Source organism: Mobula birostris, chromosome 4 (assembly GCF_030028105.1).
Source record: "Mobula birostris isolate sMobBir1 chromosome 4, sMobBir1.hap1, whole genome shotgun sequence".
NCBI classification, from domain to species: Eukaryota; Metazoa; Chordata; class Chondrichthyes; order Myliobatiformes; family Myliobatidae; genus Mobula; species Mobula birostris.
In genome coordinates, this window is record NC_092373.1 from 83969553 (window position 1) to 84037204 (window position 67652).

The following is a 67652-nucleotide window of genomic DNA, read 5'->3' on the forward strand; positions in this document are numbered from 1 at the left end:
TACAATCAACAGTGAATATCTTTGCACAGATAGGATCTACCTGGCCCCAATACATCAATGCAGCTATAACGAAGGCAAGACAGCGCCTATACTTTATTAGGAGTTTGAAGAGATTTGGTATGTCAACAAAAACACTCAAAAACTTCTATAGATGTACTGTGGAGAGCACTCTGACAGGCTGCAGAGAGTCGTAAATTTAGTCCGCTCCATCTTGGGTACTAGCCTACAAAGTACCCAGGCATCTTCGAGGAATGGTGTCTCAGAAAGGCAGAGTCCATTACTAAGGACCCCCAGCACCCAGGGCATGCCCTGTTCTCACTGTTACCATCAGGAAGGAGGTACAGAAGCCTGAAGACACACACTCAGCGATTCAGGAACAGCTTTTTACCCCTCTATCAGATTCCTAAATGGACATTTTGTTGTAGAAACAAAAAACCTACAGCACAATACAGGCCCTTTGGCCCACAAAGCTGTGCCGAACATGTCCTTACCTTAGAAATTACCTAGGGTTATCCATAGCCCTCTATTTTTCCAAGCTCTATGTACCCATCCAGCAGTCTCTTAAAAGACCCTATCATATTCACCTCCCACTACCATCGCCGGCAGTCCTTTCCACGCACTCACCACTCTCTGCATCTCCTCTATACCTACTTCCAAGCACCTTAAAACTGTGCCCTCTCGTGCTAGCCATTTCAGCCCTGCGAAAAAGCCTCTGACTATCCACATGATCAATGCCTCTCATTATCTAGTACACCACTATCAGGTCACCTCTCATCCTCCGTTGCTCCAAGGGAAAAAGGCTGAGTTCACTCAACCTATTCTCATAAGGCATGCTCCCCAATCCAGGCAACACCCTTGTAAATCTCCTCTGCACCCTTTCTATGGTTTCTACATCCTTCCTACAGTGAGGCAACCGGAACTGAGCACAATACTCCAAGTGACATCTGACCAGGGTCCTATAGAGCTGCAACATTACCTCTCAGTTCCTAAATTCAATTCTATGATTGATGAAGGCCAATGCATCGTATGCCTTCTTAACCATTGAGTCAAACTGCGCAGCAGCTTAAGTGTCCTATGGACTCAGACCCCAAGGTCCCTCTGTTTCTCCACACTGCCAAGAGTCTTAACATTAATGCTATATTCTGCCATCATATTTGACCAACCAAAATGACCCACCTCACACTTATCTGGGTTGAACTCCATCTGCCACTTCTCAGCCCAGTTTTGCATTCTATCAGTGTTCAGTTGTAACTTCTGACAGCCCTCCACACTATCCACAACACCCCCAACCTTTGTGTCATCAGCAAATTTACTAACCCATCCCTTGCACTTCCTCATCCAGGTCATTCATAAAAATCACAAAGAGTAAGGGTCCCAGAACAGATCCCTGAGGAACACCACTGGTCACTGACCTCCATGCAGAATATGACCTGTCTACAACCACTCTTTGCCTTCTGTGGACAAGCCAGTTCTGGATCCACAAAGGAATGTCCCCTTGGATCCCATGCCTCCTTACTTTCTCAATAAGTCTTGCATGGGGTACCTTATCAAATGCCTTGCTGAAATTCATATACACAACATCTACTGCTCTAACTTCATCAATATATTTAGTCACATCCTCAAAAAGTTCAATCAGGCTCGTAAGGCACAACCTGCCTTTGACAAAGCCATGCTGACTATTCCTAATCATATTATGCCTCTTCAAATGTTCTTAAATCCAACCTCTCAGAATCTTCTCCATCACTAAGTAAGACTCACTGGCCTATAATTTCCTGGGCTATCCCTACTCCCTTTCTTGAATAAAGTAACAACATCCGCAACCCTCCAATCCTCCGGAACCCCTCCCATCCCCATTAATGGTGCAAAGATCAACACCAGAGGCTCAGCAATCTCCTCCCTCGCCTCCCACAGTAGCCTGAAGTACATGTTGTCTGGTTCTGGTGACTTATCCAACTTGATGCTTTCCAAAAGCTCCAGCACATCCCCTTCCTTAATATCTACATGCTCAAGCTTTTCAGTCCACTGTAAGTCATCCCTACAATCACCAAGATCCTTTTCCATAGTCAATACTGAAGCAAAGTATTTATTAAGCATCTCTGCTATCTCCTCCAGTTCCATACACACTTTTCCACTGTCACACTTGATTGGTCCTATTCTCTCATGTCTTATCCTCTTGTAGTTCACATACTTTTAGAATACCTTGGGGTTTTCCTTAATCCTGTCTGCCAAGGCCTTTTCATGGCCCCTTCTGGCTCTCCTAATTTCATTCTTAAGCTCCTTCCTTCTAGCCTTATAATCTTCTAGATCTCTATCATTACCTAGTTTTTTGAACCTTTCCTAAGTTCTTCTTTTCTTCTTGACTAGATTTACAACAGCCTTTGTACACCATGGTTCCCGTACCCTACCATCCTTTCCGTCTCATTGGAACATACCTATGTAGAACCCCACGCAAATATCCCCTGAACATTTGCCACATTTCTTACGTACATTTCCCTGAGAACATCTGTTTCCAATTTATGCTTCCAAGTTCCTGCCTGATAGCCTCATATTTCCCCTTACTCCAATTAAACGCTTTCTTACCTTGTCTGTTCCTATCCCTCTCCAAAGCTATGGTAAAGAGATCCAGCAGGATCAGTAACTGAACTTATGACCGAGAAGGCGGATGAGCTACGACCTCAAATGACAATGGCTATGGTAGAGTCAGATGAACATTTGGGAAGAGAAATGGCGATTTCTTCAGTTCGCCCAACTGAAGGCAATAGCAAACCGCCGTTGCTAGATACTAGGCTTCCTAGAATCTATTTGCTAAGAAAACCACGGCCAAACTCACAAAATGTATGGCACAACAACCCTAAACAGGAGTGTGTGGGCCATGGCAGTCAAAGCTCAAACTGGGCATGGCACCTGATGATGATGATGATCTCCAAAATGCTCTCCCACTGAGAGATCTGACACCTGACCAGGTTCATTTCCCAATACCAGATCAAGCACAGCTTCTCCTCTTGTAGGCTTATCCACATATTGTGTCAAGAAACCTTCCTGAACACACCTGACAAACTCCACCCCATCTAAACCCCTTGCCAATCGATATTTGGGATATTAAAGTCTCCGACCACAACAACCCTGTTATTATTACACCTTTCCAGAACTTGTCACCCTACCTGCTCCTTGATATCCCTGTTACTATAGGGTGGTCTATAAAAAACACCCAGTAACGTGATTGACCCCTTCCTGTTCCTAACTTCCACCCACAGAGACTCTGTTAACAATCCCTTCATGACATCCACCTTTTCTACAGCTGTACCACTATCTCTGATCAACAATGCCATGCCCCCATCTCTTTTGCCTCCCTCCCTGTCCTTTCTGAAACATCTAAAGCCTGGCACTTGAAGTAACCATTCCTGCCCCTGAGCCATCCGAGTCTCTGTAATGGCCATAACATCATAGCTGCAGGTACTGATCCATGCTCTAAGCTCATCCGCTTTGTTCATAATATTGCATTAAAATAGGCACATCGCAAACCATCGGTTTGAGCGTGTCCCTTCTCTATCACCTGCCTGTCCTCCCTCTCGCACTATCTCCAAGCTTTCTCTATTTGTGAGCCAATCGCCTCTTCCTCCGTCTCTTCAGTTCAGTTCCTAAACCCCAGCAATTCTAGTTTAAACTCTCCCCAACAGTCTTTGCAAACCTCCCTGCCAGGATATTGGTCCCCCTCAGATTCTAGTGCAACCCATCCTTTTTGTACAGGTCATTCCTGCCCCAAAAGAGGCCCCAATGATCCAGAAATCGGAATCCCTGCCCCCACTCCAATCCCTCAGCCATGTATTTATCCTCACTTCATTCTATGCCTAAACTCACTGTCACATTGAACCTGTGAACATTACCTCACTTCTTTAATATATTTCTGTTTTTGCACTAATTTTAATCTATTCAATATATGTATACTCTAAATGATTTACTTATTATTTTTTCTTCTATATTATGCATTGCTGCTGCTAAATTAACAAATTTCACAACACATGCCAGTGATAATAAACCTGATTCTGATTTTGAAATGTTTAGAAGGATAGATGTCAAGCACAGTCAAATAGCAGTAGGTTTGATGGACTTCTTGGTCAGAATGCACAAGTGCCTGTTTCGGTGATGTATGACTTTATGACCCTAACCTGACTTCTAAGGAACAATATAGATGGAGCAGCTAAGGATGTTTGGGCCAGGGACATTACCCTGAGGAATTCATGCTGTGATATCCTGCGGCTGGGATAGTTGATTCCAGCAACACAAGTATCTGCCTTTGTATGAAGTCCAACTCCAAGCATAGAAGTGGTTTCCATTGATATACCTCAGTCAGGGTTCCTTTGTGCTACACTGTGTGTTAAATGTTTTCCTGATATCCGGGTACATTGCATCACTGGAAGTCATTTCTTTGTCCATGTTCTGACCAAGACTACGATAGGGTCTGGACCCTTGTGAGACTCAAAGTGCCCACCAGTAGGTGCCACTGTTGGTGATAGCATCCTTCACCTGCTAATGATTGATATTAGACTGATTGGGCAGTAATTAGACAGACTGGTTTTGTCCTCTTATTTTAAACACGATGTACCTGGGCAATTTCCCACCTTACTGGGTAGATTCCAGTGATGTCACTGTATTGGGATAAGGCCAGAGACCATAAGGCATGGGAGCAGAATTAGGCCATTTGGCCCATTGAGTCTGCTCCGCCATTCCATCAGGCTGAGAAGGCCCATTCTCCTGCCACCTCCCCGTAACCTTCGATGCACTGACTAATCAAGAACCAATCAAACTTCACTTTAAATATACTCAATAGCTTCACCCCCACAACCATCCATGGCAATGTATTCCAGATGAAGAGATACCTCCTCATCTTTGTTCTGATTAGAGTCCATCTAGTCCGAGGCTATGCCCTCAGACCCACAGTAAGTATCCTCACCACATTCATTCTATCTAAGCCTTTCAATAGATTCAAAGATTCAAAGTACATATATTATCAAAGTACATATGCAGTATACAACTTGAAATTTGTCTTCCCCACAAACACAAAGAAAAACATCAAACCTTAAATGCCTTCTTCACCACCACCCCCTGCCCTCCCCATGCTCAAAAGAAATCACACGAATGGCAACAAAGGGGTGTATTTCAGTTAAGCTCATTACCTGCAGGCTACCCTGATTCAAAAATCACCCAAAAGTAATAACAAAAAAAGGAGCAACCAGAATTAGAACATAACATAAACCTGAATTAGAGTCCAAATCTACAACCTACAGTGATTAGACCTTGTTCTGAAACCATCCTCTGTTAGCATCGAGGGAGAGAAAGATCACTCAAATGCAAGGACCTTCCCTTGAGAGCAAGGAATGAGGAGAGAGACTGCCCCACAGACATCCTCTTCTGGCAGCAGCAAACGAGAGGCTGGTAGACAGCACTGAACACTCGCTCGCCCCCCCCGCACCCGCCTCGATGATTTCAGTCTTCCTCGGCGCTTTAATTGCTGAGATCGGCGAGTGATGGAGTCGATCATGGGCTCATGCCCCGTCTCCTGGCCTCCATGCTGCACGCTTTGCTCGCTGCCCCTTGGAGACAGCAAAGCCCCATCGGCCTGAAAACATGCCTCCAAAATGTAGTTAACAGGCTCCAACAGTAGCAGAATCACATCTGAAATATAAAGAAGACATTAAAGTAGTAAAAGAAGTGAGAGGAGTTGCTTTGTGAACTACCTCGAGGATGTCGCCTTTGGTAATGTTGTTTGCTGGCGCCATGTTCTACCAGTATTAGATAGGTTTCAAAGAGATTCCCCCATCATTGTTCTAAACCACAGTGAACATAGGCTGAGAGCCATTGTACACTCCTCATATGTTAGCCCTTTTCCCAGAATCGTTTTGTGAACCTCCTTTGAACCTTCTCGAATGCCAGCACATCTTTTCTTAGATAAGGGGACAAACCTGCTCACAATACTCCAGGAGTGAAGAATTCCTTATAAAGCCTCAGCATCACATCCTAGTAAGGAGGCATGGGATCCAAGCAGACGTTGCTTTGTGGATCCAGAACTGGCTTGCCCACAGAAGGCAAAGAGTGGTTGTAGACGGGTCATATTCTGCATGGAGGCCGGTGACCAGCTGTGTGCCTCAGGGATCTGTTCTGAGACCCTTACTCTTCGTGATTTTTATAAATGACCTGGATGAGGAAGTGGAGGGATGGGTTAGTAAATTTGCTGATGACACAAAGGTTGGGGGTGTTCTGGATAGTATGGAGGGCTGTCAGAAGTTGCAGCAGGACATTGACAGGATGCAAAACTGGGCTGAGAAGTGGCAGATGGAGTTCAACCCAGGTAAGTGTGAAGTGGTTCATTTTGGTCAGTCAAATATGATGGCAGAATATAGTATTAATAGTAGAACTCTTGGCAGTATGGAGGATCAGAGGGATCTTGGGGCCCGAGTCCATAGGACACTCAAAGCAGCTGTGCAGGTTGACTCTGTGGTTAAGAAGGCATACGGTGGGGGTTTTCAAGATGGCGGCACAGTGAAAAGTCTGCTTTGCTGAGCTCAGCACCGTAACACTGATAATTTCGCATATAAACCTATCTGTTTCAACTTTTTTTTTTAAATGCCCAAGTGTCTGATTTAATGACATGAACATTGATGAGTATTTTTTTTTGAGCTGCTTCAACACCATGCCATCCAAAGGTACTAAAAAGGCAGCCAAGATGGACTGCACAGAGCGCTCGCCCGGGGGTAAGGAGCTAGCTACTGCTAGCTATGCTAACACTTTGGACCCTGCTTTTCGTCAAGTAATTCAGGAAGTTACAGAGAACATATCCAAAATGATGGAGGAGAAGCTGGCTCCACTCTCTCTAACACTCCAGAACCACACATTGGAGCTTAAAGATCTTGATACAAGAACGACCGAAGCCGAGGGCCGAGTCTCCGTGGTTGACACTGTAGCTGATCAGGCCCAAAGCCGCATCCGGGTGCTAGAAAAGCAAGTTCAAAGCCTGTCTGACCATATCGCTGATCTCGAGAATAGACGTAGGAGGAAGAATATACGGATCATTGGTCTACCTGATGGTACAGAAGGCAGCCAACCGGCGAAGTTTTTTGCGGGCTGGCTGCCTAATTTCCTTGATTTGGAAACCAAGGCTGGACGCATTAAAGTGGAATGAGCTCATCATACGCTGGCTCCAAACCGGGCCCAGACCAATGCCCTCGACCCATCCTCGTGCGGTTCCATACTTTCAGTGATAAGCAAAGATTGATGGAGGCTTCGAGATGCCATGGGACTGATGCCCAGACTTTAATATATGAGGGATCCTGGTTTATGTTTTTTTCAAGATTATTCAGCAGCCATTATTCAGGAGTGCAAGGAATTCAACCAGGTAAAGAAGTGGCTGAGGGAATCCAGAATCCAGTACTTTATGCTGTACCCAGCGGCGCTGAAAATCACCTACAATGGGACCACCAAGATACTTGATTCTTCTGACAAAATTAAAACTTTTGTGGACACGTTGGGCTAAAGAATGTATATATTGTGTAGCCCTGGTTATGGATAATAACATGCTTAATGGTCGCTTTATTTTACCTTTTCATTACTCGATGGCAAGCTATCTCGATGGGTAATGTGTTTGTCTTGATTAATACAGTTTCATTATTTGTTTAAACTTGCGGTGCTGCTCCAGCCTGAAGGAGTTTAAACATGACGATAACAAATTGGTATATTGATAAGTTATGCCCTGTTTTCATTTTTGACTATGTTAAATGCCTTATTGGCGGTGGGGCAGAATATGGGGTGCTAGAAGGTTCAGATATCCTCTTTAACTGTGGGTAAGTCCTCTTGCTCAGCACTGTTAGCGCTTTGTTTTTTTGTGGGTTTTTTAATTCACTTATTGCTGCTCAGCTGATCTTAAGTTGGGGTTCCTCTCCTCCAGAGTCACATGATTGTTATAAAGGGTTATGACCAATAATATATTAAAATTGTGCACTTGGAACATTAAGGGGAGTCATCCACCGATCAAGAGGAAGAAAATCCTACTAAATCTGAAAAAGGAAAGGGTAGACGTAGCCCTATTGTAGGAGACACATTTAAATGATAAAGAACATCTAAAACTGCAACAGAGTGGATTTGATCAAGTCTATTTTACATCTTTTAACACCAAGAGTGGGGGGGGGCATTTTAATTAGGAAGAGCCTACCTTTTAAGTTATTAAACTGCATTAAGGATAAGTATGGGAGATTTATGATTGTTAAGGCTTCAATATATGGAGAGGAATATGGTGTTCTTAATGTTTATTGCCCTCCAGCTCATTCTCTCAAATTCCTAATAGATGCTTTTTCCAAACTTACAAGCTTTTCAATGCAAAACATTATTGTAGGTGGGGATTTTAATTGTCTCAGGGACCCACTGATGGACAGAGTGCCTAGTGGTCCCCCTTTGCTCTCCTCACAGCCCAAACAAATCATGGGCTTATGTGGAGAACTAGGACTTGTGGGTGTCTGGAGGTTGTTACATCCCTCAGACAAAGACTTCACATTTTTTTCTAATCCACACAAGTGTTACACCAGAATAGACTTTTTTCTAACCCCCAAAATGCTCTGAGATTTAGTTGTATTCTGCACAATTGGAAATATCGCTATTTCTGACCATGCAGCAGTATATTTAAATATTAAGCCCAAAGATAATTCAGCATGATCTAGACATTGGAGGCTGAATCCTTTTATTCTAAAAGATAATAAATTTATAGACCACTTTACTTCGGAATTCAAAACTTTCCTATTAATTCCAAATCAGCTAGTAGTCCATCGTTGCTCTGGGAAACCGCTAAGGCCTATGCAAGGGGATTAATTATCTCCTACTCTGCTAGTAAGAAGTGACAAGCTGCAGAACAGCAGTGCCTAGTGGAAGCAAGGTTTACGGCAGCTGAAAGGAAACTGACACTTGCTGAACAACGATTCTTTGAACATGGCGAAAAACCAGGTAGGTATTTGGCTTATTTAGCTAGAAAGAAAAATGTCTCTCAGACTATTGCTTCAATTAGGGATGGGACAGGAGCCCTTACCAGTAGTTCTAAAATGATTAATGTTGTGTTTAAGAATTTTTATTCTAAATTGTATCAATCTGAGCAATGTAATGATGGACAATCTAGGATGGAGTCCTTTTTCAGGAATTTAGATCTCTTAGGCATTTCTTCTGAACAAGAGTCCCTCCTCAATGCTCCGTTATCTATACATGAGATACAGGAAGCTGTGAGACAGGTCCAAAGTGGGAAGGCCCCAGTCCTGATGGACTCACTAGTGAATTCTATAAAGAGTTCACAGAGTTATTATCACAGCCTATGCTAAACATGTTCAATCATGGTCTCCTCCCACCATCATCGATAGAAGCTAACCTTTCCCTAATTCTTAAGAAAGCAAAGAGCCCTGAAGATTGTGCATCCTACAGGCCTATTTCATTGTTAAGTGTTGGCTTTAAAACCTTATCTAAAACCTTAGCGTTGCGATTAGAAACTGTGTTATCTTTTATCATAAAAGAGGATCAAACAGGTTTTGTAAAAGGCCATAGATCATCCAACAATATCAGAAGATTACTTAATGTGATTCAGGCATGTCAGCAACAGGCAGTGGATGGCTCGGTGGTTTCCTCAGATGCAGAAAAGGCCTCTGATCGTGTCCAATGGCTGTATTTTTTTTCGCTTTAGAACGAGTTGGTTTGGGCAATAATTTTATTAAGTGGGTGAAGGTTCTTTATAATGTCCCTTTGGCTGCGATTCTCACTCATGCTATTAGGTCAGATAATTTTAGTATTCTGAGGCAGGGCTGCCCTTAATCACCACTACTTTTCACACTAGTGATCGAGCCTTTGGCTGAGGCTATTCGGCAAGACCCCAAAATATCTGCTCCAGGCATAGGACTAGTCACATAAAGTTACATTGTATGCGGATGATGTTCTAATTTTCTTATCAAACCCTGCTATATCAGTGCACCACCTTATACAATGCATCAATTGATTTAGTGCCTTTCAGGTTATAAAATCAACTTTACTAAATCAGAGGCTATGCCTCTGGGGAATCTGCAGCAGGTACCTGACACTCAGGGTGTTTTCCCCTTTAAATGGTCACAGACAGGTTTTGTTTACTTAGGCATATTTATCACACTTACATTTGATCAATTGTTCAAGCTAACTTTACACAGTTATTTGACAAAATCAAACAGGATCTTGTACGATGGTGCACTCTTCCCGTTTCTTGGCTTGGCCAAATATCCTTGCTCACAATGAACATTCTCCCTCGTCTGCTCTACCCAATACAAATGATTCCAGTCTTTTTTACCCAACAAATACTTAAAAAAATAAATGGCTGGTTTGTTTATTTTATCTGGAACAAAAAAAGACCCTGTATTAAAATGTCTAAGTTACAGCTTCCCAGTAGTCTAGGGGGTCTGGATTTTCAAGACATCAAAAAATATCAATTAAGTTCCTTTTTATCTTATGTGTTGACTGGGTTTGCAGGGACCTCTCCTCAATTTGGCTAGACATTGAAGCTTCACAAGCGAAATGCCCTTTTATTGCTTTACCTCAATAAGATGAAACTAGTTGAGGGATATTGTCGCAATCTAATAACAATTAATACAGTCAGAGCTTGGAGGGCGGTGTGACAAATTGAGGGCAACGCAGTGAAAATGTCACCCTTCACTCCAACAACCAGCAGTCCAGATTTTCAGCCTGGCAAAATGGATTCTGGATTTAAACTTTGGATTTCTAAGGGTATTTTCCATCTAGGAGATTTGTTTGATGAAGGAACGATGATGTCTTTTATTCAAATAGTACAGAAATTTAACATACCCAAGGAATTTTTTCATTTCTTTCAGATAAGACATTATATACAGAAAAAAACATCATTGTTAACTGATTTCTATAGTTCTGACATAGAAAAGAGGGTGTTTGTTCTAAGGATAAGGTCTCCATTACTACTTTTTACAGCATCCTGAGGGAATGTTCTTGTGGAGAGGCTGAGCAGCTGGGAAGAGTCTGGGATGAAGAGCTGGGAGCAGAAATTACAGCTCAAACATGGGAAGACATCTGTGACAATGCAAAGAAAATTTCAGTTTGTAATAGAACTAAAGCATTGCAACTCAAAATTCTGAATAGAGCCCATCTGACTCCAGATTGTCTCTCAAAATTTAAGACGGGGGTTTCTCCAATGTGTTCTAAATGTAAAGTAAATACTGGAACTTTCCCCCACTGTTTTTGGACTTGTCCCAAACTTCAGGCATACTGGAGTGATATTTTGGGTGAAATGGAGAAGAGTCTGAAGATGGAGCTTGAACTGGACCCAGTGTCTTTTCCCTTAGGCTTACCCAGCAGTCGTATTATTAATGCACATCAGAAAAAACTTTTAACATCCTGACTTTTTGTGTGAGGAAGAACATTTTACTTTGTTGGATATCCGTTAAGGCCCCTGGACTTTTTGGTTGGCATAAATTAATCATGGAATGCCATTCCTTTCAACTTTTTGACATGTATGGTACACTCAAAAACAAATAGCTTTCATAAAACATGGCAACCTTTTCTGCAATATGTAGATGTAAACCTGTCTGCTATACTAATAAGGGCTTTTGTATATGATGTTGTGGTGATGTCTATATTTTGATGGCAGTGTTCTGATAGCTGATATCTGTGAGGGGAAGAAAAGTGAATGTAAATTTATCTGTAAATTGAAAGTTTTGTTATGCTGAGCAAAAAAATTTTTTTTTAATAAAGGCATAGGGTATATTGACCTTCATCAATCGTGGAATTGAATTTAGGAGCTGCGAGGTAATGTTCCAGCTATGTAGGACCCTGGTCAGATCCCACTTGGAGTACTGTGATCAATTCTGGTCACCTCAATGGAAGGACGTGGAAAGGGTGCAGAGGAGATTGGGCAAAGGATGTTGCCTGAATTGGGGAGCATGCCTTACGAAAGCAGGTTGAGTGAACCCGGCCTTTTCTCCTTGGAGCGACGGAGGATGAGAGGTGACCTGATAGAGGTGTATAAGATGAGAGGCATTGATCGTGTAGATAATCAGAGGCTTTTTCCCAGGGCTGAAATGGCTGTCACAAGAGGACACATGTTTAAGGTGCTTGGGAGTAGGTACAGAGAAGATGTCAGGGGTAAGTTGTTGTTGTCGTTTTTTTTTTTTTTTTCGCAGAGAGTGGTAAGTGCGTGGAATGGGCTGCCAGCAACAGTGATGAAGGCCGATACAATAGGGTCTTTTAAGAGAATTTCGGATAGGTACATGGAGCTTAGAAAAATAGAGGGCTATGGGTAACCCTAGTAATTTCTAAGGTAGGGACATGTTCAGCACAACTTTGTGGGCTGAAGGGCTTGTATTGTGCTGTAGGTTTTCTATGTTTCTATATTCTAGTCCTCCTGAAATGAAAGAAGACGGCATTTGCCGTTCTTTCCACCAACTCAACCTGCAAGTTAACATTTAGGGAATCCTACATGAGGACTCTCAAGTCCCTTTGCATGTCTGATTTCTGAATTTTGTCCCCATTTAAAATAAAAGTCTATGCCTTTATTCCTTCTACCAAAGTGCATGACCACGCGCTAACATTATATTCCATTTCCACATCTTTGTCCATTCTCTCAATCTGTCTGAAGCCTTCTGCAGACTCCACGTTTCCTCAATACTACCTGCCCCTCCAACTACCTTTGTGCCATCTGCAAACTTGGCCACAAAGCCATCATTACTATCATCCAAATCGTTGACAATGTCAAAAGAAGTGGTCCTAATACTAAGCAGAATAGGTCCCCTTTATTCCCACTCTTTGCCTCCTGCCAGTCAGCCAATCTTCTACCCATGCTAGTATCATTCCTGTAATACCATAGGTTCTTATCTTGTTAAGCAGCCTCATGCTTCACATGCAGCAACTTGTCAAACATTTTCTGAAAATCCAAATAAGCAAAACCACTGACTCTCCTTCGTCTATCCTGCCTGTTAATTCCTCAAAGAATTCCAACAGATTTGTCAGGCAGGATTTCCCCTTAAGGAAACCATGCTGACTTTGGCCTATTTTGTCAAGTACCCCAAAATCTCATCCTTAATAATGGGGTCCAACATCTTTCCAACCACCAAAGTTAGGCTAACTGGACTATAATTTCCTTTCTTCTGCTCTCCCTACCTTACAAGTGTAGAGTGACCTTTACAATTCTCCATTCCTTCAGAACAATTCCAGAATCTAATGAAACTCTAGTCATTGCTCTTCCATCTTCTTCCCTATTAGTGTCCTCTTCCAACCAACTTTGGCCAGCCACTCTCTCGTTCCTCTGTAATTGCCTTTACTCCACTGGAATACTGATACATCTGATTTTATTTTCTCCCTCTCAAACTACAGGGTGAATTCTATCATATATGATCACTGCCTTCTAGCGATTCCTTTCCCTGAAGGTGCCTAATTAAATCTGGTTCATTACACGACACCCAGTCCAGAATTGCCTTTCCGCTAGTGGGCTCAACCACAAGCTGCTCTAAAAGCCATCTTGTAGGCATTCAACCAAGTTGCTGTCTTGGTATTCAGCACCAACCCGACTTTCCCAATCAACCTGCATATGGAAATCCACCATGACTATTGTAACATTGCCCTTACTACTTGCCTTTTCTATCTCCCGTTATTATTTATAGGCAACATTCTGGCTACTGTTCGGAGGCCTGTATATAACTCCCTTCAGGGTATTTTTATCCTTGCAGCTTTTTAAAATTCTTCTCACAAAGATTCTATATCTTCTTATCCTATGTCACCTGTTTTTAAAGATTTGATTTCATTTTTTTTAATTGACAGAGCCACCCCACCCCCTCTGCCTACCTGCCTGTCATCTATGATTTTATTTCAGCCATGACTCAGTGATGCCCACAATGTTATAGCTGCCAATCTTAAACTACACTACAAGATTATCTAACTTATTCCGTATACTGTGTGCATTCAAATGTACCACCGTCAGTACTGAATTCATCTCCCTTTTTAATTTTGCATGTTACACTTCAAACCATCTGCCTGTCGTTCCTCACAGTCTCACTAAACAATGCATCCACTTGTATACCAATTGCTACATCCTTAGCCCTATCACTCCGTTCTCATCCCCCTGCCAAATTAGTTTAAGCCCACCACAACAACTTGAGCAAATCTGCCTGCAAGGATATTGGTCCCCCTCAGGTTCAGGTGCAATTCATCCTTTTTGTACAAGTCATACCTTCCCCAGAAGAGATCCCAGTGATCCAGAAAACCGAAACCCTGCCCCCGCACCACTTCCTCGGCCACTCATTCATCTGTACTATCATCCTATTGCTGTCCTAAACTAGCACATGGTACTGGGAGTAACCCATGGATTACTACCTTGGAGGTCCTTCTCTTCAGCCCCTCCCCCAACTCTCTATACTCACTGTGCAGGACCTTGTTCCCCTGTCTGTCTATGACATTGATGCCAATGTGCACCACACCCTCTGGGAGCTCACCCTCCCTCATGAAAATCTTCTCCAGCCACTCTGGACCCTAGCACCTGGGAGGCAACACACCATCCAGGTATCTCTTCTGCAGCCACAGAATTTCCTGTCCGTTCTCCTAACTACTGTATTGAGTCTCCTATCACTATCACTCTGCCTGAAGTTACCCTTCCCTGCTGAGCCTCAGAGATGGCCACAGTGCCACAGGCCTGGCTGCTGCTGCTGTGCCCGGATCAGTTAGTTCCCCCCACCCCCCACCAGCAGCAGAATCCAAAGGGGAATATTAGTTACAGAGGGAATGCCCACAGGGAAACCCTGCACTGACTGCTTACTCCCCTAACTTCTCCTGGTGGTCACCCATCTACCATCTGAACCTGCACTCTGGTTGTGACCACTTCAGTAAAACTCTCACCTATGAGGTTTTCAGCATCCTGGACAATCCTGAGTGCATCCAGCTCCAGCTCCAGCTCCTTGACCTTGTCAGTCAGGAGGTGCAGTTCAATGCAGAACTGTCCCGCAAATGCAGTCATCAGAAAGACTATCAGGTACACTGAAATCCCACATCCCACAGCAGGTGCATTCCACTGCCTTAACTAGCATCCTGCCTACACTTGTAAAACCTCTAACTTCTCAAGCTTAAGTTCTAGCCTGTTCCTTTTCTTGCCCAAACCTGTTGAACCAAAGCCTTGCTACTCTAACACTGACCACTCCTACAACGGCCATTCCGCTTACTTTTACTGGGTGTCCTGCACAGAGAAGTCTGGAACTGTGACTGGATCCAGAGTACAAACCCTCTCTGCTCTGTTTGAATCTTGAACAGTACCTTGCAGGGACAGTCTCCTTCGCACCTGATGGTATGTCAAATTAATTAAGTTAATGATGCCTAATTAAACTGTGGAGGTCTATCTCTCTCCATTCTCTGCATATTTATATTCCTATCTAAGAGCCTCTTAAGTGCAGCTACCTTATCTGCCGCTACTCTGACAGCACATTCCAAGGATCTACCACACTCAGTAAGTATAAAAAACCTGTCCTGCATATTATATTTGAGCTTGCTCTTCTCACCTTAAAAGCGTGCCCCTTAGTATGCCTTCTAGTTGGCATACCATCTGGTTCCATAAGCCCTTGTTATATCCAGTGCTTTTTAGCCATTTCTTGACATCACATGGTCTATGGATGAAAGCACTTTTGGCTGCACTTGACTGCAAATACTTTAGCTTTCTCTTTAGCATTCACATACTGGGTTTCACTATCATCAAAAATGATAATTAATATATTCAGCCCTAGTCACTAAATGCAGGATTTTGATTTGATTCATTGGCAGTGGGACTGTTTGGCTTTGCCTGTTTCCTGTTGTACTTGCCATTTAGCATGCATGTAGATCAGGATTCAATTGTATGCATGCCTGGGAGTGACCCGTGTGTCTTCCTGTACATCTCATCAAACAGGTGTGGAAACCTACTTGATGGTAAAGCTGGAATGAGGATACACTCTGCTATAAAGTTACAGGTTGTCATGGTGTACACTGCTGATGATCAATCCACACTGCCAGTGAACTACCACAGGGGTCCCCAACCTTTTTCGCACTGCGGACAGGTTTCATATTGACAATATTCTTGCGGTCCGGCCGACCGGGGTTGGGGGGGAGTGGTAGGGTTGCCAACGAACAAGAGTAGCAGTCAAATACGTTGGGTTTACCCCGAGAAAGACTACAACGACCATGAAGCCTTGAGCGGGCACCAGTGCGCATGCGTGTACGTGCCGATTGTCTTCTACAAATCGGCTTTGGCAATTCTGTCCGGGAGGGGGGTGTTAATCACGAACGCAATATAGGTGAAAGTGGCTAATACACTCAATTTTGTTTCTAAAAGGGTTTATCTAACGAATTTAATATTAAACACACAGCGCATATTTTCCTCGCATGAATATAGCGATAAGTCAATTATCAGGGGAGCTTGAATTAAGTGTTGAACAAACTTCCAGTAGATGTGGTAGAGACAGGTTCGATATTACCATTTAAAGAAAAATTGGATAGGTATATGGACAGGAAAGGAATGGAGGGTTATGGGCTGAGTGCAGGTCGGTGGGACTAGGTGAGAGTAGCGTTCGGCATGGACTAGAAGGGCAGAGATGGCCTGTTCCTGTGCTGTAATTGTTATATGGTTATATAAGTCAATAGCATAACATTTTAAGTAATATTTCGATATTAAACACACAGCACATATTTTCCCCGTATGAACATATAAAATCATTGCAACACACCAATATCGCTGAATCAGTGGGAGCCCTGGGCTTGTTTTCCTGCAACAAGACGGTCCTATCGAGGGGTGATGGGAGACAGCGATACTCGAAGGGAGTTCCTTATGTCCAGTCTATTCTGCAGTTTAGTTTTCGTTGCATTCAGTGCAAAGATATGTTGGAAATGGAAGCAACGTTTTCAGTGCTTTCGTCGCAATCTCAGAATATTCAGCCTTGACTTTGATCCAGAATGCCGGCAGAGATGTTATGTCAAACATACTTTTCAGCCCGCCGTCATTTGCAAGCTCGAGGAGTTGATCTCCTTCCCGCGCTGATATGGATGACGCGCGGGTAATGACCTTGCGTGCATTCAAGCTCCACAGTGGGCGTGACAGGGAATGAGGAAAGGTGCAGCTGACTCCAATCGCCAAATCATATCGTTTCCTCGCGGCCCGGTAGCAAATGCTCTGCGGCCCGGTGGTTGGGGACCGTTGAACTACCAGGTCTGCTTTGATTCTGTCCCATTGAACATGTCAGCACTACTAACACTGTGAAGGCAGAATTTAGTCTCCATGTCAGCCAACACTGCCTGGTTTGGTGCAGCATCCTCTCCCGAAATATGAAAACACCGAACTATCAGGACAGCAGAAAACGTCACTGGCTACAGTCTACAAGCACTACAGGACTTGCAAATGTCCAGGACAAAGAAGTGGGTAGAATAAATCACTGCAGACACTACCCGCACACGCCTTTACTAAAAGCTCCCTTTAGTAGCACTATAGGGCTACTAAAGCAAAAACTTCACGCCAGCTAAAAAGTTTCTTCCCCCAGGCAGTTAACCTGATCAACCATTCTAGTTTTCCCTCACACCCTCTATTAAACCCTCTATCATAAAAGATTATGAGAGGAAACTGGCAGGCAATATAAAAACGGACTGTAAAAGCTTTTATAGATATGTTAAAAGGAAAAGACTGGTAAAGACAAATGTAGGTCCCCTGCAGGCAGAAACAGGTGAGTTGATTATGGGGAGCAAGGACATGGCAGACCAATTGAATAATTACTTTGGTTCCGTCTTGACTAAGGAGGACATAAATAATCTTCCAGAAATAGTAGGGGACAGAGGGTCCAGTGAGATGGAGGAACTGAGAGAAATACATGTTAGTAGGGAAGTGGTGTTAGGTAAATTGAAGGGATTGAAGGCAGATAAATCCCCAGGGCCAGATGGTCTGCATCCCAGGGTGCTTAAGGAAGTAGCCCAAGAAATAGTGGATGCATTAGTGATAATTTTTCAAAACTCATTAGATTCTGGACTAGTTCCTGAGGATTGGAGGGTGGCTAATGTAACTCCACTTTTTAAAAAAGGAGGGAGAGAGAAACCGGGGAATTATCGACCGGTTAGCCTAACGTCGGTGGTGGGGAAACTGCTGGAGTCAGTTATCAAAGATGTGATAACAGCACATTTGGAAAGCGGTGAAATGATCGGACAAAGTCAGCATGGATTTGTGAAAGGAAAATCATGTCTGACGAATCTCATAGAATTTTTTGAGGATGTAACTAGTAGAGTGGATAGGGGAGAACCAGTGGATGTGGTATATTTGGATTTTCAGAAGGCTTTTGACAAGGTCCCACACAGGAGATTAGTGTACAAACTTAAAGCACACGGTATTGGGGGTAAGGTATTGGTGTGGGTGGAGAGTTGGTTAGCAGACAGGAAGCAAAGAGTGGGAATAAATGGGACCTTTTCAGAATGGCAGGCGGTAACTAGTGGGGTACCGCAAGGCTCAGTGCTGGGACCCCAGTTGTTTACAATATATATTAATGACTTGGATGAGGGAATTAAATGCAGCATCTCCAAGTTTGCGGATGACACGAAGCTGGGTGGCAGTGTTAGCTGTGAGGAGGATGCTAAGAGGATGCAGGGTGACTTGGATAGGTTGGGTGAGTGGGCAAATTCATGGCAGATGCAATTTAATGTGGATAAATGTGAAGTTATCCACTTTGGTGGCAAAAATAGGAAAACAGATTATTATTTGAATGGTGGCTGATTAGGAAAAGGGGAGATGCAACGTGACCTGGGTGTCATTATACACCAGTCATTGAAAGTGGGCATGCAGGTACAGCAGGCGGTGAAAAAGGCAAATGGTATGCTGGCATTTATAGCAAGAGGATTTGAGTACAGGAGCAGGGAGGTACCACTGCAGTTGTACAAGGCCTTGGTGAGACCGCACCTGGAGTATTGTGTGCAGTTTTGGTCCCCTAATCTGAGGAAAGACATCCTTGCCATAGAGGGAGTACAGAGAAGGTTCACCAGATTGATTCCTGGGATAGCAGGACTTTCATATGAAGAAAGAATGGATGAACTGGGCTTGTACTCGTTGGAATTTAGAAGATTGAGGGGGGATCTGATTGAAACGTATAAGATCCTAAAGGGATTGGACAGGCTAGATGCAGGAAGATTGTTCCCGATGTTGGGGGAAGTCCAGAACGAGGGGTCACAGTTTGAGGATAGAGGGGAAGCCTTTTAGGACTGAGATTAGGAAAAACTTCTTCACACAGAGAGTGGTGAATCTGTGGAATTCTCTGCCACAGGAAACAGTTGAGGCCAGTTCATTGGCTATATTTAAGAGGGAGTTAGATATGGCCCTTGTGGCTACAAGGGTCAGGGGGTATGGAGGGAAGGCTGGGGCAGTGTTCTGAGTTGGATGATCAGCCATGATCATAATAAATGGCGGTGCAGGCTCGAAGGGCCGAATGGCCTACTCCTGCACCTATTTTCTATGTTTCTATTATCTCAGTCACCACACTACAAAAACTTTAAACCACTTTTTTGCAATGCTGTTAACATGCTGGCACTTAAGTATTTACACACGTTTGTTCCATATCCATACTTGTAAATTTATTTTATATAAACCTTTATAATTGTCAAATATTGTTGTTTCTGATCCACGACGTACCAACATACCACAGTAGATTCATAATACATGTAAATGTCAAAGATGAATCAAGTTGACGTTTGACTGCATGGTGAATCACTTCTTACGAATGCCAGCAAAGATGGATCCGTCTGCCACAGGTTGAAGGGAAGCACAAGATTCGTTCCCCACGTCCTCATGAAAAGGAGACAGTTGCTCGGATAGTGGCTGTGCCACTAAGCCATGATAGACATTAAAATCTCCGCCTAGAATTTATCCAGTATTCTTGTTAGTTCCAATATTTCTTCCAATCATTATACAAAATGGAGGAGCTTAAGGAGAACACCAAGTTATAATCAGATGGAGGTTTCCCTTCACTCAAATGACCTGAACATTGTAGAAAACAACCAGGGCTATTTCTTCTTCACGTATGCCCCTGTTTAGAGTAAAGGCTCTAGGAGAGGCTTCAATCACAAACAAGAGAAAATAAGCAGATGCTAGAAATCCAAGCAACACACACAAAATGCTGGAGGAACTCAGCAGGCCAGGCAGCATCTATGGAAGCATTTTGTGTGTGTTTCTGGGAGAGACTTTGCCATTTCCAAGTTGTACCAAGATAGACCATCAGGATTTTTTTCTTCTGTTTGATCAGCAGTAAGAATACATTTGCACATACATTTCTCTGTCTGTAAAACCCTAACAAGACCCCAACTCCCCTCTCTCTCCCCAAGAGATAGTCTATATATCCAATGAGAGAATCTGCAGATGCACACATCCCTTGTCAGCAATGGCTCTTCCCCTACCACCAGTTCCAGTATCCCATGTAAGTGCTCCCTGAACAACCTCATCTTTCTTTGTACATTTCAGAGTACATCCATTCCCAATTTATGCTCCCAAGTTCCTGCCTAATAGCATCATAAAGCCTCTTCCCCAATTAAATACTTCACCTTTCCATCTACTCCTGTCTCTCTCCCCAGGGCTAAAGGTCAGGTTAGTATCTCCAAGTTCCAACATGATCACCCACCAAGTGATCTCACATCTGACCTGGTCCCACACCTAGTGCCAAATCCAGAATAGCCACTCCTCTAGTTATAGCATAACCTGTCTACATATTGCGTCAGAGATCCTTCACTGGAGACTGGTACAGTTTATCTTTTTAAACCCAATGAATTTAGCAAAATTGGCATTCGCTTCTCATTAGCTATTTCATTTTCTTCAAAATACTGTTCCAATGGTTCAGTATACATGAGCCAATTACCCGTTGTGTAATCAAACTCCTTAATCTTCCTGATGAAACCAGCCATTTCTGATTTTTTTAAATGATTATTTTCACCCGGTGCTCTTTACGAACCCATGATTCCTTCCTTTCTCATTATGAGCCCGTAAATTCCTCCGTTTTCTACCGTATTTTACAAACTTGACGGTGTCTTCCCTACCGAAGAACACGTGCTTTTCGAACTAGACTGCGTGCTGTACTTTAACAGGTCGGTGGCTGTTTTAAAATACTTCGCCGCAATCATATGTTTTGTAACTTCAAAACATTAAACTAATTCAAATGAAGACAGGCGAATCCGAAACAAGGATACAACTTCGTCTTTAAGCAAAACGCGCACGGATCACGTGGTAGCGCGATGACGTATACAATGAACTTATTTTACGTAATCAATTATTTAAACGTAGTAGACCGTTTCATCAATCAATGCATATAAGGTTGCTCAAATATTATTGCAATGTCAAATACACAACAGCACATCTAACAAGTTCTACCCATCTAAACCTTTTGCACTGAGGAGGTGCTAGGAAGATGGAGAAAATATAATTATCTTTGATACATTTTCTATACATATTTTTCTCAGGATCACTACATCAATATAAAGCTCAGGACTAATTGCTAACCCATAACTTCCCTTAAACCCAGTACTCAATATAGAGACATTAAAGACTCAACCCCATTGGTGAGCCTGGAGTCAAATGTCAACCAGACTTCCTCCCCTGAAGAATATCAGTGAAACAGGTGTATGTTTTAATATATATAATAATTTGGTGGCTCTGTAGTCATCATTACTCATAACTAGAGATTTTTTCAAACACCAAATTATTAACTGAATTTAAATTTCACAGCAGCAGTTTCTACATCGTTAATGTCGTGCCTCTGCCTATGTATTTGCTAATTCAAAATACACGTGGATATTGAGTGCTTAATATACAGTTCTGTTCTGTTTTTTTGTGTGCTATCAGTTATAACCAGCAGCGAGTGATGAGGGGCTGCAAGGCAGTCGCACAGCAACCGAGCTTGAGAAAGTATGTAATTTTCAAAAAGGGGTTGCTCTCGGAGCCGAGTGCGGGCGCGCGTCTGACATTTACCCCGTGTGATGCTCTTCTGCTTCTGCTGCTGCCGTGGGAAGGGGGGGGGTCTGGGTGAAGAGGGACTGCGGACACGTGAACTGAATTTCCAATGCAGCAGCTCACCGGCAGCACTGGAGAGAGGGAGGGGAGCTGACATGCGCCGGTTCGCTAATCTCTCTGCTAAGATTGCGGATTTGGACGCGGCTATGGAGGAGCTAGCAGAGGAGGCTCTCGCAGGGTGAAGGGCGCATCGTACAGACAAGGCTCCGGGTCTGAAAGCCCTCTTTCTCTCTGCACTGCCTTCTCCTGGGCCGCTTGGGTCATGGCTTGGCCGTGCATCAGCAGGGTCTGCTGCCTGTCTCGCTTCTGGAGCCAGTTGGACAAGTCCGACCTCTCGGTACCGCTGACTGTCCAGAATTATTCTGAGGTCATAGAGCAAGAGGTGAGGTCGGTAACCCAGCAAGTCTCAACAGACTCAATCCTAAATAACAACGCGCCCCTGGCCCCCGAGCCGAGAACAGAGGCTTCGGTCCAGGAATCGGTCTCCAGGCACGACTTTAAGTCCTGGACGGTGCGCAAGGAAGCGAGCTGCAAACCCAGGCGGGAGTACCATCCGTCCGACGTTCCTTTCTCCAGCGACACCCAGTACAAACTGGACTTCAAGGCTTGGCCCATCCCTAAAAAGGAAAATTACCCCTGGGTAAAGGCGGGACAGGACCAGCTTTCCATGCCCAGCAGTTCCAGCGCGCACACGCTCCACCCTGGGCCAACTGCAGACCAGCAGAAAGGAGAGAGACCCCCAAATCCCAGGGAGCCCGTCCCAAGGCACACCCGGGAGGAGGCGATCAGACCCGCAGTAAAAACCACCTCCTACAGGTCAGTGGCAAGAGATGTGCCTCGTATTGGTCTCACTCTGGGCACTTTATTGTAACCGTAAAAAAACTGCATTGTCGTGAAGCTCAACCTCCCCACCATCCCCGAGTTCGCAGTTCTTTGGGTTTTGTTCCTGTATCAACGTTTTCACTTGCATATTTTAAACGATGCACTTAACAGGGCTTAATTATGAAACTTACTGACTTTGCAACTGAGTTATCAAAAATACTTAATATTGTCATGGTCATGATTTGAGTTGTTTGCATCTCGGTTATGTAAATATTACATAAATGTTATTAGGGGATCGTTTTCCCTTTTAAAGGCACATTTGTTTCTCTCGGAAAGAGAAAAGGGTTTGTGTGTATATGTGCGAGGGTGAGGGTTATCGTTGAGAACTGGACGTTCACATTTTCTACATACCCTCAGCAGCCCTCTGGCAATGTTTGTTGTCGGTATCGTTGCCGTATCATTGCTTTGTCCCGTTCGCTTCGAATGTAAATAAGTAACCTGAATATTTTATCCTTTGGAATTGGTAAATTTAAATTTAACATTGAGGGATTGGAACTTTAAATCAGTTTCAATTTATCAGTGGGTTTAAAAAAACTTCACGTAAATGCTGCTTATTGTTACATGGGGTCTGCATGGCTGTTAGCAGCTGTAATAGATTTGCATTCCTTCATTAGAATACATGGACAAGGGTAAGTGACATTGAAAAATTATGGCATTCGGGAGCAGTATTTAATCATCTCCATATTAAAGATGCACAGTATAATGTCAATATTTTGCATTAGTTTATTGCTGTTTTTAAACAGAACCTCAGAATAGTTTTGATTTTTTTTTAAAGAACTCACCAGAGATGCACTGCTTTTTATTTCAGTATAAAGATAGCCGTTAGTGCAATTGGTCCAGACAAGTGAATCTCACTAGATACTTTCACACCAAGTTTAAATGTTCCATTGCTGCTACTCCACCAAATGACAGATATTATTCCTTTATTGAATTGTGATTTTTGAGTGAGAAGGCCCATTTACACTCCCATGTAATTATTATCCAAGCAACTTTTGGTCATATTTCAATTTAAGACAAGTCATACCAGCACTGGAGTTACCTGCTTCAATCCCATTTGTTTAAGAGCGGTCAAAACATCCAAATACCTCTTTCACTCTGCTATGTTCTCTGTCGCTCTGCCTGTTTGGAATTCGTGCTTCTTACAACCTGACCCACAACATGCGCACTCTTGTGGTAAATGCAAATCTGTTGCAGTTCACCGAGTGTTGCAGACAATACGAAGATAGATGGAGTGTTGAGTATTGCAGAAGGACTGGGTCCTATTAGGGGAATGGGCAAAGAAGTGGCAGATGGAATATGGTGTAGGGAAGTGGATGGTCATGCACTTTGGTAGAAGAAATAAAGGCATAGAATATTTTCTAAATGGGGAGAAAATTCAGAAGCCAGAGACGCAAAGGGACTTGAGAATCCTTGTGCAGGATTCCCTAAAGGTTTACTTGCAGGTTGAGTCGGTGGTAAGGAAGGCAAATGTAATGTGAGCATTCATTTCAAGAGGACTAGAATAGAAAAGCAAGGATATGACCCATTGGTCAGATCATACTTGGAGTACTGTGAGCAGTTTGGGCCCCTTATCTATAAGAAATGATGTGCTAGCATTGGAGAAGATCCAGAGGAGATTCATGAGAATGAAAGGGTTAACGTATGAGAGTTTTTTTTGGCTCTGAGCTATGCTTGCTCGAGTTTGGAAGAATGGGGTGGATCTCTTTGAAACCTATCAAATATTGAAGGCCTAGATGGAGTGGATGTTTCCCATAGTGGGGGAATCCAGAACCAAAGGGCATAACCTCAGGATAGAGAGACATCCCTTTAGAGGTGAGGAATTTCTTTTGCCAGAGGGTGGTGAATCTGTGGAATTCATTGCCAGGGATAGCTATAGAGGCCAAGTTATTGGGTGTATTTAAAGTGGAGGTTAATAGGTTCTTGATTGGTAAGGGCATCAAAGATTACAGAGAGAAGACAAGCAAGTGGGGTTGAGAGGGATAATAAATCAGCCATGATAAAATGGTGGAGCTGTCTCGATGGGCTCAATGGCCTAATTCTGCTCCTATGTCTTATAGTGTGAAGTTGTCTTTGAAATAATTTCAGAGATTCTGCAGGTTAAAAAATATTGCAATTTCTTAGTGGACTTTTTAATTAAAAACAATACTAATCAACTGTACATCGTAGTGTCCAAGGATTCATCCCCCTTCAGTAAAATGTCGCCTTGCCTTTGTGCAATGTTTCTCTCTTTGTAATAACATTTTGCTTTTGTATAACACTTGCATGTTGAGACCATCTCAAAGTGCATACGGGATCATAATAGGCACAGAAAAATAGGATATTGGGAAGGGTCAAAGTTTGATTGAGGAGGTGGGATTTTCATAAGAGTGGTTTGAAAAACAATTCTTAAATGTGAGCAAAAAGTGGCTGAAACACAATTGGTCAATGTGACCGGTGTAGGTGTAAATGGAAGTTTGTAAGTCTGAGGGATGATGGGCTTGGGTTGGGAAAGTTAAAAGGGAATTACAATATAAAGATTTATTTGTGTACATGGGAGACTGGAAATCAATATACCTTGGTGAGGTCAAAAGTATGCTGCATTGTTGAGCCTCTGATATAAGTAACCAGCTTTTGGCTGAGCTGACAGAATAGGTTGGAGATGGGCCAGGGTGCTTTGGGACAGTCACAACAAGGTCACAGAGATGTGGACAGTGCTGAACAGCAGCACTGGGTTTGGCAGCTGCAAAGGGAAAAAATGTGCAATGGCTCAGAAGTGCAGTTGGTGACAGCCAGGACACCAGAACTGCAACCTTTCTGGTGGTTCCTAGTGACTGGCTAGTGAATGACATCCGCTATGTTGAAGTGGTGCTAATATTTCCGGAGTTTCACTGTGGAAAAAGTGGTTTCATCAAGGCAGAATATCTGGTAAGGGTGTTGGAGTTGAGCAAGATGGTGGAGAGAACTGGATGATGTCAGATGAAGCCTTGGTAGATCGCTGCGGTCCATTCTGTGCAACATTGCTCTGTTGCTGCAGTATAGCTGATGTGGAGGAAGCAGGATGTTAGGAGTTTGTCATGCTATTGTTGGTTCTGCTGAAGCTGCAGTAATGCCATTCTGGTTGCAATGCTGTAGGAAGGATGTGATTAAGGTAGAAAGGGTGTAGAAAAGATTTGCAATGATGTTGAGTGGAATGGAGGGTTTGAGTTACAAAGAGAGATTGGTTAGGCTGGGACTGTTTTCCCTGGCGTGAAGGAATCTAAGGGGTGACCTTATTGAGATTTATAAAATTCAAAGATCTAGATAGTTTGATAGTCAGATTTTTTCCCCCTGGGTAGGGGATGCTATAATGGAGGGCATAAGTTTAGGTTTAAGGTGAGAGGGAAAATAGTTGATGGGAATCTGAGGGGTAATTTTTCACACAGAAGGCGGTGGGTATGTGGAATGAGCTGGTGGGTACAACTACTTTGTTTAAAAGGCATTTAGGCAGGTGGATGGAGAAAAAAGGTTTGGGGGAAATAGGGGCCAAAAGCAGGCAAATGGGATAAGTGTAGATAATAGGCAACTTGGTCACAAGGATGGGTTGGATTGAGGAGCCTGTTTTCATGCTGTATGGTCAGGACTGATATTATAACTACTGAAAGTGCAAACTGAATGGTAATTGTGTGAAGTGCTAAAGAATATTAGAAATTCAAGAATAGCTGTGTGGGAGTATGATTGAATGATGAGTTGCCTCCAGTGTGGACCATTTGTGCAAAGATAATTGTATCTCATTTGATAAGAAGTCATGGTACTGTGCTGCACTCAGCTAATCCTGGCAATCAAAATTGAAAGCATTCAACATCTCTGAAGTATAAGTACAAGGGATTTTGCAGATGCTGGAAATCCAGGGCAACACACACAAAAAATGCTGGAGGAACTCAGCGGGTCAGGCAGCATCTATGGAGATGAATAAATAGTGGATGTTTCAGGCCGGGACCCTTCATTGAGACTCAACAGTTGGTTTTTCGGGCTGAGACCCGTCATCAGGCTGTGCAAATTAATTGGATTGGAGTAGCTACTGGATTTTAGCATGTTGGTCAAAAGCTGAAAGAGGAAATGTTTAGCAGGAAAAGATTAACATTGGAGGAATGATGGGTGCGATGATGTACCGTGCTATAAACCTGTAAGTAAGGTCGCTTGTGATGACTATGAAGTGTGGCATGAGGATGGGTTTGACAGGTTGGCTGTTATTTGCAACAGAGAAGCAGAGGGGAAAGTTACTTGAGGTTTTTAAAATTCTGAGGAGCATTGATTGAGTCAAAGGAAGATCCTTTTTCTCAGCAATGTGGGGGGAAAAAAACCTAGTGGCATTGATTCAAGTACTTTGCAGAAGGATTAAATGGGAAATGAAGGAAAAGGCACACCCAAAGGATGGTAGGGGTCAGTAACTGTCCTGAAACATTGCTGGAGGCAAATATGCAGATATATATTTATCCACAGACTAAATATAGGAAGGTGGCATTTTTGACTTGAACAGACTTGAGCCAAATGGCTGCTTGCTCTGTCATCTACTTTGTGATTTTTTTTAATGAACTGGGAACTGTCAATGGAAATAAGCCCTTGGACGTTGTGCTTGCCTGAAACCCCTGGGTAATGAATCAGTTAAGATAATTCTGAGACTTGCCCCAAATGCAAATGAGTGTACAGGCAACCATTTCTTGTTTCTATTGTCTTTTGTTTATTTGCTCCTCTTTCACTCTTTGTTATGTCTCTGCTCGAGCATCTTTATTTTTAGTTTCATCTATTTCCTCCTCTTTCTTTCTGTTTCACACACACACACACACACACACACACACACACACACACACACACACACACACACACACACACACACACGTAAAATGAGTGTGTGGTACATTGAAGACAAAATATATTGTGTTTGTAAATGTTAAAGAAGAATTTGTTTCCATTGTTTCTGGAGGGAATATCATTCAATTCCTAGCTGCCAAATACATTATTTACATTTTAACATTAAAAGTTTTTGTAATTTAAATTGACCACTGATCAGAGACTGTACCACATTGCATGATTGATAGATTCCTGTTCCTAAATCTGTTTATTCATGACAAAATCTACTACACTCTCCATATCCAAAGAGAACAGCGACCTGCAGACTGAGCGATACCTAAAGATGTGACAGTTTTACCTACAATTCAAACAATTATAAAATTCGAATAGGGTGGAAAAACAGGCAACATAACTAGCAAGTGCCACAGAAATCTGTGCTGCTGCCTCAATAGTTTCAATTTCTAGCAAGGACTTGGTTTGCTAGAGCTGTTGGGGAGGTTTTAAACTAATCTGGCAAGGAGATAGGAGTTGGAGTAATAGTGCTGAGGTTGGGAAAGTCAGGTTGGTGCTGGATCCCAAGAGGGGGAACTTGTACAATGCCTACGTGATGGCTTCTTAGAGCAGTTCGTGGTTGAGCCTTCTAGAGGATCAGCTATTCTGGATCGGGAGTTGTGTAATGAACTGGAATTAATCAGAGAGCTAACGAAAAAGGAACCCTTAGGAGGCGGTGTTCATAATATGAAAGAATTCATCCTTCAATTTGAGAAGAAGACGTTAAAGTCAGTTGTATTAGTATTACAGTGGAGTAAAGGGAATTACAGAGGCATCAGAGAGGAACTGGCCAAAATTGATTGGAGGGGACACTAGCAGGGATGACAGCAGAGCTGCAATGGCTGAAGTTTCTGGGAGCAACTTGGAAGGCACAGGATAGATACATCCCAAAGAAGTACAGTAGTAATATTTTAAAGGCAGGTTAATGCAACTGTGGCTGACAAAAGAAGTCAAAGCCAACATAAAAGCCAAAGAGACAGCAATATAATAGAATAAAAATTAGTGAGAAGTTAGAGGATTGGGAAGCTTTTAAAAACCAACAGAAGGCAACTAAAAAAAGCCATAAACAAGGAAGCGATGGAATACGAAGGTAAGCTAGCCAATAATATTAAAGAGGATACCAAAAGTTTCATCAGATATATAAAGTGTAAAAGAGGTGAGAGTAGGTATCAGACCGCTGGAAAATGATGCTGTATTCACAGTAATAGTTACAAGGAAATGGCGGACAAACTGGTTAAGTATTTTGCATCAGTCTTCACCTTGGAAGACACTAGCTGTATGCCAGCAGTTTCGGAGTGTTGGGGTAGAAGTGAGTGAATTTGCCATTACTAGGAAGAAGGTGCTTGGGAAACTGAAAGGTCTGAAGGTAGATAAATCACTTGGACCAGATGGTATAGGAAGAGGTGGCTGAAGAGATTGTGGAAACATTAGTAATGATCGTTCAAGAATCAGTAGATTTTGGCAGGGTTCCAGAGGACTAGAAAATTGCAGAAGAAAGGAAATTACAGGCCAGTTCATCTGCCGTCAGTGGTTGGGAAGATGTTGGAGTCAATTGTTAAGGATGTGGTTTCAGGATTTTTAGAGGCATATGATAAAATAGGCTGAAACCAGCATGGTTTCCTTAAGGAAAAATTTTGCCTGACTAATCTGTTGGAATTCTTTGAAGAAATAGCAAGCAGGATAGACAAAGGAGAATTGCTGGATGCTGTGTACTTGGATTTTCAGAAGCCTTTTGACAAGGTGCTAACAAGTATTGAGCCCGTGATATTACAGGAAAGCTGCTAATGTGCATAGAACATTACCTGATTTTCAGGAGGCAACGAGTGGGAATAAAAGGAGTCTTTTCTGGTTGGCTGCCAGTGACTAGTGGTGTTCCACAGCGGTCTCTGTTGGAACCGATTCTTCCTTGTGTTATAGGTCGATGATTTGGATGATGGAATTGATGACTCTGTGGCCAAGTTTGCAGATGATATGAAAATAGGTAGAGGAGCAGATAGTGTTGAGGAAGTAGAGAGGTTCCAGAGGGGCTTAAACAGATTACGAATTGGCAGCTAGTGTATGGTCATGCACTTTGGTAGAAGAAATAAAAGCAGAGACTATTTTCTAAATGGAGAGAAAGTTCAAAAACCTGAGGTGCAAAGGGACTTGGGGAGTCCTCATGCAGGATTCTCTAAATGCTAATTTGCAGATGGACTTGGAGATGGGGAAGGTACATGTAATGTTATCATTCAATTCGAGACAACTGGAATATAAAAGCAAGAATGTAATACTGAAGCTTTTTAAGGCACTGGTGAGACCTTGCTTAGAGTACTGTGAGCAGTTCTGGGTCTCTTATCTAAGAAAGGATCTGCTGACATTGAAGGAAGTTCCAAGGAGGTTCACAATAATGATTCTGGGATTGAAAGGCTCATCAGAGGAGTGTTTGGCTCTGGGCCTGTAGTCAATGGAATTCAGAATTCAACTCATTGAAACCTATTGAATGTTGAAAGGCCTCAATAGACTAAATGTGGAGAGGATGTTTCCTCTGTTGGGGGGGGTCTAAGACCAGGGCACACAGCTTCAATAGAGAGATCTCCATTTACAATGGAGATGAGGAATTTATTTAGCCAGAGAGTGATGAATCCGTGAAATTCATTGTGAAAGGCCTGTCGGTACCAAGTCATTGGGTATGCTTAAGGCAGATGTTGATGGATTTTTGATGTCAGGGCATGAAGGGATGCCAGGAGAAGGCAGGAAACTGGGGAAAACGGATCAGCCATGATGAAATGGTGGAGATGAAATACAGGTAAGGCATGTTATTATGAAGATCAATGTAATATTGAACCCTTATTGTAAGGGGTAAGTAAGTAGAAAAATTTGATACAACTTTTTATATATATATATATATATATATATATTCGTGAGATTGCATCGGTAGTAATACATGTAGTTTTGGTCTCCATATTTAAATAAGGATATAATTACCTTGAAAACTACATTAGTTTAATTCTAGGGATGACAAAATTGTATGAAGATCGGATGGGTCTACATTCATTGGCGTAAAGAGGAATTTGAAGTGATGTTCCTGAAACAAAAATCCAGAGGGTTGCTCAGATGCTGAGGTGGTTTGCTGCAGGCGGCTTTAAGAACACTGGCTCAGAGTAAGGAGTTGCCCATTCCAGATGAAGACAAAATTTTCTTTTGAGTGTTGCAAATCGTAGTAATTTCCTACTCCAGAGATATTGAGATAGTTATTCGTTACCTTCAAGATAGAGACTAGCAGAATTTAAAGCAGAAAGGAATCAAGTAGAACCTGTTTACTTTAAAAGTGATGTTGAGGACAAGATTACACTAAGCATAATCCTCGCTGTGGAAGGAGTGATATCTGTCTCTCCCTTGTTAGTGTGAGAGACGTTGAAATGTTGGAGTGAAGGGTTTGTTTTTGTTGTTCTATATACCCTGGTGTTTCTTTGGGGGCTTTGCTATTGCTTGCATGCTGGGTGGTGGGAATGGTGATGCTAGAATAAGTAGTGGTGGGGGGGAGGTTAATGCTGCTTGCTGGTGTGGGGGGGGGTAGGGGGCTTTGGTGTTCGTGCATTTTTCTGTCGTTCATTTTTTGGGGTTTTCCTTCTGTTTTGAGGATGTCTGTGGAGAGTGAGAATTTAAGGTTGTATGTTGTATACATTCTCTGATATTAAATGGACCCATTGAATAGCACAACAGGCTGCAGGAGCTGATTGGCCATCTACTGTTTACTGTGTTCTTAACTAATGAAGACGTGACACTTCCTGCCAAATGGGTTACAGTAAAATGAGGATTTTGACAAGGAGAATGACTTAATATTTTAGTAATATTTGAGTAATGTGAATATTTGATTAAGCAATTCATTTAGATAATGCACTGTGGGTTGTATGTGAAAGTACATAAATGGCATACGTCATTGCGTAGCCGTGTCATACGTGCATGCCTCACTTAAAGTGAAAAAGAAATTAATGTGTTATTCTTGGCTCCGTATTTTTGCTTTCAACAAGTTTAATGTTTTGGAACTATAAAACATATCAGTAGTGACAAGGAAGTTTGAAACAAACCTAAGACGACTACCTACCTGTTGAAGCGCAGCAAGAGGTTCCATTTTTTTTTAAAAAGCGCCGCAAGATGATCAAGGCTTTTGCTTTCGATTAGTTTAATGTCTTGAAGTTGCAGACCATAACAGGGATTCAGAATGTGAGGGGAAAAGTGTGTTTGACTTGGCCTGTCTCAACCCTGACCCTATGCCATCTCCTCAGCTATGTTACGTTGGGGTTAGTTCAAAGTAAGTTTCTTATCAAAGTACCTATATGTCACCAAATACTACCCTAAGGTTAATTTTCTTGCAGGTATTCACAGTAGAACAAAGAAATGCAATAGAATCAATGAAAAACTTGCAAAGACTGACAATCAGTGTACAAAAGAAGACACTGTGCAAATATAAAATAAACAATTATTAGGTAAATAAATAATACATCAAGTTGTGGAGTCCTTGATGGTGAGCCCATAGATTGTGGAATCAGTTCATTGTTGAGGTGAGTGAAGTTATCCACATTTTGTTCAGGAGCCTGATGGTTGAGGGGTAATAACTGTTCCTGAGCCTAGTGGATTAGGTCCTAATTCTCCAGTATCTTCTTCCCAACAGTAGCAAGAAGAGTGCGTGGCTGGAGTGGTGAGGGCCCTTTTTTGTGATAGTGCTGCTTGTAGGTGTGCTCAGTGGTGGGGATGGCTTTGACTGTAATGGTTTGGGTGGTATCTACCACTTTATTTTTTAAGCTTTTCTGTTCTTGGGCAGTGGTATTTCCATATTGGGCTGTGACATAACCATTTAGGAAACTCCATTGTACATCAATAGAAGTTTGTCAAGGTTTTAGATGACATGCTGAATCTGTGCAAATGTCTAAGAAAGTGGAGGCATTTTCATGCCTTTGTTTTGAAAAGGCACTGATGTGCTTGTCCCAGGATGGGCTCTCTGATATGATAAAGCCAAAGAATTTAGGGTTGTTGACTCTCTATGCCTCCAATCCCCTAATGAGGGCTGGCTGGTGGACCCTTGTTTCTTCTTCTTGTCAATAACCAGCTGTTTGGTTTTGCTGCCATTGAGCAAGAGTTTGTTGTTGGTGTGGCACCATTCACCCAGGTTTTCAGCTCCGTTCAATTTGCCAATTCATCGCCACCTTTGATCTTGCCAACAACAGTGGTGTCATCCGCAGTCTTAAATATTGCATTAGAGCTGTACTTAGCCACACGATCGTAAGTACAAAACAAGTTGCAGCAAGATCCCCAAAGCACAGCAGTGTACGCAGACGGAGGCTAGCTTTGTGACCTGAAGCCCTGACCCTTGCCTACTGTGGCTGTCTGACAGCTTGTGCTGCTGAGAGCCTTTGTCATCTTCCCTTAAATGTCTCTGTCAAGTCAAGTTTATTGTCATTTAACTATATACATGTACATAACATATAAAGCCATATAATGTTTATAGAAATGAAACAATGTTTCTCTGAACCAGACTGTAAAGCACAGTAGTACACATAACACACAATAACTTAAGGCAAGGATAAAATCGCATATCAATAACAAACTAAAGTGCATAAATTAAATATTGTAAGGTATAGAACAGGTTAACTAGTGACACTTTGAAGGGGATGCAGCAGGGAGTTCAGAAGTCTAATGGCCTGAGGGAAGAAACTGTTTCCCATCCTGACCATTCTTGTGTTTATGCATCGGAGTCTCCTGCCTGATGGTAGAAAGTCAGAGGATGCTGGATGGATGGGTGGGATCCTTAGTAATACTAAGGGCCTTGGGTACGCAGCACTCCTGATAAATGTCCCTGATAGATGGAAGGGGGAAGCCATTTATCGTCTCGGCCGTTCTCACAGCTTCCAGTCCAGTGCTCTGGTACTCCCCACCAGATGGAGATGCAGCTTGTCAGGATGCTCTCGATGCAGTTGAGATGGGAGTGGGCCATGCTTGTCTCAATCTCCTTAGGAAATGGAGGCACTGCTGTGCCGCCTTGTTCATGGAGGTGATATTAAGGTACCAGGTGAGGTCATCTATGATGTGAATTCCCAGGATCTTAGTGCACTTAACTCTCTATGGAGAAGCTATGTATTCGCAGAGGGGGATAGTGTGTCTGCACTTTCCTGATAAAAAGCATTTAAAAATAAAAGTTGAACATATGAACCTACATATGAATTAGGAAGTGTGCACTACTGGACCACTCGCCTACACCTCCATTTAGTAAAATGACGGTTGATCTAATTTATAACCACAGCTCCACATTCCTCAGTACCTACAGTGACCTCCTTAAACCTCCACCTTAAAGAAATTCAAAGATGCTGCTTTTGCTGTCCTTAAATTTAAAAAAAAAAAAAAAAAAAATTCTTCTCGCTGACCTTTTTTGTCCTTGTACACTGAGGAGTGAGGTATGGTGTATCCTGCCCCTCTTCAGGATAATCTTGAACTGCCCCAACACTTGATGGGAGTTCAGGACTGTAGCAGATTAAATGAACCAGGGCAATCGTGAATTCCATATTTGCAGCGTGCGAGTCTGGAACACAGGAAACGTACACTGGCAGGTCCCCACAGAACTGTCCACTAGCAATTAGCATAATCTAGCCCGATGAGGAAGAAATCACAATTCCCAAATTCATCTTCCAATCTGAATGAGAAGAGATGAACTAATTGTGATAATATACAGGCCAGGCCTGTCCTCTGTGCTGGCCCATGGATACCAGTAGTGAAACAGGTGGTGAGAGTAGAGGGAGCAGGACAGTGTGTGTTATCAGCATTGCCAACCGTTAATCAATAATGGATAAGCTGCAGTGATAAAGCATTCCTTGTGCAAGGTGTGATGCTTGGATTTGTGTCGAGGCCGTAGACCAGATTATTTCTGTGAAGCTGCGTTGCACAGTGGGATCCTGACAAGGCCATGGTAGCATAATGGTTATTTTACTGGACAAGTAAATCCAGAGGACCCACTAATCTAGTGATAAGAGTTTAAACTCAGTCATGCCAACTGGCGAATTTATTACAAATTTAAATTCTGTTCATTAAATAAAATGCTGGGATCAGTAGTGGTGACCATGAAAGCACCAGATTTTCATCGAAACCATCTGGTTCACAAATGCTCTTTAAGGAACCAAGTCACTGAGTTATATCAAATCACAATTTAGAAACAGCAATAAAATGCCATTAAGAATTGACCCACGTACTGGACATAAGGGCCCAGTGAGGCCAGTAAACCCTTGCTGCTGTTTCACACCTAATTCCCTCTTGCAGATGATGAATTGATGACTCCCCAAGTTGAATACAATTCGGTAGAGGTGTCAGAGATAAAGACACTGAATATTTTCTGCGGAGAGGAGTATGGCAGTCACCAAAGTGACTTGGTAATATCACCAGAGATTTGGCTGAAGGGCTTAGCAGTCTGCGTCTGAATGAAGCTGAAAGTATTGGTTTCAGGGGAAAAGCTTAACTTTATCCTTGAATGCACCTGCCACAGAACCATTATTCCAGACAGGAGTGTGGTCCTTGTAGGGGATTAACTTCCACCTTCATACTGAGGACATTATCTGCTGTTTTGTATACAGTGCTAATCGTGCCAAACACAATAGATTTGGAGCAGGAATGATCTTCGCTGTGCTGTTGCATTAAAGTCATTGTGTTCAATGGACCAGGCAGAAGAACTCATCAAGCACAGTATCAGTTGTATCTGCTGGTGAGCCACTGACTTAGGGTTGCTTGTGATAGACGGCAGTCAGTAATGCCCTAAATGTGTGGCTCTGTCATTGCAGTTGCGATGTGTCGGATTGTGGAATGTTGTGAATAATTAAATGAATAACAGGGCTGAAACTCTGTAAACTGCACACCCTCTCATCACTGACAATTAATCAGTTAGTGAGAGTCGATGCCAAAGCTTAACCATTTACAATTTTCAACCAGAAGTCATGAAAATACGGGAAATATTCAGGCAGCCAAGTAGGTTCTGTGGAAAAAGAAGCAGATTTAACTCTTTCTGCAGATGTTGCCTGATCTGAGCATTTGCAGCTGCTCAGGCCTTTAGCTCAGAGGAGCTTAGGCCATTGACGGTCTCCCATCGCCGACATCTAAAGTCAATGGGTTGGTTGGAGTTCATCAATGTTTCTGTAATCCAAGGTACAGGAGGCTGGCCCACACAGTTTCACCAGAGCCCTATTTCTACCCCTCACGAGGGGCAGTGGGCTAGACTTTGAGAGGCAGCATTTTGGTTCTATATCAGTTTTCCAGCATCTGGTGTTCTTTTTGATTTTCATTTAGAGATGAGTATACATGTTAGTTCTTTTCCCAAGATCTCTGCATCTTATTTTGTACTACTAATTTTGTAAGTTATAGTAATTTGTCTTGCACTGTACCACTGCTGTGGTATAAATTTCATGTCATGCGTAAGTCAGCGTAATAAACCTGATTCTGATAGAAGCCAGTCTTTTGTCAGTTCAATTCATTGCATATAATGTCAAAAAATGGCTGTATGTACAACATACATCTGAAGCGAAAACTGCGAGGTGATTCATTTTGGAAGTTCGAACTTGAAGCCAGAATACAGAATTAATGGCAAAATTCTTAGCAGTGTGGAGGATCAGAGGGATCTTGGGGTCCACATCCACAGATTCCTCAAAGTTGTCACGCAGGTTCATAGGGTTGATAAGAAAATGTATGGTGTGTTGGCCTTCAGTAGTTGGGGGATTGATTTCAAGAGCCATGAGGTAATTTTATAGCTTTATAAAATCTTGGTTAGACTACACTTAGAATATTGTGTTCAGGTTTGGTTGCCTCATAGGATGTGAAAGCTTAAGAGGGGGTGGAGAGGACATCTACCAGGATGCTGACTAGACTACAGGGCATGTCTTATGAAAATTGAGGGATCTATGGCTTTTCTCTGGAGCGAAGGAGAATGAGAGGTAATTTGATAGAGGTATATAAGATGATGAGGCAGAGATAGAATGGATAGCCAGAGACTTTTCCCCAGGACAGAAATGGTTAATTCAAGGGTGCATATTTTTAAGGTGATTGGAGGAAAGTACAGGGAGGATTTTAGAGGTAAGTTCTTTCACAGTGAGTAGAGCACCCTGCGGGGGGTAGTTGTGGAGGCAGATAGATACACTTGGAGCACTTAAACTCTTGGACAAATGGAGGGTAGAAAAATAGAGGGCTCTGTAGGAGGGAGGGATGAGATTGATCTTGGAATAGGTTAAGATGGCAGTACAACATCATGGACCAAATGGCCTGTATGTTCTAGAACCATAGGAATTTGCATCCAGCCTGTTCTTACTATTTTCTTTTGCTGTAGAAAATCTGTACCTCCAGCCAAGATGCTTCAGTACAGCAACAATACTGGCATATGGAAATTGTCGAGGTGTGTCCTGTCCATAAAAAGGACAAATGCAATCCGATTACTTAATACCGCCTCAGTTTTCCATTATTAGCAAAGTGATAAAATTTGTCATGGACAGTGCTGTTTGGCAATCATGCTTGTTCCACCAGGGACATTTTGTATCTGGTCTGTTTAGTCCTGATAGACCAGGTATGAAGTCTACAAAAAGAATTCCACAGCTGAGATGAGAGTGGCTACCCTTAACGTCAGTGCAGAACTTGGTTGTGTTTGGCATCCAGTATTTTGTATGGTGTCCTTGAGGTCTAAAACATAAAACAATAGCTTATTTCAGGTGCTGTTTCAAGGACCTTTAGTACAAATAATGACCAAGGTGTCATTTGCTCTAGTGAAGTCTGGAGAAAGCTTAGGAAATTCAATAATTTTTCATTTATACAAAATTCTATAATTTCTGTGTGAATTTGTGCAATGTAAGCATCCACATAATGTAGATGGATTATTTTGGAAATGAAGTAAATCAGGGTTGTGGGATTAGAAAAAAATGGCACTGAGGAAGATGATGTCAGGATAACTGAGTGCCAGAGCAGATGTTAAGAGTCAAGTGGCTACTCCTGCGCTTTTCTTTGTGTTTCTATGGTATAATTTTTTGATCTCTCAAGCTTTATCATCATCATCATAGACAAAATGGTAGAATACTTGCTATAATACAAAGAAATGATGCATGTTAAAGGACTTTGAGACCAATTCACACCATCAACATTTAACTTGCAGAGTGGTCAAGCATTCATAAATTCCATGTTGGAGACTATCTATTGTGTATAGGAGTGTCATTAATATAGTTGGAAAAGGAAGAAAGAGAAATGAAAAACACTCTGGACTCCAAGTTTGTGGGGTGGGGGGGCAGAGAGAGAAATTAGAAACTACGCTTATTGGACAGGCGCGGTAGTGTAGTGGTTAGCAGAATGCTTTGCAGTACCAGTGACACGGGTTCAATTCCCGCTACTGCCTTTAAGGAGTGAGTACGTTCTCCCTGTGACCACGTGGGTTTCCTCCCACGTTCCAAAGATGTACCAGTTGGTATGTTAATTGGTCATTGTAAATTGTCATATGATTAGGCTAGGTTTAAATTGGGAAGGGTTAGGCTGGAACGGCACAAAAAGCCAGCTCCGTGCTGGATGGCAATAAATAATTTTTTAAAAATCTTGATAAAATGGTAAATTAAAATGGCGTTTAGGATAACTTCAGGAGCACTATCAAGATAGTTTGTAAGCTTTTGCACAGTGACTTGTCAAGATGCGGAGTAAAAATGTTCTATACCCCTGCCAACTTAGCAGGATTCAGCAGTGCTGGATGAATGAAGGAAGACCGTGAGCAGTGCACATCATCAGAAAGCTCTTGCCCAGTCTCTCTCATTGAGATCCTGATCACTCTCATACTGTCTCATGTAGGCAAGTTGAATTACCAATAGAAAGTGCACCAGGGATCACTTAAATTTATAGAGATGAAAGTAGATAAAACCAGATTATTCCATGCATTTGTGAGAATGAAATAATTAATGGTCAGTCATTTTTGGTTTCTATTTTCAGATTTCCAGCGCTTGCTGATTATTACTTTTTAAATTTAATTTGGTGAATGGGTATACGCATGTTGGTTCTTTTCACTAAATCCGTTGATCATATACGCATGTTGGTTCTTTTCACTAAATCCGTTGATCATACATACTGTAGAAGCCCAGACTTCATTAACTTTGTTATGCTGCATATAATGTCAAAAAATGGCTCGAGTGTGTTAGAGACATCAAAAACAGTAGGAACAGTAGGCTGTTGTGCTGAAAAATTTTGCTTAAGTCAGTTAGAAGTGTCTGAAAGCAAATTTAGAACTAAACTGAAGAAAAATTGGCTTTGTAGAAGGACAATTCATGGTGTGAAGTAGGTATCCAGAGTGTGTCAGGCAGGTCAAAGACCCAAAATCTCCAAAGATCATTTGCATTGAGAGATTCATGTCTGTGTGGATAGGCATAGCTCAAGTGCCATCTATAAACTTACCAATGGCACTACTGTTGGAAGAACCTCATGGTGATGAGGTGTACAGGAGTGGGATGGATCAGTTGGTTGAGTGGTCTTGCAACAACCTGTCATTCGATGTCAGCAAGACCAAGGAATTGATTGTAGACGTCAGGAAGGGGAAGTTGGGAAAATATACACCAGTCGTTTCCCCCCCCCCCCTCCAGTTTGGAGGCTGCAATGTGCAAGATCACAAGAATCTGCAGAGGGCTGTCAACTCAGCCAGCTCATCACGGGCACAATCCTCCCTGCCTATAAGGATATCTTAGAGAGGCAGTTTCTCAAAAAGGCGGCTTCCATCATTAAGGTCCCAGTAGAATATGTGTTCTCATTACTACCATCGGGGAGGAGGTACAGGAGCCTGAAGACCCACACTCAACATTTTAGAAACATCTTCCCCTCTGCCATCTGATTTCTGAATGGTCAAGAACACTACCTTGTTATTTCTCTTGTGGCATGTTTGTAGTAACTTTTGTATCGTGTACTGTGTTGCTACTGCAAAACAAATTTCATGACATGATAAACCTAATTTTCATTAACTTGTGGGAGCAGATGTTTTCCTTTAGCCTGTTTAAACCTGAAATATAGGCAGTTTTAAAATGGATAAGAGTAGAAACATTAATGTAACAGACACAACTTTACACTGATAAAGAAGTTACCTCTGGGAATGGGCAATAATCTCAAGAAAATATGCTGATCAGAGTCATATAACCACCAACAGAAATGTATCTTGCAGCTTGGCATCTAATTTTAACAAACAACTTTTAATCTCAAACTATAACTTATAAAATACAACGGTGAATATAACTTGTATCAACTTCAGTTGCATGGTAAACTAGACTTTATCTCAATTTTCATCAGGAGCAAGATGTTCAAGGTGTTGAAATTTGAATGGTCAAAACTTAGCACAAACACAAATTATTACGGATACTCGTGCAAATTTCCATTGGAGTTGTTGAGTGGTAGAATCTGGGATAGTTTGATGGCAAAGTGGTGGGGGGGGGGGAACTGGTGTAGAATTAATGTAAATGGTTGCTTGACAGTCAATGTAGACCTGGTGGGCCAGAGAACCTGTTTCTGTACTGAATAACTATTTGACACAGTTAGTCAGATGAGGAAAGAAAACTAGTTACTTCCCAGGTTGATGAATTTTCATCGGAGTAAGGACTTGGTCAATTGTTCAAGAGGCCAGAACTGAAAGGAGCTTATATTGGATTGTGGAGGCTGGAGGTAAGAGCTGGGGTTTGGTGACAGTGTCATTATAGTGGTGGGGAGAGGCAAGACATGGGAGAATTTGAAACGTGAAGGGTTTTAACATAAAGGCTTTTCTGTACCTCGGGAGCAAGGATGGGTGATGGTTGACTGGGATTTAGGCAACAATTTTTGAGTTTGCTTTTACAGAGGTTGGAAGAGTCTTACAGGAGAGCACTGGAATTGATGACAAAAACATTGAGGGATTTTGACACAAGCTAAAGGAATAGGTGAACTTTATTGTAGATGTAGGTAGTAACAGTAAAAGCAAGATTGAAAATAGGGCTGCGCATAAGTGGCCTGTGAAACCCACTTCCTTTTGAATACATGAAATAGAACCATAAGAGGGTTGTGAACAAACTGGTTGCGTTTTTGCCTACTGTTAAATTACAAAGCAAATTTATTATCAAAGCTTGTATATGTCATCATATTCTACCTTGAGATTCATTTTCTTGTTGGCATTCACAATAAAACATAGAAATATAATAAGATCAATAAAAACTACAAACAAAAACTGACAATCAATGTGAAAAAGAAGACAATCTATGCAGATAAAGGAAAAAAAAGTAATACAAAGAAAAGAAAAAGAAAGTAAGTAATACTGAGAACATGAGTTGTAGAGTCCATGGGTTGTGGAATCAGTTCGGAGTTGAGGTGAGTGAAGTTATTCATGCTGGTTCAGGACCTGATGACTGAAGGGTCATAACTTGATGAACCTAGTGGTGTAGGAACTAAAGCTCCTATACCTCCTCCCTGATAGCACCAATGAGAAGAGAACATTGCCTGGATGGTTAGAGTCTTTGGTGATAGATGCTCCTCTCTTCATGAATGTGCTCAGTGGTGGGGAGGCTTTTCCTGTGATGGACTAAGCTGCATCCATCACTTTTTGTAGACTTTTCCATTCTTGGGCATTGGTGTTTCCATACCAGGCCTTTATGCACTGGTCAGGAAACACCATACTGTGCTTCTCTAGATGACATGCCAAATCCACACAAACTTCTAAGAAAGTAGATGTACTGCATGCCTTCCTTGTAATGGTACCTGTGTGTTGGTTCCAGGACAGATCCTCTGATATGATTACACCAAGGAATTTAAGGTTACTGACCCTCTCCACCTCCAATCCGCTAATGAGGACTGGCTCATGGACCTTTGGTTCCTTCCTCCTTTAGCCAGTAGTCACCTCTTTAGGTTTGCTGATGTTGAATGAGAGGTGGTAGTTCTGGTATCACTCAACCAGATTTTCAATCTTCCTCCTATATGCCAATTCGACTAACAACAGTGCTGTCATCAGCAAACGTAAATATGGCATTGGAGCTGTACTTAGTTTCACAATCATGGGTATAAAGTGAGTAGAACAGGGGTTAAGCACACAGCCTTGTGGTGTACCAGTGCTGATGAAGATGTTGCCAATCTACTGACTAGAGTCTACAAGTGAGGAAATCGAGGATCTAGTTGCACAAGAAGGTGTCAAAGCCTAGTCTTGAAGCTTAGGCTATGTCCACACTATGCCAGATAATTTTGAAAACGAAGCTTTTTCTCTTTGTTTTGACCTTCCGTCCACACTGATGGTGTTTTCAGCCTCTGAAAACAGAGATTTTCAGAAACAGTCTCCAGCGTGAATAAATCTGAAAACGCCTAATATCCGTTGCAGTGTGTACGAGGTAACTGGAGGTTTTTAAAACCGCTGTCATGACGTGCCGGAACAGATGGCGACAGCGCGGCATTTCATTGTCTTCTTCTTCTTATTACTACTTTATTGTCGCCAAACAATTGATACTAGAGCGTACAATCATCACAGTGAGATTTGATTCTGCACTTCACAGAACCTAACAATTTCAGAACAGACAGCAACAAGACTGAAGCCAGAAGAGTTTGAAATGTACTCACCAAATACTTTGACCCATAGCTTACTGAATAAATAAGTTTACTCACTTCGCCCTGTTTTCTGTCCTTGCTTGTATGAAGGTGGTTTACCTATTGATGCAAGTACTTCTCTGACAATAGATGTGTAACAGCCTAATGTAACATTGTATGGAAATACAAGGTAACACTGATGCAGACATGTTTTATACATTTAACAAGGTGCTTTATTAATGCAACAGAGTTAGTCAGTTTTTTCAATGTTTGTCGTCAGCCAAGTCATACTGTCCGTGAACTCCGTCGGTTGCCTCCATACGCTCCAGTATTTGGTGTTTTTTTTTTTAGTTTTAAGTCCTCAGCGAGAGCCAAGAGCAATTCCTTTTAAGTTTTTCTACTCTGTAACCGGACAAACGCGCACCAAGTATATCGTTTCCTCTTCACTTGTTTTCTCTGTGTCCTGCGCATGCCCAGTAGGAGGAGATTCGCCCAAATATCCATCTAATGTGGAGAGAGAGATTTTGAAAAACGCTTAATGTGGACGCCTATCGTTTTTACTCGAAACTGGCGTTTTCAAAATTATCCGGTGTAGTATAGACATAGCCTTAGTGATTAGTTTCAAGGGAATGATGGTGTTGAATGCTGAGCTGTAGTCAATGAAGAGTATCCTGATGTGTGTCCTCATTGTCCAGGTGTTCTAGAGTGGAGTGAAGAGCCAATGAAATGGCAACTGCTGTTGACCTATTGTGATGGTAGGCAATTTGGAGCAAATCCAAGTCACTCCTGAGGGAAGAGTTGATGTGATTCATGACCAACCTCTTGAAGGACTTCATCACAGTTAGTGTAAGTGCTACTGGACACCAGTCATTAAGGCATTTCTTCTTGGGCATCAGTACGATTGAAGCCTGCTTGAAGCAGGCAGGTGCCTCTTGACTACCGAAACAAGAAGTTAAAAATCAGTAAACACTCCAGCTGGCCGATTAGCACAGGTCTTCAGTGCTCTGCCTGGGCTAGATGCATTCTGTGGGTATACACTCTGGAAGAATGTTCTCACGTCAGCCTCAGAGACTGAAATCATTGGGGGCTGTGGAGTTCATAAAGGAGCCTTCCTGTTCTAGTGGTCAAAGTGAGGATAAAAGTCATTTCAGGGAGTGAAACCTTGCTGTCATTTTTTTTTTTTTTTTTGTTCCTTGGTCTTGATTTGTAGCTGGTGATGGTATTCAAGTCCTGCCATGGTTGTTGAGCATCCTTCAGTGATTCTAGTTTGGTCTGGAATTGCCATTTTGTATGTGAGGTGACTATCTGGATGTCATAGCTGGACCTCTTGTACTTTCCTGGATTGCAATCCAGAACACCATGCTGATCTAGCTCTCAGCAGATTCCAGAGCTCTTGGTTCATCCAGTGCGTCTGGTTGAGGAAGGGTGGATGGTTTTGTGGATATGCACTCATGTATGCAATTCTTCATGTAAAGTCCATGATGACCATGGTGTATTCATTCAGGTCTTCATGGCTGAATGAAGATTACAGCTGGGACCTTAATGTCCAAGGTTACACACTGTATCAAAAGAGCAGGCAGGAAGGCAGAGGGGGCAGCATTGCTCTAGAAACATAGAAAACCTACAGCACAATACAGGCCCTTTGGCCCACAAAGCTGTGCTGAACATGTCCTTACCTTAGAACTACCTAGGCTTACCCATAGCCCTCTACTTTTCTAAGCTCCATGTACCTATCCAGGAGCCTCTTAAAAGAACCGGTCGTTTCCACCTCCACCACCGCTGCCGGCAGCCCATTCCACGCACTCACCACCCTCTACATAATAATAATTAAAAAAAAAAAAAAAATCTTACCCTGACATCTCCTCTGTACTTATTTCCAAGCACCTTAAAACTATGCCCTCTTGTGCTAGACATTTCAACCCTGGGAAAAAGCCTCTGACTATCCACACAATCAATGCCTCTCATTATCTTGTACAACTCTATCAGGTCACCTCTCATCCTCCGTTGCTCCAAGGAGGAAAGGCTGAGTTCACTCAACCTATTCTCATAAGGCATGCTCCCCATTCCAGGCAACTTCCTTGTAAATCTCCTCTGCGCCCTTTCTATGGTTTTCATGTCCTTCCTGTAGTGAGGTAACCAGAACTGAGCATAGTACTCCAAGTGGGGTCTGACCAGGGTCCTGTATAGCTGCAACATTATCTCTCTGCTCTTAAACTCAATCCCACGGTTGATGAAGGCCAATGCACCATATGCCTTCTTAACCACAGAGTCAACCTGCATAGCAGCTTTGAGTGTCCTATGGACTCAGACCCCAAGATCCCTCTGATCCTCCACACTGTCAAAAGTCTTGCTATTAATGCTATATTCTGCCATCATATTTGACCTCCCAAAATGAATCACCTCATATTTTGTTGAACTCCATCTGCCACTTCTCAACCAAGTTTTGCATCCTATCAATGTCCCGCTGTAACCTCTGATAGCCCTCCACACTATCCACAACAACCCCAACCACAACACCCCCAACCTTTGTGTCATCAGCAAATTTACTAACCCATCCCTCCACTGCATCATCCAGATAATTTATAAATATCACAAAGAATAGGAGTCCCAGAACAGATCCCTGAGGCACACCACTGGTCACTGACCTCCATGCAGAATAAGACCCCTCTACAACCACTCTTTGCGTTCTGTGGGCAAGTCAGTTCTGGATCCACAAAGCAATGTCCCCTTGGATCCCATGCCTCCTTACTTTCTCAATAAACCTCGTATGGGGTACCTTATCAGATGCCTTGCTGAAATCCATATACACTACATCTATGGCTCTACCTTCATCAATGTGTTTAGTTACATCCTCAAAAAATTCAATCAGGCTCGTAAGGCATGACCTGCCTTTGACAAAGCCATACTGACTATTCCTAATCATATTATGCTTGTCCAAATGTTCATAAATCCTGCCTCTCAGGAACTTCTCTATCAACTTACCAACCACTGTTCTGTTAGTAAAAAATGAAATTAAATCATTGGAAAGAGGTAACATGGGGTCAGAAGGAGTTGAATCATTATGAATAGAACTAAGGAACTGCAAGGGTTAAAAGACCCTGATGTTGCCTACAAATTACAAAGGGAGATAGAAAATGCATGCCAAAAGGGCAATGTTACAGTAGTCATGGGGCCTGAATATGCAGGTAGATTGGGAAAAACAGGTTGGTGCTGGATTTTAGGAAGAGGACTCTCGAGTGCCTACAAGATGACGTTTTAGAGCAACTCGTGGTTGAGCCCACTAGGGGATCAGCTATTCTAGATTGGGTATTGTGCAATGAACCAGAATTGCTTAGAGACCTTAAGATGATAGAAACCTTAGGAGCAAGTGATTATTATATGATTGAATTCAACCTGAAATTTGAGAAGGAAAGGTTAATCTCAGATGTATCAGTATTGCAGTGGAGTAAAGAGAATTACAGAGGCATGAGAGAGGAGTTGGCCAGAGTGGGAAGGAACACTGGCAAAGATTATGGCAGAACAGCAATGGCTGGAATTTCTGGGAGCAATTAGGAAGGCACAGGATAGATATATATATATATATATATATATATATATATATATATATATATATAAAAAAACAAATAAAACTCTCTCTACCAGCATGTTAGAGAGGGTGCAGCTTCGACGTGTTACTGTGAGGGAAAAAAAATACAAAAAATAACGTAAATTAAAATAAGAAGAAAGTAAGAATAGATTGGAACGGCTGTACCACGCTGCATGCACGATTGGCGCATGCGCACTTTGTTTGAGGTCTAGCTGGATATCGCAGGTTTACCAGTCACCATTTACTTCTCATGCCTGTGGTGTGGCTATCCTCTTTAGGAAAAATGACCACAGATCCTCTCGGCAGGTTTATTATGATCTCTGGCACCATTAATTCGTTTCTGCTAACCTTTCTTAATATTTATGGTCCAAACACAGGCGAGCCAAATTTTTTTTTAGGAAAATTTTTGATTTACTTCCGGATGCCAGTAATTCAAATATAATAATTGGCGGTGACTTGAATTGCTACCTGGATCCATATTTAGATAGATTGTCCTCCCGCCTGCCCTCAAATATCAGTGCAGGTCCTAAATAATTTGATTAGATCTAGGAATTTAGTAGATATTTGGCGAGTTCAACATCCCACTGACAAGGATTATTCTTATTATTCTCATGTACATAAATCTTACAGTATTATACTATTTTTTGGTTGATTCTCATTTAATATCTCATGTTACCAATACAGAATATCATACTAGATTAATTTAGATTATGAGAACATTCAGTCCTCTTTTATTGTCATTTAGAAATGATACAATGTTTCTTCAGAGTGATATCACAGAAAACAGGACAAACCAAAGACTAACACTGACAGAACCACATAATTATAACATATAGTTACAGCAGTGCAAAGCAATACCATAATTTGATGAAGAACAAACCATGGGCACGGTAAATAAGGTCTCAAAAGTCCCTGAGTCGATCGACTCCCGAGTCCCCGATAGCAGGCAGCAAAAGGGAGAAACTCCCTGCCATAAACCTCCAGACACTGTCAACTTGCCGATGCCTTGGAAGCAGCTGACCACAGCCGATACTGAGTCCATCCGTCCGAAAACTTCGAGCTTCCGACCAGCCCCTCCGACACAGCCTCCCGAGTGCCATTCTCTGCCGAGCGCCTTCGACCTCGCCCCACATGCTGAAACAAGCAAAGCCGAGGATTTCGGGGCCTTCTGCTCCAGAGATTCCGGTTACCACGCAGTGGCAGCGAAGCGAGCATTTCAGAAGATTTCCAGATGTTGCTCTGTACTCTCATGTCCGTCTCATTCAAATCAGAATTGTGCACGGTCCCCTACTTGACAGATTACAGATATCATTCACCGAAGAGGCTGCGCGCGCTGCCGTCACGCCGCCATCTTCTCCATTTCTGACCATAGCCCCTTGACAATGTCCCTAAATCGCTCCCTTTCCAAATGAATCTATTCCTGGCGTTTTAACCCCTCCCTACTCGCCGGTAAGAAATCTATAGAATATATCACCACCAGATTCAAAGATTTTATAGAAATTAACGATAACGGCAAGGTGTCAGATTGCACACTCTGGGAGACATTAAAAATTATAATTCGTGGGTATATAATTTCATATGAATCTGCTGCTAAGAGGGAGAGAGAAGGGCGATTATTAGAGATTGAGAATACTGTCCCAACCCTCGAAGCGACATACCAGGCTTCGAAATCCTCTGAAGATTATAATAAAATAATGAAGCTTAAATATGAGTACAATTGTATCTTGGGTAGTCAAATAAATAATCTCCTCTTAAAATTAAGACAAAAGCATTTCGAAATGGGGGACAAGCCTGAGGGGCTTCTGGCGCGGCAGCTCAGGGGCGCCCAGGCCCTAAGGTCAATTCATTGCATTAGATCGAGGGTGGGTACCCTGTTAACTAATCCCAAGGAGATAAATGACTGTTTTAAAGAATTTTACAGCAAACTCTAGACCTCTAAGTGCAATGCCACTCAATCTGATTTGAATGACTTCTTTGACTCTCATGTAATGCCAAGACTTAGTGACGCTGCTAGGGAGGACTTAGATTCTGACTTCACATTGGAAGAAATAACTTCTGCCATTAAGTCATTTCCATCCAGCAAGGCTGCTGGGCCAGATGGATTTGCCCCACTTCTCAGAGTGATATCTTGCTCTAAGAGAGAGAGAGAGCCCTGCCTAGGACATTGTGCGAGGCTAACATTTCCCTCATTTTAAAGAAAGATAAAGAGGAAACAGACCCAGCCAGCTCTAGGCCCATTGCACTCTAGAATTTTGATAGAAAGGTAATTACTAAAATGCTGGCTAACCGACTAAATAAGCATTTGTCATCTATCATTCATCCTGATCAGACAAGATTTGTCCCGGGTGGGTTCTCTTTTTCCAATGTCAGATGCCTCCTTAATACTATATATGCTGATCATGGGAAAGCTAATGGGGCAGCAATTTTATCTCGATGCACAAAAGGCTTTTGACCAGATTGAGTGGCCTTGCATGCTTGAGTCACTGTACAGGTTTGGGTTTGGCAAGTCATTTGTATCTTGGGTAAAACTGATATATGCCAGCCCAGTGTGTTCTACTATAACTAATGGTGACAATTCAACTCTTGTGTCCCCTACACGGTTCAGTCCAGCAGGGGGGCGCTCTCTCGCCGGCCCGTCATGTCGTCGCGGTAGAGCCCCTTGCCTTAAAAATACGAAGTCACCCAAATATTCTGAGTTTGAAAGTGGGGGGTATTGAAACACTTACTAGTTTATATGCTGACGATGTGATACTCTACTCACAAAACCCAGAAAAGTCAGTCCCTCCTCTTCTAGATTTAATCACCTCTTTTGGCAGACTATCGGGATACTCAATCAATTGGACAAAAAATGACTTTGTGCCCCTCTCCAACGACTACACGCGGGGTTTTTCGGAAAGTGTCCCATTCAAAGTAGTTAAAGATCACTTTACTTACCTCGGCTTGACAATCCCCAAAGATCCTAAATTAATATTCAAATTAAACTTTGTGGAGTTTATTTCAAAACATAAACAGAATATAGAAAGTTGGAAAACCTTACCTCTGTCCATGATTGGTCGTATAAATTCAATTAAAATGATTTCCCTTGGTAGGTTTCTCTATCTTTGTCAAAATCTCCCCATTTTTCTTATATCAGCTTTCTTTAAAGAGTTGGACTCTGTTGTCCTTCCTTGTGGAGCCTGGTTATGGATGGAAACTGGGATTCATAAGTCACTTAGTGAAAGTAGCTTGTGTCTTTACTCCTTTTTAAAATGAGACAAAATAAAACCTTCAGAGATAATTTTGATGTGGTTTACAATTGAAGTGAATGAGGAATAACCAAGATTAATTGGATCCTTTGGGGGGTGGGGGGGGGGGAGGAAGATGTGGTTTTGCTGACCTTATCAGTATGTGTTAACATTGGAAGGAAAGAGAATGAAAGCAATTGGTGAGAGACGCTGCACAGCAATGCACGTGGCAGCAGTACTGACATAAGACCACATTTTGTATCAGACAGGAGTTCCAGCCCTGGACTGGAGTTCAAGTGGCCAAACCTGTGAAGGCAAGGCAGATGTACTCTCCTCCAGGAGATAAGATTGTTCTCGAGAGCAGCTACCGGGCAGCTTTCACGGAGGATGCCTTCCGGCGTGTTGAACCGCTTCAGGTTGCATCCAGCAAGTCTCAGAACCAAATAGCTTCAGTGTCGGAGACGGGCAACGTAACAAAGACCGAGAGCTCAGTAAGTATATGCTAATCCATTTAACACAGAATGTTTAAATTCCCTATAGTAGCAACTACAGTGTAGATTTCTGGTTGTGATCAGTTTCAATTCCACTCTTGTCTATGTGAGCAGATTTAGCTCATGTTTAATAATTAAGTTCATTATACTTGGAGTTGAAAAGAGGTGATATTAATTCTGTGATATTAAATCAGAAAAATCCCACATCTGCTCTGCATTTTCTTTTCCCCAATTCCTTATTCACACTTTGCCTCACTTTATGTCCAGTTGGAGTCTTCTGAGCTAAAATGGGCCTTTAGCTATCAATCATTGACTGTTGGCCACTGGTGAAAATAAAACTATCCTGATGACTTTTGTAATTGTTTTTCCACTCAGCAGACTTCAGTGTACTTGGCTTGTGTTCGAGTGTTTGGGGCTTTACTGAAGGTTTGCTGCCTTGTCAAGTGTTAAAGTGGGATTGGAGTGAAGATTGACTTTGGTAGTGTAATTTGAGGTTTTTAATTAATATTCATAACCTTTATGCCACCAAACAAGTATTATATAAATGCTAAGTATGATTAATATCTAATCAGTAGGTTTAAATGCAATCTGACCTAATTAATAGCAGTTTGGGCATGTGCAGTCTAGTTAAATTGGAAGCTTGATGTGAGTCCTGCTCACCTTGCCTTGTAATCTTAGAAATAAAGTGAGCCAAAACTTGTAGGCGGTTGAGTGAAACCATTAGATTTGCAACATAACATTTAACATATTTAGCCCTGTGGAACAATAACATAATGACGATAAATTAGATACAAGTAAATTTCTCTAAGAGCCTGTAGTTTTGTTCCTTAGATAGCACCTTCAATCCCCTGGTGAACAGTGATTGCATTAACTGGAGAGCTCCAATTCAAAGTACAATTGCCCTGGAATGTGGACAATCCTGTCCATGCAGCTTTTACTCTTGAGTCTCCTTATTACACTTTGTGCATCCCTTCAACATTTGTTTGGAAATGATCACGGATCCACTGATGGTGGTCCATGTTAAAATCCAACAGCTTGAGATCCCTTTTATGGATGTGTTTGAAGTGCAGATGTGGGCAACCAGTAGGCCTTTTGGTGAGGCGCAATTTCTATTTTATGGAATGCATGCAAGGTTTACCCGGTGACTACCCAAACCATGTGTGGGTGGTTTACCAGTAATTCATGCTCAGCCCTGGCCCCACGGCAGAGCAGAAATATGCTAATGTCGCTGTCTTTCTACACATTGACTTTGTGATCTTTTCAGTTTGTTGTTCAGCCACTTATTGTAAGCTGGAAAAGCGTTGATTTATGTCTGCATCATGGAGTCATAGAGCACTACAGACAGAAACAGGCCCTTTGGCCCACCTAGTCTATGTGAACTGATATTTTGCCTAATCCCATCGACCATAGCCCTCCATTCCCCCCTATCCAAACTTAAATGTTGAAATTGAACCCTCATCCACCAGCTCTGCTGGCAGCTCATTCCACAACCCTACCACACTCTGAGTGAAGAAGTTCCCCCTCAGGTTCCCCTTAAACATTTCACGTTTCACTCTTAACCCATGACCTCCAGTTCTAGTCTAGTCTTGCCCAACCTCAGTGAAAAAAGCCTGCTTGCATTTACCCTATCTATACCATTCCTCGTTACCATTACACTCCAGGGAATAAAGTCCTAACTTAGTCAGTCTTTCCCTTTTAACTCAGGTCCTCAAGGCCTGGCAACATCCTTGTAATTTTTCTGTACTCTTTCTATCGTATTGATATCTTTCCTGTAGGTAGGTGACCAGAACTGCACACAATATTCCAAATTAGGTCTCACCAATGTCTTAAACAATCAACATAGCATCCCATCTCCTTTACTCAGTGCTTTGATTTATGAAGGCCAATGTGTCAAAATCTCTTTATGATCATATCTACCTGTGATGCACTTGTATGGAATTATGGATCTGTACTCCCAAATTCCTTTCTTCCGCACCCCTGTACCTGTACTGAGGCACAGTGGAAAAACTTGCAAGCTGGCCATACTTCATTACGTCAGTACATTGAGGTACTACAAAGGAAATGCATTGTAGGCAAAAAGTAAGGTACAAAGCGACGACGAGGTAGATTGTGAGGTCGAGTCTCATCTTATCTAGGAGTCAAGTTGGTAGATTACTCCTGGAGGTAGGAAGAGCGTCAGATCTGTAAGTAGATTTGAAAGAACATTATTAGTAATACTTTTAGATTTACGAGTAGAATGAAGTAATGAGTAGATCAACAGAGTGCAGCCCACAAGTTGCTACAGTCAGATGTCCTCTTGCTTTGCCTATAATGTGCTGAAATGTCCGAAGCAGTTTTGCAGAAGCGTTTTCAAACCATGTTTAACAGGTGGAGATATTAGAGAAGATGGTCAGGGATATATTTTAAAGGGGGAGGTTGTGGTAGGAAATGATAGGAAATTCCTGGACCTTGGCCTAAGTAGCTAAGATCATGAAGAACACCAGTGGAGAGATTAAAACCGAGGTAGGGTGGTGGTGTTCAAGCGGTCGGAATTGGAGGAGGTGGCATGGAGCGCAGAGCTGCTCAAGAGCAGGGCCAGGAACGGTTTGAAATCAAACTTTAAAATTGCAGTGTTGTGGGATGTGCAGCCACTGTTGGTTAGCAAGCATCAGTAAATTGATTTATTATTGCCACGTACTGAGGTACAGTGAAAATCTTCATTTTGCATGCCATCCATACAGATCATTGCATCACATCAGTAGACTGAGGTACTATGAAGAAAAAGCAATACAAATGTAGAATATAGCCTTAGTGACAGAGAGGGGGGTGGTGCAGGCAGACAAAAGGTGCAAAGCTGTGATGAGTCAAGAGTCCATCTAGAGTCTATTCTTGAGCATGGTGATAATGTGTTTCCAGGCTACTGATGGAACAGGGGAGAACAGAGAATGTTTGGCATGGGTTGGTTGCTTGACTGAGGCTCTATATAAATAAATTGGGGCCATGCTGAATTTTCTTAGCATCCAGAGTGTTTTCTTGGCCATGCTCTCTACGTGGTTGGACCAGGACAAGCTGTTGGTGATGTTTTTATCTAGAAACTTGAAGCTCTGCACCTTGGCACCATATGTAAGCTGGCATTGTAAAATAAAGACAGCTGATCTTTGGGCCAAGCATCAGTTTATGAGAGTGGAAAATGGGGGGGTGGGGGGAGAGATGCGGAATCTAGCGATAAAAGCAGGCTGGATTAATCTTGCAGCAGATGATGTGTTTTCATCCCTTGGGCCATCCAACTGGGAGGTTATAAGTTGACAGTTGTGTGCTGTTCCCTGATGGAGTCAGTGATTTAAGTGCAGTGTTTTATCCTCCAGAGCTGCAGAAGAGTTATGTGAATAGTATGTGATAAGGCACTGACTAGCTGGTATGATCACCCATTGTTTTAACCATCCTATCCTAGTACTGTATCAACTGGCCAATTCTTCTCAGAGCAGAGTATCCACAAAATGCTCCATTAGACTTTTTGGCGTCCTTTCAGATAAAAGAACATTGATGCAATTACTTGATGGACGGAGGAGCTTAGAACAAGGCAGAGAGCAACTGGGCATCTGTGATCTCCCTGAGTGCTGGGGGCCATCAGTGTATCTCCTTAACCAATGATATTTTTGGAGTGTTGGAGAAACTAAAGGAGGTTTGAGGAGAATTAAGATTAATCGTTCCTTCCTTTCTGAACTTTGTGGAAGAGGGAGAAGTGAAGATGATGAGCAAAGGGATGAAAATCAATTTAAATTTAACCAACTAGAGAGCAGGCTATTCTGGACTGGGTTTTGAGCAATGAGGAAGGGTTAATTAGCAATCTTGTCGTGAGAGGCTCCTTGGGTAAGAGTGACCATAATATGGTGGAATTCTTCATTAAGATGGAGAGTGACATAGTTAATTAAGAAACAAAGGTTCTGAACTTAGAGGGGTAACTTTGAAGGTATGAGACGTGAATTAGCTAAGATAGACTGGCAAATGACACTTAAAGGATTGACGGTGGATATGCAATGGCAAGCATTTAAAGGTTGCATGGATGAACTACAACAATTGTTCATCCCAGTTTGGCAAAAGAATAAATCAAGGAAGGTAGTGCACCCGTGGCTGACAAGAGAAATTAGGGATAGTATCAATTCCAAAGAAGAAGCATACAAATTAGCCAGAGAAAGTGGATCACCTGAGGACTGGGAGAAATTCAGAGTTCAGCAGAGGAGGACAAATGGCTTAATTAGGAAGGGGAAAAAAGATTGAGAGAAAACTGGCGGGGAACATAAAAAACTGACTGTAAAAGCTTTTATAGATATGTAAAAAGGAAAAGACTGGTAAAGACAAATGTAGGTCCCCTACAGACAGAAACAGGTGAATTGATTATGGGGAGCAAGGAGATGGCAGACCAATTGAATAATTACTTTGGTTCTGTCTTCACTAAGGAGGACATAAATAATCTTCCAGAAATAGTAGGGGACAGAGGGTCCAGTGAGATGGAGGAACTGAGTGAAATACATGTTAGTAGGGAAGGGGTGTTAGGTAAATTGAAGGGATTGAAGGCAGATAAATCCCCAAGGCCAGATGGTCTGCATCCCAGAGTGCTTAAGGAAGTAGCCCAAGAAATAGTGGATGCATTAGTGATAATTTTTCAAAACTCGTTAGATTCTGGACTAGTTCCTGAGGATTGGAGGGTGGCTAATGTAACCCCACTTTTTAAAAAAGGAGGGAGAGAGAAACCGGGGAATTATAGACCGGTTAGCCTAACGTCGATGGTGGGGAAACTGCTGGAGTCAGTTATCAAAGATGTGATAACAGCACATTTGGAAAGTGGTGAAATGATCGGACAAAGTCAGCATGGATTTGTGAAAGGAAAATCATGTCTGACGAATCTCATAGAATTTTTTGAGGATGTAACTAGTAGAGTGGATAGGGGAGAACCAGTGGATGTGGTATATTTGGATTTTCAAAAGGCTTTTGACAAGGTCCCACACAGGAGATTAGTGTGCAAACTTAAAGCACACAGTATTGGGGGTAAGGTATTGATGTGGATAGAGAATTGGTTAGCAGACAGGAAGCAAAGAGTGGGAATAAACGGGACCTTTTCAGAATGGCAGGCGGTGACTAGTGGGGTACTGCAAGGCTCAGTGCTGGGACCTCAGTTGTTTACAATATATATTAATGACTTGGATGAGGGAATTAAATGCAGCATCTCCAAGTTTGCGGATGACACAAAGCTGGGTGGCAGTGTTAGCTGTGAGGAGGATGCTAAGAGGATGCAGAGTGACTTGGATAGGTTGGGTGAGTGGGCAAATTCATGGCAGATGCAATTTAATGTGGATAAATGTGAAGTTATCCACTTTGGTGGCAAAAATAGGAAAACAGATTATTATCTGAATGGTGGCCGATTAGGAAAAGGGGAGGTGCAACGAGACCTGGGTGTCATTATACACCAGTCATTGAAAGTGGGCATGCAGGTACAGCAGGCGGTGAAAAAGGCGAATGGTATGATGGCATTTATAGCGAGAGGATTCGAGTACAGGAGCAGAGAGGTACTACTGCAGTTGTACAAGGCCTTGGTGAGACCACACCTGGAGTATTGTGTGCAGTTTTGGTCCCCTAATCTGAGGAAAGACATCCTTGCCATAGAGGGAGTACAAAGAAGGTTCACCAGATTGATTCCTGGGATGGCAGGACTTTCATATGAAGAAAGACTGGATGAACTGGGCTTGTACTCGTTGGAATTTAGAAGATTGAGGGGGGATCTGACTGAAACGTATAAGTTCCTAAAGGGATTGGACAGGCTAGATGCAGGAAGATTGTTCCCAATGTTGGGGAAGTCCAGAACGAGGGGTCACAGTTTGAGGATAGAGGGGAAGCCTTTTAGGACCGAGATTAGGAAAAACTTCTTCACACAGAGAGTGGTGAATCTGTGGAATTCTCTGCCACAGGAAGCAGTTGAGGCCAGTACATTGGCTATATTTAAGAGGGAGTTAGATATGGCCCTTGTGGCTACGGGGATCAGGGGGTATGGAGGGAAGGCTGGGGTGGGGTTCTGAGTTGGATGATCAGCCATGATCATAGTAAATGGCGGTGCAGGCTCGAAGGCCGAATGGCCTACTCCTGCACCTATTTTCTATGTTTCTATATGCTGAAATTACTTTATGGAAAGATAGTTAACCCTTCAGGTCAAAAACTGCTGATTGTTTCATTCTTCACGTTACCTGACCCGAGTGTTTCCAGAAATCTACTTTTAATTTCAATTTATAGCATCTGTATAGTTTTGCTTTTCACTGTAATTATATTTTTAAACCATCTATGAATAAAGTACACTTGAAGAAATTAAATGCCATAAAATAGTTTAAATCTGGGCTGGAGGAGTTGATTGGCATTGCTTTAGCATACAACTTAAAACAAAAAGTCCCTGCACTCCTTGTTCCTTTTCCTTATTCAATTTTTTAGTGGACAATTAATATGCAAGTTTTCAAAGTAATGGAAAGGCATGAACGAGCCACCTTTGTGCAGAGTAAATGGTGTAGTGTCAATTAACAGTAATGTTCCAGAGGTTGGCAAAGCGCAGTGTATCTCATCTTCGGATTTGCTGCAAAATTTTTCACATTATTTCAAGTTACGTGTCATTAACCTTCAATTCTTTTCCAGAAAGATTATGATTATCCTTGTATCCCATGGGATTGCATTAAGGACCAGTTAGGATACAGTGACCTATTTTTTTTCAGGCAGAAGTTACTTTGGCAGTGGGTTTTCTAATTTTGGCAGTTAATAGGATTAACAAGTGTAGGAAGTGGCTGACAATTGGTGATGTCTTGTTGACTGTCCAGTTTGGGCTTTGAAGTGATCAGAGATGGATGCAGAAGAGTTAATGAACTTGTGATGTGGAATTGTACACGGTAGTTTAAAGAATTTCAAGGTCACTTTTTTCTCTCTCTCTAAGAAAAGTGTCAGGATACACAATGTAACGCTGGCATCCAGAATACAAATATTTGAGGTATCTGTGCAGTCCATGCGATGCCTTGCCAGTGGAGCAATAAGAATGCTGACATATTTGGAAGAAAGCTTGAAATATCACTTCTGAAATGACTGAAGATCTCAAAGGAACTGATTTGTGTTTCCTTTCCAAAGTACCATCTCCCTGAGCCAATGACCAGCCGGGTTACTGTCAGCAAACAGCCACCTAACACTACTAATTTTGCATCTATCAGCATTTTCTGACCCATTAACTAACAAAGCAACCCACACACAATGCTGGAGAAACTGAGCAGGCCGGGCAGTATTCATGGAAAAGGGTAGCAGTCAATGTTTTCGAGCAAGACCCGGTCCTGATGAAGGGTCTCGACCTGAAAGGTTGACTGTTTACTCTTTTCTGTAGATGCCACCTGCTGAGTTCCTCCAGAATTTTGTGTATTACTTTGATTTCCAGCATCTGCAGGTTTTCTTGTTTGTGCCATTAACATAGAAACTTGGCAGCAGGAGCTGTGTACCCTTGGTGATATGTAAACTGTTGCAAAGCTCAACCGTGAAAATTGTATAGTTAGCTGTCTGATCGATAGGTCTGATTTAAGACCTTTAAAAACCACTGCACGTTCTGAATAGTATGCAGGAAATAACAAACAGAGGCCTCTAGGACATGGGAGCTGACTGATAGCTAATTTCGTAGCTTTCTATCGTTTTCTGCTTTTTCTTTTTGAAAAAAAAAGTGGATCGTTGGATGTGTGGGACTGAGATTGAAGATGTTTGGCGAGGTTCAGATGCCCACAGGACCATCACTAGCCAGTGGCTCTTCCACTGAATGCAGAGTGTTTAACTGCAGCCTATTCCACTAGCCGCTGTGTTTCAAGGCCTCTGTGCAGAAGCAAGCAGGGTTGTGCCCTAGAATGTTGAAGGTGGAAGTGGTGACCTTGAGAAATGCAAAATAGACCAACAATTTGCAAACATAATCCCAAAATTATCTCATCTGTCCTGTGGTAAGAAGGGAATTAATGGGATATTAATAATGTGGTAGCTCTGAACCTATCAGGCTGTGTCTGCTGATTCAGGTGGATGTTAAATCACCCAGAACGATAAATATTTCAGAGAGAGATTGGCCCAGACCCTGTTTATCCTTCAGCCCATGCCACTAATTCAGATAATCTGGTAATATTCTTTTTCTTAATATTTTTATTTTTCCACTAATTTAACTGTTTAAACGTTTAACTTAATGTGTTTGTATGTGTGTATGTAATGTGTATGTGTGTCTCAGTGTATTTGTGTGTATGTGTCTGTGTGTGTATATGTATTTGTGTGTATATGTAATGTGTATATATGTGTATGTATGTCCCTATGTGTGTATATGTATTTGTGTGTATATGTAACATGTATATATGTGTATGTATGTGTCTGTGTATATGTAATGTGTATATATGTCTGTGTGTATATGTATTTGTGCATTAATTCAGTTTTTCTGTCTATTATAATGCATTGCAATGTACTGTGGCCGCAAAGGCAACAAGTTTCACAACATTTACTGGTGATATCAAACCTGATTCTGATTCTCACACAATTTACTGTGGACAATTTGTGTGTTTGTCCAAGTAATAGTGGCCTTGCTTCACGGTGATTTATAGTCTGCATCTTGTTTTTTGTGTGAAAGGCACTGTGGAATTGCTACAAACTACTGTTCTTCATTTCCTTAACTATTTCTGATTTGTTCAAAGGAGCCAGTGGTGAAGACAAAGTTATCACCATCATCGAATTCCTCGGCAGTGTTCCAGACCCGCTCCCGTGTGCTGAACATATAAACCCAGTCACAGCTTCCCCTTCAAAGGAACTGGTCCCAGTGCTGATGTCATCAAAGACTAAAGGCAGCCGCATTAAATCTGCCTAAACAAACTATGCAACATAAGCCCCAAAACAGAGGGCTGCTGGCATTTGAAGGGACCCTTGCCAGGATGGTTGTCTCCAGTTGCCTGATAAATATTTGTTATTGTACAGTAATGGATTGGGATTTGAGGAAATCCTATTTAATGTACGTATGTCTCATCTGCATGTTGTGTAAGGATAGCCTGGCTGATTGCACACTGAGGGACTTGGACAACAAGCAGTAGATCAGCCAATAAAAGTTGAGAGAAAATTGCCATCTCTGTGAGTTTTTCTACTGTTGCTGCTGAACCCACTGCAAAGAGCTTGTTCTCCTGCTTAACCAGGAGGGAGAATTATTCATTTTGTCATTCATTAACTGAAGCAAAACACCCCCCCAGTTTTAACAGATTTATCCCCAAAGCCGCCCAGGAGTATCTTCACGAAAAGGACTGCAGCAGCTCATCCAACATCTTTCCAAAGCCAATTAGGAACAGGTGATAGTTATTTACCTTGTTCTTGGGGCTCTCATCCTATAATTATAGAACTACTGAAGGACAAGGAAGTCCAGGCTGGTTTGAGTAGAAGAGTCTGTTCAGCCCAACTGTAATGTTCCTTTCCCTGAGCCCTGAAAGTGATCTGTCCATGTATCTAGTTTACTGTTGAAAGCAGTGAGATGCTGGATGATGGTCGTCCATATTGGTTGTTGACTGCACCTTTACACACAGTGGAGTTCTTGGCCATAACCATGCTCTGCAAAATAAAAATATTTCTTGCATCCCCATGTTTCCTTTGCCTTGTTGGTCCTTGAATTACTGGCTGGGGAGACCGAGGAGCTTTGTGCTGTGTAGTCTGATATCAGCACGGCTCTGCTGGACTTCCTGTCAACCCCTCAATGCTTCGTGAACATCCCCAGCTTCTCCAGTTTAATCTTCCAAGTGAAACTATTTGTCCCTGGAAATGTCTTCTGCATCCTCTCTTGAACATCAACGTGGAACAGTACAGTACAGACCCTTCAGCCCACTCTGTTGTGAACTACTTCAAGATCAATCTAACCTTTCACTCCCATTTCACCCTCCATTTTCCTTTCATTTATGTGCCTATTTAAGAGTCTCTTAAATGTCTAATGTATTTTCCTCCATCACCATCCCTTGCAGTGCATTCCATGCACTTACCCCTTTTTTTTTTTTTAAAAAAACAACCTGCCTTTGACCTCTTATATTTTCCTCTAATCACCTTAAAAGTATGCCTTCTCGTATAGTTATAGCCACCCTGGGGAAAAGGTGCTGGCTATCCACTACAAGTCTCCTTTCTTCCCCCTATACTCCAAAGAGAAAAACTGTAGCTTGCTCAATCTGTCCTAATAATACATGCCCTCTAAATGAGGCAATATTGTGGTAAATCCCTGCACCTTCTCTAAAGTTTCCACATCCTTATAATGATGTAACTAGAACTGAACACAATATTCCAAGTGTGGCCTAATCAGACTTTTAAAGACCTGCGACATTATCCGTGTTGCTTGAACTCAATCCCTCATGTAAAGAAAGCCAACAGTCCATATGTCTTCTCAACCACACTATCAACGTGCGTGGCAACTTTGAGCAATCTATGGACGTGGACCTCAAGATTCCTCCTCTTCCACATTCTCTGCATTTTGGATATTTCCCTACCAGCTGGCCTAACATTGTGTGCAAGGAGGCTGCTTAAAAAGGTGGTGCAAGGTAAGGCAAAGTGTTTGTTTGTTTTTGTGTGTGTGTGTGTGTGTTGTCCTACCAGCAGGCCTATAGCATGGAGCCACAAAATGTAAGAGGTTGGCAATCTCTAGTTGATTTGCTCATTTTGAAGAAGATTATATGAGGTCACAGTGTTGATCTTGAGATCTAAACTTTGACAAGGAAGGTTTCAGCAAGAATGTTAAGCAGTAACATCAAGGTAAGGTCTTTTAAATCCAGTAAGAACTACAGGGGCAGAAATGGCAGTCAACAGTGTGGTATGCTCCTGTGAAAGGTGGAAGATTAGGCAGAAGTCAGATGTCCCTGATGACTTTTTTTTGTGTGAAGTGTGTCCAGCTACAGCTACCCTTAGACCGCTTGGATGAGTTGGAGAGGTAAATGGTCACTGAGGTGCATAGAGGATCCCTCAACAACTATTGCGCAGTTGTACTCACATCCACTGCGATGAAGTGCTTTGAGAGAGTGATCAGGACCAGAATGTACTACTGCCTAAACAAGGACCTGTCCTTGCTGCAGTTTACCTATCGCCACAGTAGGTCTACAACAGATGCAATCTCACTGGCTTTCCACCCAGCCTTGGATGACCTGGACAATAGCAATACTTGCGTCAGGCTGCTAGTTACTGATTACACCTCAGTGTTTAACATCTTTATGCCGTCAGTACTAATTTACAAGCTCCAAAACCTGGGCCTCTGTACTTCCTTCTCCAACTAGATCCTTGACCTCCTCATTGGAAGACCACAGTCAGTGGGGATTGGAAATAATATCTCGTCCTTGCTGACAATCAACCTTAAGGCCTGCTGCTGTACTTTCTCTACATGCATGACTGTGTGACTAGGCACAGCACAATCAACAAATATAAATTTTGATGACACAACTATTGGCCGAATTTCAGAAGGTGATGAGACGTACAGGATTGAGATGGATCAATTAGTTGAGTGTGTTGCCACAAAAACCTTGCACACACCATCAGTAAGACCAAGGAGTTGATTGTGGACTTAAAGAAGAGCAAATCGTGGGAACACACCCCAGTCCTCATCAAGGGATCAGCAATGGAAAGGGTGAGCAGTTTCAAGTTCTTGGGTGTCAACAGCTCTGAAGACCATTCCTGGGTCCATCATAGTGATGCAATTACAAAGAAGGCATGACAAAGGCTATATTTCATTAAGAGTTTGAGGACATTGGGATGCCACCGAAGACTTTAGCAAATTTCTACAAATGTAACGTGGAGAGCATTCTAACTGGTTGAATCACTGTCTGGTATGGGGGGACCATTGCACAGGATCAGAAAATGTGCAAGGAGAGGCAAACCCAGCCTGCTCCATCCTGAGCATCGAGGACATTCTCAAAAGGTGATACCTCAAAGGTTTATGGTTGAAGATTGTTTAATGTCATTTCAGCACACAAGTGTAAAGGAGAATAAACTAATTGCCATTCCGGATCTGATGCAGCACAAGAAAAAACAAAAGATAAAGAACACAATAATGAAGAAGAAAAAACATGAACTATAAAGATGAAAGATAGTTATCTACATTGATTGTATGTCCATAAACTTTCATGAAGTGATGCTAGGCACAGGTGTGTCTATACATAAGGTGACTGAAAAGAAATAATAAAGTAGTGGTGGTTAGGAGTGTGTGGGGGGGTGTTGGGTTAGTGGGTGGAGGTGTTGGTCAGCCTTATTGCATAGGGAATGTAACTGTTTTTGAGTCCAGTAGTCGTGACATGGATGCTACATAGCTGCACTTCCTCCAGCAGCAGAGGGGGAGAGGGAGACCAGTCAAATGCAGGCAGAAGCCCTGAACACCCGCTCCCCTGCCAATCTCATCCTCGCTGATTTTAATCTTGCTCAATTGGCAAGATGGTTGAAAACTGGGGGTGATCAGGGGTTTGCACTCTGCCATTAAGCTGGACCCTCCATTCTCAACCTCGCTCTCACTCATGCTGAATTCCTTCGGAGACAGCAAAAGCACCAGATCGCTCAGCTGACCCAAAAACACATTGTCAAAATGTAAATTATAGGTTTCAGTCACGTGCAAATTAGTAATAGAAGTATACTTAAAAGGGGAGCATGAAGTAGTTTTGTGAATTGTCTGCAGGATATCACTGTTAGTGTTGGCTGCTGGTGCCATAAATATTTTTTCATTGTAATTTGTAGATTTTTTTAGTATTATATTGCATTATACTACTGCCACAGAGCGACACATTTCATGACATATAGCAAAGATTTTAAACCTGATTCTGAAAGTGTTATCGACAGGAGCTTCAGGGACAGGCAAGGTCAGCCAGGGGTAAGTTGGTGACTGCAATAAGGGCAGGCAAACAGTGAAGGATTCGCTGTGGTTATTCCCCTCTCTACAGGTAATCCGCTTGAGATGTTGGGAGCATAGACTCTGACTAATTTGGTGGAACAATGAGTAGCTCTGCTCAATAGTCAGGAAGGATGAAGTCTGGATGAATTGTGGTGATAAGAATCTTCGTAGCCAGGGACAGGCAGGCATTTATGTGGCCATTAGCAAGACTCTGGGGTGATATTACCTGGTGCCAGGGTCAAGGATATGTCTGAGCTGGTACAGAACATTTTAAAAGGGGAGGGTGAGCAACTGGAGTTTGTGATTCATATTGATATTTACAAAATCGAGAAAATCTGCAGATACGAGGAAAATTGCAGATGCTGGAATTTCAAGCAACACACACAAAAGTTGCTGGTGAACGCAGCAGGCCAGGCAGCATCAATAGAAGAGTACAGTCGCCATTTCGGCCCGAAACGTGAACTGTACCTCTTCCTAGAGATGCTGCCTGGCCTGCTGCGTTCACCAGCAACTTTAAAATCTGCAGATGCTGAAAATCCAAGCAACACGCACAAAATGCTGGAGGAACTCAGCAGGCCAGGCGGCATCAATAGAAAAGAGTACAGTCAACATTTCGGGCCAAGGTCCTTAAGCAGCATTGCTGAGTTCCTCCAGCACATTGCGTGTGCTCCTTGATATTTAAACCTAGGTAAGAAGAGAGATGGGGTCCTGTGGTGGGGATTTGGATAGAAATTTAAAAAGCAGAATCTCTTGGGTGGTAATATCAAGATTAGTCCCTGTGCCACATGCTAATGAATGCAGAGATGAGAAGGTAGTACAGGCGAATGAGGCTAAAGAACTTTGTGCACGTGAAGGAAATACTTAGATCCTTGGGATCTCTTCTAGAATTCAGCTGTGACTTGTGACCAATACTTTGCAGGGAGGTTTGCTCAGGAGGGTTTAACCTATTGAGGCAACAAGAGGGAACCAGAGTCACAAAGCAGCTGGTAGAGAGCTGAGTCATATGTAGAAAATAGAGCAAGTAAATCCAATGAAAAGAGTGGGCTGAAATGAGAAGGGAAGTATGAGACTGCCAGCAAGGTGGATGAGCTGAGAGTGTGGATCAGCACCCTGGTTTATGATTTTGTTGTAATCAGAGCAATATGGAGAGGCTTGGCTGGAGAAATTTCAGGTGAGACAGAAGTGAAATGCAAAGGAAGAGGGCACACAACATCTACGGTCAACCCAGACCGATGGAGGCCTCATCAGATAGGCATGTGAAGAGGATAATGGGAGATGGATAATTTGACGGCAGATGAGACTTGGCATTATGTTTGGTGCAGACATCATAGGCTAAAGGTTCTGTTCTATACTGATCTATGTTCTGTTTGGAAGATAAAAAAGCAAAGACAGCATACAGTCAGACTGTCAGGAAGGTCAGACAGATGACAGGACAAAATTGCAGCCAGCAGGGTGAATATCAGTGCGTTAGGGATGCAGAATCAAAAAGGGTAGCAAATACGGTACTCAAAATGTTATCTCTCAATGCACGGAGTATAAGAAGTAAGCTGGATGATCATGTTGCACTATTACAGATTGTCAGGTATGATGTTGTGGCCATCACTGAATTGTGGCTGAATGATCGTTGCAGTTGGGAGCTGAATGTCCAAGGTTACACATTGTATTAGAGGGATAGGAAGGTAGACGGGGTGGGGGGTTGGCTCTGCAGGTAAAGAATCAAATCAGTAGAAAGATGTGACAGGATCAAAAGATGTTGAATCCTCGTGGGTGGAGTTAAGAAACTGCAAGCATAGAAGAACCCTGATGGCAGTTATATACAGGCCTCCCAACAGAGGCTGGGATGTGGACCACAGATTACAACAAGAAATAGAAAAGGTGTGTCAAAAGAGCAATGATATAATGGTCATGGGAGATTTTAACATGCACGTTGTTTGGGAAAATCAGGTTGGCAATGGATCTCGAGTGAGTTTATTGAATGCCTATGAGATGGCTTTTTAGAGTGGTTTATCGTTGAGCTTACTAGGATCAGCTATACTGGATTGGGTGTTAGGTGATAAACCACAGCCGATTAGGGAGCTTAAGGTAAAAGGAACCCTTAGAAGGCAGTAATCACAATATGATTGAGTTCAGCTTTAAATTTGATAGGGAGAAAATAATGTCTGACATAGCAGTATTTCAGTGGAGTAAAAGAAATTACAGTGGTATGAGAAAGGAGTTGGCCAAAGTAAATTGGAAGGAGATGCTAGCAGGGATGACAGCAGAGCAGCAACGGCGTGAGTTTCTGAGGGAAAAATGAGGAAGGTGCAGGACAGATGTATTCCAAAAACGAAGAAATTCTCAAATGGCACAGTAGTACAACCGTGGCTGACAAGGGAAGTCAAAGTTAATGTAAAGGCAAAAGAGAGGGCATGCAACAAAGCAAAATTTAGTGGGAAGATGGAGGATTGGGAAGCTTTTAAAAACCTACAGAGAGCAACTAAAAGAATTGTTAGGAGAGAAAAACTGAAATATGAAAGCAAGCTAGCAAACAATATCAAAGTGGACAGTCAAAGCTTTATCAAGTATGCTTTAAAAAAAAAAGAGATGAGAGTGGATGTAGGATAGCTGGAGAAATAATAACGGGGGACAAGGAGATGGCAGATGAACTAAGTGAGTATTTTGCATCAGTCTTCACTGTGGAAGACACTAGCAGTGGACCAGGTGTTGAAAAGTGTGAGGGAAGAGAAGTCAGTGCAGTTATTATTATCAGGGAGATGGTGCTCAAAAAGCTGATATAAGGGTATATAAGTCACCCAACCAGATGTACTGCACCCTAGGGTTCTGAAAGAGGTAGCAGTAGAGATTGTGGAGGCATTAGTAATGATCATTCAAAAATTTTTGGACTTTGGCATGGTGCCAGAGAACTGGAAAATTGCAAATGTCCCTCCACTCTTTATCAAAGGAGGAAGGCAGCTGAAAGGAAATTATAGACCAATTAGCCTGATCTCAGTGGTTGGGAAGATGTTGGAGTCAATTGTTAAGAATGAGGTTACGGAGTACTTGATGATGCAGGACAAGATGGGACAAAGTGAGCATGGTTTCATTAAGGGAAAATCTTGCCTGTCAAAACTGTTGGTATTCTTTGAGATTACAAGTAGTTTAGATAAAGTGGATGTTACATATTTAGATTTTCAGAATACATTTGACAAGGTATCACTCATGAGTCGTCTTACCAAATTAAGAGCTCGTAGTATTACAGGAAAGTTATTGGCATGGTTAGAGCTTTGGATGATTGATTGGAGGCAGCGAGTGGAAATAAAAGGATCATTTTCTGGTTGGCTGCCAGTGACTAGTGGTGTTCCACAGGTGTCTGTGTTGGGACCACTTCTTTTTAATACTGTATATCAATTATTTAGATGATGGAATAAATGGCTTTGTTGCCAAGTTTGCAGAGGATACAAAGATTGGTGGAGGGGCAGGTAGTGTTGTGGAAATGGATAAGTTGCAGAAGGACTTGGACAGATTAGGTGAATGAGCAAGAAAGTGGCAAATGAAATACAATGATGTAAAATGTGTGGTCATGCACTTGGTAGCAGAAATAAATGTGTGGACTATTTTTTAAACAGGGAGAAAATCCAAAAATCTAAGATGCAAAGGGACATGGAAGTCCTTGTGTAGAACACCCTAAAGATTAACTTGCAGGTTGAGTCAGTGGTGAGGAAGGCAAATGCAATGTTAGCATTCATTTCAAGAGGTCTAGAATACAAGAGCAGGGATGTGATACTGAGGCTTTATAAGGCACTGGTGCAGCCTCACCTTGAGAATTATGAATGGTTCTGGGCTCCTTATCAAAGAAAAGGTGTGAAAACATTGGAGAGGGTTCAGAGGAGGTTCACAAGTATGGTCCAGGAATGAAAAGATTATCATACAAGGAATGTTTGACGGCTCTGGGTCTGTACTCGTTGGAATTTAGAAGGATGGGGGGTGGGGAGATCTCATTGAAACCTTTTGAATGTTGAAAGGCCTAGACAGAGTAGATGTTGAAAGGATGTTTCCCATGGTGGGGAGTCTAGGACAAGGGGGCACAGCCTCATGATAGAGGGGCATCCATTTAACACAGAGTTGGAGAGATTTCTTTAGCCAGAGGTTGTGAATTTGTGGAATTTCTTACCAAAGCAGCTGTGGAGGCCAGGTCATTGGGTATATTTAAGGCAGAGATTGATTGGTTCTTGATTGAACATGGCATCAAAGTTACGGGGAGAAGGTTGGGGAGTGGGGCTGAGGGAAATGAGGATTAGCCATGATTGAATGGCAGAACAGACTTGATGGGCCAAATGGCCTAATTCTGCTCCTATGTCTTATGGTCTTTATTATTCATTAACCACATGGTGGCAAAGTGATTAGAAGCAAAAAAAATTATCTAAAATGAGGGGAATGAGGTCCAGAATTTATCCCTGCAAAACTGTATGTCAACCAGTTGATAACCTCCACTATCATGATTTACCAGATCTGGCTGATGATTTCTTGGAAGGTCCTTTTCATTAATTGCTAGGAAAGGTGTGCATGCTGCCATTTACCCTGTGAACTGACATCTCAAGGAGGTATCTTGAGCTCTAACTATTTTTGTTCTGCACATAGTCATGGAGTCATAAAGTGCAGAAACAAACCCTTTGGCCCACAAAATACCCATCTACAGTATACCAATTCTGTTCACCAGTACTTGGGTCATAGTCTTCCATTTCCTGGCGATTCAACTCATTCAGATACTCTTTTAAATGTTGTCTCTGCTTCTGCCACCTTCACAGACAGTGCTTTTCGGATTACAACCATCATCTGGGTTAAAATGAATGCTACTCATTCCCTGTAACCCACTTAGAAACATAGAAAACCTACAGCACAATACAGGCACTTTGACCCACAATGCTGTGCTGAACATGTACTTACTTAGAAATTACCTAGAGTTACCCATAGCTCTCTATTTTTCTAAGCTCCGTGTACTTGTCCAGGAGTCTCTTAAAAGACCCTATCGTATCCGCCTCCACCACCATCGCCGGCAGCCCATTCCACGCACTCACCACTCACTGCGTTTTTTTTTAAACTTACCCCTGACATCTCCTCTGCACCTACATGCAAGCACCTTAAAACTGTGCCCTCTCATGTT

General features: G+C 42.3%; 1 protein-coding gene across 1 annotated transcript; it reads left to right on the forward strand.

The window, feature by feature from the left end:
• Nucleotides 1-22218: 22218 nt before the first annotated feature.
• On the forward strand, nt 22219-58867 carry map6d1 (MAP6 domain containing 1). The gene is made up of 3 exons (XM_072254656.1): nt 22219-22858; nt 49398-49623; nt 58326-58867. The coding sequence occupies exons 1-3, from the start codon at nt 22305-22307 to the stop codon at nt 58407-58409; spliced, it is 864 nt and encodes a 287-aa protein (XP_072110757.1). The 5' UTR covers nt 22219-22304; the 3' UTR covers nt 58410-58867.
• The last annotated feature ends 8785 nt before the right edge of the window (nt 58868-67652 follow it).

Bases quoted from the DNA above. Each gene is read 5' to 3' on its own strand.
- map6d1 (XM_072254656.1), top strand. From the start codon at position 22,305: ATGGCTTGGCCGTGCATCAGCAGGGTCTGCTGCCTGTCTCGCTTCTGG. The intron at 22,859-49,397 runs GTCAGTGGCAAG...ATTTTGTATCAG, and splicing joins GTAAAAACCACCTCCTACAG to ACAGGAGTTCCAGCCCTGGA. The intron at 49,624-58,325 runs GTAAGTATATGC...ATTTGTTCAAAG, and splicing joins TAACAAAGACCGAGAGCTCA to GAGCCAGTGGTGAAGACAAA.